Below are 72,089 nucleotides of genomic sequence, written 5' to 3' on the forward strand. Positions count from 1 at the left end.
GCCTCCTTCTTCCCTCGGCCTTCATGGTGATAGCAAACTGACACATCGCCTTCACTCCAGGGGCAGGGACACTCTCCCACTCCTCGTCCTTCTCCTGTTCCCCCGGCTCCCGACGTGACAAAGCATCCACATTGACATTCCTGCTTCCTGGGCAGTGCTTCAGGCTGAAATCATATACCAACAAGACCACCAGCCACCGATGTCCTGTGGCATCCAGCTTAGACAAAGTCAAAATATAAGTGAGAGAGCATTGTTATCCGTTCTCACCTCAAACTTGGCTCCTTACAGGTAATCGCTCAACTTGTCCACCACCGCCCACTTCAGCGCCAGGAACTCCAATTTGTGAGTGGGATAGTTTCTCTCAGATGGCGACAAGCTTCGGCTGACAAAGGCTACCAGTCTCAATGCTTTGCCATGCTCCTGGTACAGAACAGCCCCGAGACCCTCTTGGCTGGCATCCGTGTGCAGCACATATGGCTTTTGGGGATCAGCAAATTGTCCAGGTACACCAGCACCTCCAGCAGATTCATATCCCCCACAGTTCTCTCCATAAACCTCTGGAAGGTGGCTGGGGCCCCTGATATGCCTTGGGGCATTTGTTCGAACTGGAAGAACCCCAGCGGGCTGATAAAGGCCGTCTTCTCTTTATCGCCCTCACTCGTCGGGATCTGGTAATACCCACTTATTAAGTCAAGCACACTGAACCACTTCGCTCCACTCAGGCCAGCCAACACGTCCTTGACCCTCGGGATGGTGTATTGATCAGGGACAGTTCGCCGATTCAAAGTCCTGTAGTCAACACACATGCGCACCCTCCCATTCTTCTTCCATGCCACCACTATTGGAGGTGCATAGGGGCTTCGGGACTCAGTGATGATTCCAGCTTCCTTCAACTTGCACAAGTGCTGCTGCACATTTTCAACATCTGCAGGGGCCAGTCGCCGTGACCTCTCTCGGAATGGGGTGTCCTCCGTCACCCGGATGGTGTGGCGAGTGCTTTTGGAGCAGAACACATCAAACTCACCCCGAGAAAAAACAGCTTCAATCTTCAGCATCTTCTCCACCAGCCTTCGCTTCCACTCTGGCGACACAGGAGAATCCCCGATGTTAAAGGTTTAAGCGGTCAGCTCCCCTTGATGCTTCAACCCCTCCCCGTTAGGGGTCCTCACTGGTGCGCTAGACATTACCGTCTCCGGAAACAGGTGTGCTGGCGGCATTCCCCTTTTAAAGATGATTTCTCTTGCCATAGTGTTCCTGACACTTATGGCTATACGCCTCACATGTACCACCCCTGGTCTCTGCACTTCGGGCCTCACCAGCGCCCCCGCCAGAAATCTTGTTTCCCCTTCAAGATCGTCTGGGGCGTCTACCAACAGGGCTTTGCCCGTCAGCACCCCGGGGAAACTGGGGGTCCCCATCACGAGTGCCACCTCTCCTGGTCGGATCACCTTGGGCTTCGCCTGCGTACACCACACCGTCCCTCCTTTACACTCTGGGTCCAGCCCTTGGGGGGCTACCCCTCCTTCGAATGCTGCTCGAAACACTGGATGCACCATGAGGGTCTCCAGAAAGTGTTCCCTCCCTTTCTCCTTACAAGCTCCCAAGAGCCGTTGCACAACGGGAGTGTTAGTCCCCACCAGGAGGGCAGCACCACCGGGTCAGGACACACCAACACCAATGTTTCAATAGCTTCGGACACTCCCACATCGCCCTCCAAGAACTCCAATCTCACCGATAGGTACCCATCGTATGGGTAATCACCCTCGCTCACACCCCAAATCTCAGGGCATCAAATGGGGTTACGGGCAAATGCTTTAGATATTGGTTGTAGAACGACCAGTACAATAAGGTCACCTGCGTTCCCGTATCAAAAACAGCTTTTGTGTAAACTCCCTCTATCCGTAGACACACACTGGCCCGGGGTCCTACCAGCCCATCCGGAATAAAGGCGTGGCCACCCGGTGGTCCCCTGGCTGATCTCTGGGAACATATTCCTCCAGAGGCTCCAGTCCGTTCCCTCACTGAGACACTCCTTAAGTTTCCTGACACCTCGCTCTTCTTAGTCGCAGGGGGGGCTTGCCCTCCGCGGGACTCCTTGTCTCTCACAATCCCACCAAAAGTGTCCCTCCTCTCCACAGCTATAGCACACCCTTGGCCGCCCACAGTCCCGCCTGAAGTGCCCCTCTTTCCCACAGTTAAAGCACATACTGCCCACCACCCCTCCTCTCCCAGGACGGCCCCCGCTCCCAACCCACTTCACGGGCCGCCCCTGGGAGTGGGTACCTTCACTGTCCTTCCCCTCCAGAGGGGGGTCCCTACTCCCCTGGGGGTTTTCAGTCCTCCACCCAGCCACCACTTCCTGTATCGCTGAGGATTGCTCCCAGTGGCCCGAGCCCCTTTTCCGCCCCAATGCTCTCTCTTCCTCTCGCACTTCTCTAATCAGTTACCCGAATGATGGAGGGGGCCCTTTCTATAAGCCTGCCGGATAGTCCACGCCACCTTGTCCTCCTCCAGAGAGCCACTGAATATCTGACTCATCCTCACGCTAGCCACGGCAGGTGCCTTCACTACCCCCCCCCCCCCGATGCCACAACCCCGTAACCATCCCCTCCATCTGAAATATGTACTTGGAAAGCTTTTCCCCTCTCCGTTGTTCCAGGCGTTGGAACTTTGCTAAAAGCATCCAGGGTTCTCCTGACAACCCCAACGCTCCCTCCAAAACTTCTATGCATTCCACCACTGAAGCCCCAGACTTTTCAGCTTTCAACTCCCGGACTATTTTGGCTGCCGAACCCCTCAAACTTCCCACCAATCACTGCCTCCTCCTCCTCCTCCTCCTCCGAGCCTGGCCACTTCTCTAACATCAAAGAGGTATGCTCGATCCAGGTCTCATAGTCCACCTCCCAGTCCGGAGTAGGCTTGGCTCCGGAGAACACCCCCAGCTTCAGCCGTGGCCTCTCGGCCACTCCCACCAGGGAGTTAAGTGCGGCTGCCAGCTCCGAGGCTTCCACCCTACCTGGGGGAGGGGCCTAGTCACGCCTCCCTCCTCCAACCTCCCTTACTAGTGACGGGCACCTCTCTGGGGGCCACCTCTAGCTCTAGCTCCTCTTCCGGTGTCTCGTCATCCTCATCCTCGGAGAGGGTGTGGAGCCCCCACGGCCCTGCCTCCCCCGGAACACTGACCATCGCTGGCAGTTCCAACATCATGACGTCAGCACTCATACGAACCAACACCCAACTAGACTCTACCTCTGTACCACACCGTCTAGCTACCAATTCTACCTGCCCAATACCTTTTACCAAACTTAACCCCCGCACTAACACATCTCCTGAAACTCGAAAATCCTTGCTACACAGGCACATTGCACCGGTACATCTTCCAACTCGCACCAGCTAACAATCTTATCTCTGTCCATCTCCGCTCTACCGCCTGCGCGACTCCACAGCCCCTGACAATCCAATCCCGGGATGAGCACCCCACAAATGTAACACTTACCCAACAGGCTGGTATATGTCTAGGGGAAAAGGAGATCCAGCCACTCACCAACCCCACCTCCCGTACACGCAGGTGCTGAGGGAATCAAATATATGCCGCGCACACACAAACCATATCAAACTCACACCAGAATACATGTATTATGGAATACATTATGGGCCAGGGTCATAAGATATCAGAGGAATTGAAACAGATTGACATTAGGAAAGAAACTGTGATGAGTAGACTGATAGGACTGAAGGCTAATAAATCCCCGGGTCCAGATGGTCTGCATCCGAGGGTTCTAAAAGAGGTGGCTCAGGAAATTGTGGATGCATTGGTAATCATTTTCCATTGTTCCTTAGATTCAGGATCAGTTCAGAAGATTGGAGAGTGGCTAATGTTATCCCACTTTTCAAGAAGGGAGGGAAGGAGAAAACGGAGAACTATCGCCCTGTTAGCCTAATGTCAGTAGTGGGGAAGATGCTTGAGTCCATTATTAAGGACGAAATAGTGGCACATCTTGATGGCAGTAATAGGATTAGGCCGAGCCAGCATGTATTTACCAAGGGCAAATCATGCTTGACTAATCTGTTGGAGTTTTTTGAGGGTGTAACAAGGATGTTAGATGAGGGTAAGCCAGTGGATGTTGTGTACCTAGATTTTCAGAAGGCATTCGATAAGGTGCCACATAGGAGATTGGTGAGTAAAATCAGAGCTCATGGCATTGGGGGCAGAGTTTCAACATGGATAGAAAACTGGTTGGCAGATAGAAAGCAAAGGGTAGCAGTGAATGGGTGTTTCTCGGACTGGCTGGAGGTGACTAGTGGGGTACCACAGGGCTCTGTATTGGAACCACAGCTCTTTACGATTTATGTCAACGATTTAGATGAGGGCATTGAAAACTATATCAGCAAGTTTGCTGACGATACTAAACTGGGTGGCAGTGTGACATGCGAAGAGGACATTAGGAGAATACAGGGAGACTTGGATAGGCTGGGTGAGTGGGCAGATACTTGGCAGATGTCATTCAATGTGAATAAATGTGAAGTTATCCACTTTGGATGCAGGAACAAGAGGGCAGAGTATTGTCTGAATGGTGTAGAGTTATGTAAGGGAGAAATGCAAAGAGACCTAGGAGTCCTAGTTCATCAGTCAATGAAGGTGAATGAGCAAGTGCAACAGGCAGTGAAGAGGGCAAATGGAATGTTGGCCTTTATTACAAGGGAAATTGAGTACAAGAGCAAGGATGTCCTTTTGCATTTGTACAGGTCCCTGGTGAGACCACACCTGGAATATTGTGTACAGTTTTGGTCTCCAGGTTTAAGGAAGGACATTCTGGCAATTGAGGAAGTGTAGCGTAGATTCACTAGGTTGATTCCTGGGATGGCAGGGCTGTCTTACGCAGAGAGATTGGAGAGATTGGGCTTGTACACGCTGGATTTGAGGAGATTGAGAGGGGATCTGATTGAAACGTTTAAGATAATTAAAGGATTTGATAGGATTGAGGCAGGAAATATGTTCCAGATGTTGGGAGAGTCCAGTACCAGAGGGCATGGATTGAGAATAAGAGGTCAGTTATTTAAAACAGAGTTGAGGAAGAGCTTCTTCTCCCAGAGAGTTGTGGAGGTGTGGAATGCACTGCCTCGGAAGATGGTGGAGGCCAATTCTCTGGATGCTTTCAAGAAGGAGCTAGATAGATATCTGATGGATAGGGGAATCAAGGGATATGGGGACAAGGAAGGGACTGGGTATTGATAGTGAATGATCAGCCATGATCTCAGAATGGCGGTGCAGACTCGAGGGGCCGAATGGTCTACTTCTGCACCTATTGTCTATTGTCAAAGGCCCTGCCACTGTGGCTCACTGTCTTCGCCAACAGCATCCAGAACAGTAAACTTATTATTCAGGGGAATGGCTACAGGGGTGCTCTGCACTACCTGTCTGCTCACCTTCGCTTTCCCCCCCGACTGTCACCCAACAACCTGCTTCCGGCAGCCCAAGTGGTGACTACCTCCCTGTAGCTCTCATCTATGACTGCCTCATTCTCCCTTATGAGTCGAAGATCATCCGGCTGATGCTCCAGATTCCTCTTCCAGATCGCCTAGCCTAATCCTCTCAGCTAGTTCCTCTTCCTTCAGACACTGCCTGGGTCTAATCAAATCAAATTTTCTACACATGCACTGTAACTTCTTAACTCTTGAACTCAGACACAACTAATAAAGGCAAGCATACTGTGCACCTTCTTTACCACTCTCAACCTGTGCACCCACCTTCAGGGAGCTATGCACTTAGTCCCCAAGATTTTACTTGTTCTTCTATGAGAGCAGAACTATAGCAAGCCTGTAGATATATTTAAAGAGGGTGCAAATTGATCAAGATGTGTTGACAGTTCCAATGGAAGGTGGGGATAATTTTCTGGACAGATGGTTATTATAGTAGGTGTTGGGGGAGGGTTAGTTTGGTTAGAATCTCAGACAGTGCAGGACAGGAGACTGGAATGGTCAGATGGAAGAAGTTGTTCCTCCCCCTCTTACTTCCCACAAGGTTTAGTTTTAGTGAACAACTCACCGACAAAGAACATGAACAGTAAAAGAGAACTTTCCTCGGTGCATCGAAGAATGAAGCAACACATGAAGGGATACATCATTATCTTCCTGAATAACTTTCTTGATTCTTTACAGTAGGACAGGAATAAATGGATCTTCACTCTGTGTCTGACCCTGGGAGTGTGAGTATTGATCAGACACGTCTATCCCCTCACACTCAATCCTCTCTCTTATGGGAGAGGACTGTGTGCACTAGAATGGCGGAGACAACTGTGTATCTAACGACTGTTCTCAGAGATAGGAGAGAGGACAGTGTGTTTAGCCCCAGTGGGGAAAAATGGCAGTGTATTCAGTGCCTGCTCCAAAAAGGGGAGAGGACAGTGTATCTGATGACCAGTCCCTGGAGGTAGAGGAGGACACGCAGACATTACTATAATTGACCATTGCCTCTGACCATTTCTCCTTCACTGCAGGCCTAGCCAAAAAGTTATCTTGTGACTCCTCATGTGCATTCATCTACTACAGCACACTCTCCACAGCCAATGGGAAATTGCCGTGAACTCCCTCTCTCCATCACCAAGAATTGTCCTCTGATACTCTCCATCTGTAAATCCCAACTGGCACTACCCCACTTCCAACTCCCGCACCTTATCTGTTGCCTCTAAATCAGGTATCAGTCTAATCCAAGATGTGTTTATTTGCTGTAGAATGCGCGACTTCTAGTCTGGGCTTTGGCAGTGTATTTTTTTCCAGAAATTCTTTATTCAGGAGTGCTCAGATGCCTCCCATCCACTGGGATCACTCTGGAAATGGCTGCCCCAAACTGCACCTCACTGCCTGCTGCAAGGGAAGGGCAGCTGTGGGATGTCATGAAGAGGTAGATGACCCTTTGTGAGCTCAAGGGTGGGGGGAGGGGATTGAGATAGTAGTCCCAATATCTCTCACTTCCCTAAAGCATTGCCTGACTTTCCCTTTGCTCTTTAACCATATTCCAGTTAGCCCAAACTCAGTGGTTGGAAAAGTGTTGGAGTCTATTATTAAGGATGAGGTTTCAGGGTACATGGAGACTAATGATAAAATATGTCAAAGTCAACATGGTTTCTGTGAAGGGAAATCTTGCCTGACAAATCTGTTAGAGTTCTTCGAAAGTAACAAACAGGATGGACACAGAAAGGGCAGTGGATGTCACTTACCTGAATTTTCAAAAGGTGCCACACGACGATGCTTAACAAGATAAAATCCTATGGCGTTACAGGAAAGGTACAGGCATGGATTGAGGAATGTCTGGCAGGCAAGAGGCAGCAAGCTGGAATAGAAGGTGCCTTTTCTGGTTAGCTGCCAGTGACTAGTGGTGTTAACATAGAAACATCGAAAACCTACAACATAATACAGGCCCTTCAGCCCACAAAGTTGAGCCAAACATGTCCCAACCTTAGAAATTACTAGGGTTACCCATCTATTTTTCTAAGCCCCATGTACCTATCCATGTGTCGCTTAAAAGACCCTATCGAATCCTCCTCCACCACCGTTGCTGGCAACCCATTTCACGTACTCACCACTCTCTGCGTGAAAAACTTATCCCTGCCATCTCCTCTGTACCTACTGCCAAGCACCTTAAACCTGTGCCCTCTTGTGGCAACCATTTCAGCCCTGGGAAAAAGCATCTGACTATCCATACGATCAATGCCTCTCATCATCATATACACCTCTACCAGGTCACCTCTCATCCTCTGTTACTCCAAGGAGAAAAGGCTGAGTTCACTTAACCTGTTTACATAAGACAAGCTCCCCAATCCAGGCAATATCCTTGTAAATCTCCTCTGAACCCTTTTTATGGCTTCCACATCTTTCCTATAGTGAGGCGACCAGAACTGAGCACAGTACTCCAAATGGGATCTGACCACTGTCCTATATAACTGCAACATTACCTCTCAGCTCCTAAATTCAATTCCACGATTGATGAAGGCCAATACACTGTATGCCTTCTTAACCACAGAGTCAACTTGTGCAGCTGCTTTGAGTGTCCTATGGACTCAGACCTCTAGATCCCTCTGATCCTCCACACTACCAAGAGTCTTACCATTAATACTATATTCTGCCATTATATTTGACCTAATAAAATGAACCACTTCACGCTTATCTGGGTTGAACTCCATCCGCCACTTCTCAGCTCAGTTTTGCATACTATCAATGTCCCACTGTAACCTCTGACACCCCTCCACACTATCCACAACTCCCCCAACCTTCGTGTCATCAGCAAATTTACTAACCCATCCCTCCACTTCCTCATCCAGGTCATTTATAGAAATCACGAAGAGTTAGGGTCCCAGGACAGCTCCCTGAGGTACACCACTGGTCACTGACCTCCATATGACCTGTCTACAACCACTCTTTGCCTTCTGTGGGCAAGCCAGTTCTGGATGCATAAAGCAATGTCCCCTTGGATCCCATGTCTCCTTACATTCTCAATAAGCCTTGCACAGGGTACCTTATCAATGCTTTGCTGAAATCCATATACACTACATCTATTGCCTTTCCTTCATCAATGTGTTTAGTCACATCCTCAAAAAAATTCAATCAGGCTCATAAGGCACGACCTGCTCCTGACAAAGCCATGCTGACTATTCCTAATCATATTATACCTCTCCATCAACTTACAAACTACTGAAGTAAGACTCAATGGTCTATAATTTCCTGGGCTATCTCTACTCCCTTTCTTGAATAACGGAACATCCGCAAACCTCCAATCCCCCAGAACCTCTCCCGTCCCCATTGATGATGCAAAGATCATCGCCAGAGGCGTCAGCAATTTCCTCCCTTGCCTCCCACAGTAGCCTGGGGTACATTTCGTCCAGTCCTGGTGACTTATCCAACTTGATGCTTTCCAAAAGCTCCAACACATCCTTTCTTAATATCTACATGCTCAAGCTTTTCAGTCCTCTGCAAGTCATCAGTACTATCACTAAGATCCTTTTCCATAGAGAATACTGAAGTAAAGTATTCATTAAGTACCTCCGCTATTTCCTTTGGTTCCTTACACACTTTCCCACTGTCACACTTGATAGGTCCTATTCTTTCACGTCTTATCCTCTTGCTCTTCACATACTTGTAGAATGCCTTGGGGTTTTCCTTGATCCTGCTCACCAAGGCCTTCTCATGGCCCCTTCTGGCTCTCCTAATTTCCTTCTTAAGCTCCTTCCTAGTGGCCTTATAACCTTCTTGATCTCTAACATTACCTAGCTCTCTAAACCTTTTGTAAGCTTTTCTTTCCTTCTTGACTAGATTTATAACAGCCTTTGGACACCACGGTTTCTGTACCCTACCATAACTTCCCTGTCTGATTGGAATATACATATACAGAACTCTACACAAATATCCCCTGAACATTTGCCACTTTTCTTCCGTACTTTTCCCTGAGAACATCTGTTTCCAATTTAAGCTTCCAATTTCTTGTTTGATAGCCTCATAAATCCCCTTACTCTAATTAACTGCTTTTCTAACTTCTTTGTTCCTATCTCTCTCCAATGCTATTGTAAAGGAGATAGAATTATGATCACTATCTCCAAAATGCTCTCCCACTGAGAGATCTGACACCTAACCAGAGTCATTTCCTAATACCAAATCAAGTACTGCCTCTCCTCTTGTCAGCTTATCTACATACTGTATCAAGAAACCTTCCTGAACACACCTAACAAACTCCACCCTATCTAAACCCCTTGCTCTAGGGAGATGCCAATCGATATTTGGGAAATCAAAATCTCCTACAATGACAACTCTTATTATTACACCTTTCCAGGATCTGTTTGCCTATCTGCTCCTCGATGTCCCTGTTACTACAGTATTGGGCAGCCAATAAAATACACCCAGTAGACCCTTTCCTGTTCCTAACCTCCACCCACAGAGACTCCGTAGACAATCCCTCCATGACGTCCACCTTTTCTGCAGCTGTGACACTATCTCTGATCAACAGTGCTACACCCCCACCTCTTTTGCCTCCCTCCCTGTTCTTTCTGAAACATCTAAAACCCGGTACTTGAAGTAACCATTCCTGTCCCTGAGCCATCCAATTCTCTGTAATGGCCACCATATCATAGCTCCAAGTATTGATCCACGCTCTAAGCTAATCCGTTTTGTTCACAGTACTCCTTGCGTTAAAATAGACACATCTCAAACCTTCGGTCTGAGCTCGTCCCTTCTCTATCACCTGCCTATCCACCCTCACATACTGTCTCCAAGCTCTCTATTTGTGAGCCAACCGCCTCTTCCCCAGTCTCTTCAGTTCAGTTCCCACCCCCCAATAATTTTAGTTTAAACTCTCCCGAATAGCCTTAGCAAAACTCCCAACCAGAATATTGGTCCCCCAAGGATTCAAGTGCAACCCCTCCTTTTTGTACAGTCACACCTTAGGGACCACTGCTTTTCACATTGTTTGTTAATGATTTGGATAATGGAATTGATGGCTTTGTGGCAAAGTTAGCAGAAGATACAAAGAAAGGTGGAGGGTAGCTAGTGCTGAGAAAGCAATGTTATTGCAGCAGGACTTAGACAAATTGGAAGAATGGGCAAAAAAAGTGGAAGATGGAAACAGTGTTGGGAAATGTACAATAAGGCATCCCGATAAAAGAAAGAATAGCGCAGACTATTATCTAAATGTGGAGGAAGTTCAGAAGGACCTGGGAGTCCTCATGCAAGACTCTCAAAAGACTCTTAATTTACAGGTTGAGTCTCTGGTAAAGAAAGCAAATACAATGTTGGCAATTATTTCAAGGGGAATAGAATATAAAACCAAGGAGATAATGTTGAGGCTTGAAAGACACTAGTCAGTGTGCACTTGGAGTACTTGACTTTGGAGAGAGTCCAGACGAGGTTCAGGAGGATGATTCCAGGAATGTAGGGAGGGGTTCAGATATGTGAAGTGTTTGGCAGCTTTGGGTCTGTGCCTACTGGAATTGAGAAGAATGCAGGGGGATCTCATTAAAACCTACCAAATGTTGAAAGGACTGGATAAGGTGGATGTGGAGAGGATGTTTCCTATGTTGGGGGTATCAGAACTAAAGGGCACAGCCTCAAAATTGAGGAACAACTTTTTAGAGCAGAAATAAGGAGTGTTTTTTTTAGCCAAAGAGTGGGGTATCTGTGGAATGCTCTGCAACAGATTGTGCTGGAGACCAAGTCTGCGGCTGTTTTTAAAATTGAAAATTGATAGTTTCCTGATTGGTCAGGACATTAAAGAATATGGCAGGTGTATGGGTTTGAGTGGGATCCAGGATCAGCCATGATGGAACAGCAGAGCAGGCTCGATGGACTGAATGTTCTAATTCTGCTCCTGTGTCTTATGGCTTTGTGGAACAATAATACGTGTGTAAAGGGGGTTTCTTCTTTTTTCTTTGTAACTGTGTTTGTAATCAAAATGGCTTCTTTGTTTTGTTAAAAGTAGGAATGCTTCTTTGTTGCGAGAGAGTGCTGGAAGCTTGTTTGGGTTAAAATTTACTGATAACAAGAATTGTATTCCTTTGTAAACCAATTGGGATTAATGTTGTTCTTTCTTCTGAGTCTGTAAGCTATTGTTGGCGGGCTTTTGGGCAGATCGGCATGAGAGGGTGAGAGAGAGAGAGGACACAATGCTATAAACTGGGCGAGGAACGGACCCCAAGCGGGGGTCCGAGGCCAGGAGGTACTCCAAGGAGAGGAGATGAAGCTAGATGTGCTTGGTCGACCACATCGGATGGTCCTAAGCTGCGAGTCAAGGAGTTCGGAGGGGATCGAATGGTGGCCAGAAAACTTCAGTAATTGAGCTCCAACGGTTGTGCACGATGTGGTTTGGACTTTGATAAGTTTGGCGCCTTTTCTTTATTTTTTTTCCTTCGTATATACTGTATCGTTATTAATCGCTTAGTTATAGTAACCTTTATAAATTGTACTCATTTAATCGCATATGGTGTACTGTCTGTTTTTGGGCGAGGCAGGAACATCACACTGCATCCACACCCAGTTTGGCGGGGCCGAAGGATGCTCCTCCTAGACGAGAATGAGCTGAGCGAGCCTGAGGCGACCCAGGGGGTTACATTGTGGGGTGCTCGTCCGGGATTGATTTCTGTGGAAGCTGTGTGATCACCCTCTTTAAATTATGTCTGCGGCGAAGAGCTGGTGTGCCTTTGCGGGTGTGCGATTGCTGGTTATCTCTGCATGTGTGTTGGGTGGGGTGGCTGTTGGTGCCCCAGAGGGCGTTGATTGAGTTCCGACTAGCGTTGATGAAATGGTGGTGGGACCATGGGTTGTCCGTACTGTTTAGAGAATGAGGAGTGACAGGTTTCAGCAGTGGTAGGCTTTGCCCGGTTGTTGGAATTAGGTCCAGCCCTAAAGAGTTGGAGGCGTGGGCGGAGTGGACCTCTCAGTTGTTAGGTGAGTGGCAGTGCTTGGCTGAGGGAAAGCGACAGGAATTGGTTGGAAGTTTGAGTGGGCGGGCTGGTGGCGTTGTTAGAACTGTCGGGTACAATTACCTCGGGGTGGCAGCTGTCAGTTATGTGAAAGTGTGGGAAAATGTGTGTGGTTCGACTGGAAATCAAATGCCGCAGCTGGGGGGCTTATCATATCTGTGGCAGGAGATTGGTGGAAAGTTTTTAGGGTATCCCTTTTGGCTAGGGGGGCAGGTAAATTGCTTGCGGTGCCAAGGGGATCTGTCAAGGGGATCAGCTCCTCCCTCAGTTGTTCAGTTGATCCGAGAGGTCACGGGAAACTTAGAGGAGGCCCAATGGGGGAACGGCTTGGGGTCTCTAGGGGAGCACATTCCCAGCAATGTACCAAGGAACTCCCGAATGGAACAGACACTATTCCTGAAGGCTTAGAGGGATCAAGCGCACAGGTGTTGTTACGGATGGATGGAAGTCAAGTCAAAGCCATCCTCGGCACCGGGGCGCCGGTTAAGTTGCTGTACAGTTTGTTTTATAACTGTTATTGGAAGCATTTACCCTTGACAACATTGAGGGCACTGGAGATTTGAGGTACCAGTGCCGGTGATTATCCAGACGACGGTTGTTGGTCAGTGAAAATGGAGTTCTTAGAGGCAAATGTGGAGGTGACTGAAGTTCGTGAATCGTTAATGCTGATGTGTCCGGGCACTGTTGAGACGGGCAGCGTTTCTGTTCTAGAGAGAACCAATATCCTGCTGGTGCGCTTGGGGGCCCGCCCGGAGGAGGCGGGTGAGCGTTGTTTGGAGGCATTGTCGATTCACCCAGAGTTTCGAGCTGCTTGTGCAGACGTGTGTAGCAGCATTGGGCCGATACAGAATTTAAACAAGATCCGGTGGTGGTATGGCCTGGGGGAAGTATCTGAGGGTGAGACCCTCTTAGTGGATGCTGCAAAGTACCACGAGGGAGGGGAGTTGACCGCTGAAGACACCTCGGAGAGAGAGAGGTTAGGGCCACTGGCCCCTGAAGCCGTGGAAGACGTAGGCAGCGTGTGTGCGGATTATATTGCACTGAAGAGGCGCACTGTCAGTGACCAGAATATGGCCCTGAGGGCCGAAGAGGTGGTGGTCTGTCTGAGTGGTGCGAAGTGATTTAAGGTGCTGGATCTGAGGAGTGGATGTTGCCAGATCCCGATGAGTGGGGCCGACAAGGAGAAGACGGCCGTTATAAATTCCCTAGGAGTCTTCCGGTCCGAAAAGATGCCACAGGGCATATCTGGAGCCCTTGCAACCTTCCTGTGGGGCATGTGGAAGACCATGGGGGATGTGGAGGCGTTTGGAGTTTTGGTGTATGCGGATGATCTCTTGGTATTTGGATTTACCTCAGGAGAATATGAAGTGAGGTCGTTGCAGGAGTGGCTGAGAACTACAGAGTTAAAGTGTTTTCTGGACACGTGCCAGGGCTGGTGAAGGTCGCAGCTCATGAGTGACTGTCTCTACAGAATCAAGTTTGAAATGAAGACGGAGAGACTGGAGAAAGTTGATCTGGAAGACGTCATGAGGAAGAAAAAGCTGGAGAGAAGTGCAGTGAATACTGAACAGGAGGCTGAAGAGACTGCAGGAGCAGTGCAGGCCACTTGTTTCCGTTTGGAGAAGATCAAACAGCAGCTACCGATCGCAGAAATGAGGAAGAATACAGATTCGATGGATAATGTGCTGGATGTGTGGTACATGCTGCCTTTTGCTGACTTTCCCTCGATTGAGGAAGAGACCTTTGGCCCTTCCCCCACTGAGTCAGGTGTAGTGGGGAGGGTTAGCTGTGTGCAGTGGAGGGCATGAGTGAGAGGTTGAGAGAGGAGTTGGTAGTGGGCCCAAGGTATCCCCAGTTGTGTCCGAGCCTGAAGGGTTTAGGTAAGGGGGTACGGAGGTCTCAGAAGGATTAGGGAACTCCCAGATAGTTGGCCTATGTAGTGCCTGAGGAACAGGGCGTGAGGTTTACTGTGTGGGGAGGAGATGTCACTGTTTGTGCTTGGGTTACGGTGTGTTGGCAGGAAAGGTGGCGAGTTATTTAATAGTCATGAGGACATGACTTTTATTTGGTGGGGGAGAGTGTAAATGGGGTTTCTTCTTTTTTCTTTGTTACTGTTGTTATGAATGTACCACAGCTCTGAGGGGCCGAAGGGTGCGGGGTAGCCCCCTCCTTTGTGAGAATCGCAAGATCACTATTGATTTGGGTCAGGAGACCCAGGAAATGAGAGAGAGACGTGAGGAATGTCTTGTTCCCCCAGTGATATAAAGCTACGGGAAACGGCCATTGTCTCTTGGAGACGGACTTGTGTATTGCAATACTGTGCTACGTGGAAGCCCTCAGGCAAAGTGGGCTGGTTGAGGGAGGGATTGCATTACCCCCAACCTGATTGACATCTGAGACCCTGTGAATCAGGATAAAAGAGGGTCTGTGGGAACAGCCCCTCAGACACACCAGACGAAACGCTAGCGATCCCGTAATAGCGGAAGCCAATGGGAGGAGGCCACGTGCGTTTGGTTCCATTTTGCCCCGGTACCAGTGGCTTTTACCACGGAAGAACAGCTTTTAGCTAACCACGGGGAAACCAACTCCCAAAGACTCTCGAAGGATTGGCATCATAAAAGGGCTGGGCAAGTTTAACCCGTCTTTCTCTCAAAACAAAACGCTGCAGCTTGAATGAACTAACAGTGACTTTTATATTTCCACCGGACAATACATTATCCCCTAGACAATGATAGATCTATTTCTTATTGATTATTATTATACCCGCGCTTTTAGATTTGGTATTGACGACGTGTATTATCTGTATGTTTGCATTGATATTATTTTTGTGTATCTTTATCAATAAATACTGTTAAAAGTAGTACCATCAGACCTCTCTATCTCTGCTGGTAAGTGACCCAGTTACGGGGTTCGTAACACTGTGTATGTAATCAAAATGGCTTCTTTGTTTTGTTAAAAGTAGGAATGCTTCTTGGTTGCGAGAGAGTGCTGGAAGCTTGTTTGGGTTAAAATTTACTGATAACGAGAATTGTATTCCTTTGTAAACCAATTGGGATTAATGTTGTTCTTTCTTCTGAGTTTGTAAGCTATTGTTGGTGGGCTTTTGGGCAGATCGGCACGAGGGGGTGAGAGAGAGAGGATGCGATGCTGTAAACTGGGCAAGGAATGGACCCCAAGCGGGGGTCCAAGGCCAGGAGGTACTCAGAGGAGAGGAGGTGACCCAGGGGGTTACACGTGATTTTATATGGCATTGTGTAGTCAAAAGGAATTAGTTTAGAGAAGTAGCTTTCTGAGCCAAGGGGCCTGATATTACATTGTACTTCTCTGCATTCTATAACTGATGTTATATTTCTGCTTTACTTGTGAATACTACTTATCTGATGCCTGTGACACTGCTGCAAGCAGGGTTTCCATTGCACCTGTGCACACACAGACCTGTTGCAAACAATAAACTGGACTATGACTGCCAATGCCTTGAACAGATGGAACAAGATAACTTAAGTTATGCATTTTTTCCCCAGAGTCTCTTTTACATCAGGAGACCAATGCAAAGGGTAGTTCCCCAGCTGAGGTCTCTCGAGCAGAGTAAGAGATCTGCTCTGGGGTGAGACATCTCAGGACATTCCTAGTGGATCTTGCCTGGAATTATCAATCTGGAATGTTTGATCTATATGGCACATGAACAGACGTTTATCCCTGGCCCTCAGGGCAATTGGGTTCCAGTGATAACCCAATTTAACAAGTTGTTGGTCAACCCAGGTTCCACTCTCTGCCGTCACATGTGTTTCTGCAAGTATGTAACGCTGAGACTTTATAAAGCACAGCTGAGGCTCACTTGGAATATTGTGAGCAGTTTTGGCCACTTAGAAAATCTATAGCACATTACAGGCCCTTCAGCCCACAATGTTGTGCTTACCATGTAACCTACTCCAGAAGCTGCCTAGAATTTCCCTACCACATAGCCCTCTATTTTTCTAAGCTCCAAGTACCTATCTAAGAGGCTCTTAAAAGACCCTATTGTATCCGCTTCCACCACCTTCATTCGCAGTGTATTCCACTTTTTGTGTGAAAATCTAACTCAGTGTGAAAAACATCTTAGAAAGGATGAAACTAGAGACAGTTCAATGGATGTACACAAAAGTGATTCCAGAGTTGAATGGCTTGTCATATGATGAGTGTTTGATGGCACTGGGCCTGTATTTACTGGAATTCAGAAGAATGAGGGGTGACCTCATTGAAACTTAACGAATGGTGAAAGTGACGTGGAGAGGATGTTACCTATGGTGGGAGAGTCTAAGACCACAAGACGCAACCTCAGAATAGAGGGGTGTCCTTTTAGAACGGAGATGGGGAGGAATTTCTTTCACCAGAGATTGGTGAATCTGTGGAAATCTTTTCCACAGGCAGCTGTGGAGGCCAAGTCTTAAATACTTTTATGGCAGAGGTTGATTGGTCAGGGCATGAAGGGACATGGGAGAAGGAGATTAGGGCTGAGAGGAAAATTGGATGAGCCATGATGAAAGGGTGGAGCAGACTCTGAGGGCCAAATAACCTTATGGATGGGAGATGGGGTGGATAAACGTAGGGAGAGGTGAGAATGATTGACAGGGAGGTGAGAAGTGGGTGGGACTGATAGTTCATACACATGAGAGTTTCTGCAGATGGTGGAAATCATGAGCAACACACAAAGTGCTGGAGGAGAATAAATAGTCAATATTTCAGGCCGAGACTCTTCATCAGGACTGGAAAGGAGGAGGGAAAATAACAGAATAATAAGATGGGAGGGCAAGGAGTACAAGATGGAAGGTGATAGGTGAGACCAGATGATGAGTAAGGTGGGTGGAATTGAAACAAGAATTTGAGAGGGGATAAGAAGAAGAGATAAAGAAAGAAACTGATAGGAGAGGATAGTGGACCATGGAAGAAAGGGAAGGAGGAGGGACACCAGGGGAGATGATGGACTAGTGAGAAGAAAGGATGTGAGGGAGAACCAGAATAGTGAAAGGAAAAAGAGAATTAGAGTGGGGGAAGAAACTACCAGCAATTGGAGAAATCTATGTTCATGCCATCAGATTGGATGCAACCCAGATGGAATATGGGGTGTTGCTTCTCCAGTCTGAATGCAACCTTATCTTGACAGTAGAGGAGACCATGGACCAACACATAGGAAAGGGATTAGGAATTTAAATTGAAATGCATAGCCAACAAGATCTCCTGCCTTTTCTGGTGTACAGAGCAAAGGAGCTTGATAAAAGAAGGAGCTTTGTTTTTCTCCTTCAGAATTTTCACGAGCTACTTCTTCCATTTTTCCTGCCCTTCCTCATTCTCCCTCCTCCCATCTTCTGCTGACAAGGATTTTGTTTTGCTTTCTGTTTGTTTTTTCAGTCAAAGAGTGGTGGTGGTTGGTGGTCATTCTTTGAACTGGCAGTAGAGGGACTGTGAGGTAGCAAGGTCTGTCTCAGGATAACTAAACAAACACAACTAAAGTATTGCTGAATTTTTTTCCTATCCCCTCCTTCATTGTTCAGGTGACGGGGAGTGGAGTGAGAAGGAAAGAAGCAGATCTGGGACAGTTGGTGTGGGGGAGGTACATGACATCCTTTTTTCCGAGGAGAGAGGTCAGGATTTGGGATAAGTTGAGTCGCAGATACAAAAGCTTGCAAGAGTGATCTTAGTGAGGTATACATAATTTTGAGGGGTATAGATAGGGTAAATACATGCAGACTTTTTCCCTTTAGGTTGAGGGAGACTGGAGCTGGGTTAAGGGTGGAAGGTGAAATTATTAAGGGGAATCTGAGGGGAAACTTCTTTGCTCAAGAGCAAGGTGAAAGTGTGGATCGATCTACCAGTGGAAATAGTAGATGCGGGTTTGATTTCAACATTTGAGAGAAGTTTGGATGTACAAGAATGTACATGGATGGGAGGGTTAAGGACGAGTATGGGATGAGGCAGGAAAAAAAACAGGTCAACACAATAGATGGGATGAAGAGCCTGTTTCTGTGCTGTATACTTTATGACTCTGATCAGGTTTATTATCACCAATATACATTGTAAAATGAGTTGCTCTGCAGCAGCAATACAGTGCAAGACCAAGAAAAAGTTGATATAAATTGTGCAAAAGAGGAATAACAAGATAGTGTTCATGGATCAATCAGAAATCTAATTGCAAAGAGGCAGAAGCTCTTCTTGAAATATTGAATGTATCTCTTCAGGCTCCTTTACCTCGCAAATGAAAAAAGGGCTTGACCCAGATAGCGAGGGTCCTTAATGATATACCTGCTGTCTGATTCTGACCACCTTTAACATTTCAAACCTGAAAAGAAAAGTTAACATTGAATAACAAGGATTGTTTCGTTTCTTTTTTTGTGGCTGAAACAGGAGATTGCTGGAACGTGGAGCAACAAACTATCTTCTGAAGGAACTCTGCACGTTGAGCAGCATTGGGGTAGGGGTTTGTAAAGGAATTGTCAATGTTTTGAGTTGAAATTCTGCATCAGGCCATGATATAGTATCTCAACCTGAGATGGCAACAGTTGACAATAATAAACCAATTACATTTTCACAACATATTTCTGTTTTATTTGATATTTCCTGCATCTGCTGATGATCAAAACCTTGGACAAAGAGACAGTTATTAAAAAAAATCTCGAAAGTAGGAGAGGTGGATAGCAGGTATAGGGAGGGAACTTCCTAGTGCCTTGGTATTGAAAGTCATGGCTGCCAGAATTAGGACAAATACTTTTGGGGATGATCGTCAGGCAGGAAATAAAAATATTCTGAGAATTTAAAGCTAAGTGAGATCAGAGACAGAAAACGACTTGGGGACTAAAGTTGAAGCAGAACAGAAGTTCTGGGTTAATGGGTGGCACTGGAGCAGACCTCTTACCCTTTGCCCCTGCAATAACTCTTCTTTACCCTTTCATTTTCCCTTTGCTCCTTCAAACCTCCATAGTTTGTATTCCCTCCCCCCTTTTCCCATTCTCCTTCGCTTTTTCTACACTCTCTCCCGTTCCTCTTCCCACCGTTACATCTATACTTCATTCCTTTTACCCTCCACAATCTCTTTTTTCTCCTTCGCCCAATTTTACCTTCTGTGCCACTTGTTCAAACCTCCCATTCCTCTCCTCTGCTTCCACTGCTCCTCATTCCCTTCTACCTAACTTGCTCTCATTCCCCTCCTGTTTGCCCCTCCCATTGTCCCTTTGCTACACCCCTCAGTCCAGCGACCTTCGGCTCCGCCCACCTCCTCCTTCCGTCCTTGGCGAGCGCGGGATGAGCGGGTCCGAGGCTCAACTCCCGGCCTCGGCGCCGGTGCCGCAAGAGCAGGCGGTGCTGGAGACCTTCTTCTCGCAGCTCGGCGTCTTCTCACACGACCGCGCCAAGGATTACGTGGAGCGGGAGAAAGAGAGCAGTAAGAGCGCGGGCCAGAGCTGGGGCGCACTGCTGACGGCCCTCGGGCACCTGGCGGCCGCCGAGAAGGCCTATCAGGGGATGGGCTTCCTGGGCCAGAAACTTGGTGAGAGCGATGGGGTGAGGGCATCGTTACTGGATAAGAGAGGGGGTGGGGTGGTGGACCTTGAGTCATTCAGTGAGTCGCAGCTAGCGGGCTGCCGAGGGAAGGGAGGGTTGCGGAGGCGGATGAGGAACTGCTGGGGTGTTGTGGGGGACATTCTGTGGGAATATTGACCGACGGCTTGTATAGCTCCGGAACGATATTCCTACACGGTTCATTGCAAACTGGCAGGGGGGAGACTGATGGTGATAGCAGCAGCACGGAGTTTGAGTGGGAAGGGGTGGGGAGAGGGAAGGTGATGGGTCGGAAGAGAAAGAAAGGAGGTGGGTCTAGTGTAGGTGGATCGGAAAATGAGGGAAGAGAAGTTGAGAAGGGCCCGAAGGCAAAATTGCTAAATGTAGTGGTAAGATTTGAGGGGGATGGGGGAGTAAAGAAAATCAATCCGCTTAATCTAACGAAAAATCATTAGAGGAAGTGAGCCATGCGAGAATTTTAGGAGATGGAAACCTGCTGATAGGATGTAAAACTAAAGAGTAGATTGAGAAGGCAATGAAGGTGACTAATGTTGGGAAAGTCAAAGTGCCCAGGGTTGTAAGAGTTGGAGCACAAAGGGTCATTGGTTGCAAGGGGGTGATCTCCGGGGTTCTCCCTCAGTGTTCATGTGAAGGAGCTAGTGAACAACTTAAGGGTGAGGAATAGTTCAGTGAAGAGAGTGAAAAGAATGACAAGGGGAGCAGAGAAAAGGGAGACTGAAATTGTTCTGGTAGAATTTGAGGATTAGGTGCCTCCAGAGGAGTTATATTTTGGATTTCTGAGATACAATGTAAGAGAATATATACCAAAACCTGTGAGGTGTTTCAATTGCCGGGAGTTTGGGCATGTGTCCAAAGTGCAAAGGAAAGAGAAGATGTGCAAGGTGTGGTGGGGAACATGAATACAGAAAATGTGAAGAGGGAGTGGGACCAAAGTGCTGTAATTGTGGAGGTAACCATAGTGTAGTGTACTGGGGATGTGAAGTGGTGAAAAGAGGTGGAGGTGCAGCAGATAAGGGTGAAGGAAAAAGTCTCATATGCTGAGGCAGTCAAGTTGGCAGGACAGAAGTAAATGAATGAGGGAGGATGTAGCAAAGAGGAAGTGGCAGCTAAGGAAAGGCAAGATAAGAAGAATGCATGGATAGAGAAGAAGAAATTGGTGACCTTTATAGAAGGAGTGGTAAATGCAACTTGTGAGATCAAATCTAAAACTGAAAGGATTCAGATTATTGTGAAAGCTGCAGAGCACCATTTGGTTATGATAGGATTAAAATGGGAAGAGGTAAATGATGAACTCAGGGTACAGTCAAGTCAAGAGACAGTATGTGTGGGTTGATATTACTAATAATGCTACTTCTTCAATGGAATGCAAGAAGCCTGATTAGTAATGAACAAGATTTCAAGCAGTTTATAGCTAGTAGGAGAGAAAAGTCAGATGTTGTGTGTATCCAGGAGACCTGGTTAAAACCTAATTTAGATTTTGCTTTATATGGTTATGAGGCAATAAGGCGAGACAGGAGAAGGGGGGGGGGGGAGGAGGACGTGCAACTTATGTAAAGCAAGGTATTCCTTATAGAATACTAGGTATAGGACAGAACAGTAGTAATGTTGTTTGTTGTGATTTTAATGGATAATGTATTATGGGTGAGTGACAGAATGGTCAAGTAATAGAAGAGTTTCTAGAAGAGAAGTATTTAGTGTGCCTAAATGATGGCAGTAGTACTAGAATTAATGTTAATACAGGTAAAGAGTCTGTGCTTGATCTTACGTTAGTATCAAACTCTATTGCATCAGTATGTGAGTGGTTAGTGTACCAAGAAGGAACTGTAGAGAGTGATCATTACCCAATCTGGTGCAAGATAAATACTTCTGCCTGATTGGTCACAGAGAATACAGTTGGGAAATGGATCCTTGAGAAAACCAATTGGGAGAAGTTTCTGGAAAAAAGTGACAGATATCTAAGTCAGGTCAGTGATGAGATGGATATAGAAACACTGGACAGCATATTAAAACAAGGTATAATATCAGCTGCATTAGAATCCATTCCTAAAAGTAAAGGAGGAACAAAGAAGAGAGTAATACCATGGTAGGATGATAATTGTAAGGAAGCAGTGAGAAATAGAAATAACGCTTTTTAATTGGTTAAAAGAACTCAAAATTTCCAACATATGATTCAGTACAAACAAGCTCAGGCAGTAGTGAGGAGGACAATAAGACATGCTAAAAGGACACACTGGAAGAAGTATTGTAATTCAATTGGAAACACAGCCCAAATAGGAGAGGTGTGGGGAATGATAAAAAGGGTGGGAGGGGACAGGGGAGAGTGGAGGTACCCAGTTCTGGTGGATGGAAATGTGACTGCAGTAACAAATAAGGAAAAGACAGAGTTGTTGGCAAGTATTTTGTTATGGTACATAGTTCTGATAATTTGTTTGAGAAGGGAAGAAGAGCTAGAGAGAGAACAAAAGGTGAAAATATGGAGGCTTTATGTAGGAAAACTAACCTTGATGGTGTGCAAGATGTCCCTTTCAGCATGGGAGAATTAAAGGCACTAGATAGAACAGGAAAGATTGTACCAGGGAAAGATGAAATATGTTATAGTATGATAAAACACCTGAATAAAGGAAGTCTGGAGAAACTACTGCTTCTGTATAACAAAGTCTGGGATGAAGGGAGAATACCAGGGAGCTGGAAAGAAGCAATAATTATTCCAATAAAGAAACCTGGAAAAGATGCCAGCAGGCCAGGAAATTACAGGCCAATTACCTTGATGTCTCATGTATGTAAACTTATGGAACGTATGATAAATGAGAGATTGGTGTACTTTCTGGAGAGTAGAGGTATGGTGGCTATGTATCAAAGCGGGTTCAGGAAAGGAAGGAATACTATGGATCCAGTGGTGTGTCTAGAGGACGGAATAAGAAAAGCACAAGTAAATAAAGAGACAGTGGTTGCAGTTTTTTTGATGTTGAGAAAGCTTATGATATATTATGGAAGGAGGGGCTCCTAATCAAGCTACAGTTAATGGGAATCGAGGGGGGGGCAATGTTCAGTTGGGTTAAGGACTTTTTAAACGGGAGAACTATTCAGGTGAAGATAGGATCAGAGCTTTCAAGCCAGTCTGTTGTAGAAAATGGGATACCTCAGGGGAGTGTAGTGAGTCCAAGTTTATTCTCCATTTTGATAAATGATATATTTGTAAATTTACCAACGGAAGTAGGGAGGTCATTGTTTGCAGATGACGGGGCTTTGTGGAAAAGAGGGAGAAATATTGAACATATAGTTACGAAAATGCAAGATGGAATCAAGTTGAAGAGTGGGGGACAAAGTGCGGTGTTATATTTTCAATGGAGAAGACAAAATCCATGTTCTTTACAAGGAAAAAGCCCAGGGAACTTAATCTGACTCTGTATGGAAGTAACTTGGAGAGAGTTGAAAGTTTTCGGTTTTTGGGAGTGCACTTTGATTTGAGATTAACATGGAGAGGACATGTAGTTACTAAATGTAAAAATGTCATGAGGTGTTTTACTGGTTTGGAATGGGGTGCTGATTTTGCATCACTAAAGTATATTTATGTAGCATTAATAAGATCAAGATTAGACTATGGAAGTATTGTATACTGGTCAGCAGCAAAATCTGTGTTAGCGGAACTAGATGGCGTGCAAGCTCGTGCTCTAAGGGCGTGCTTGGGAGCGGTTACAACTTCCCCAGTGTGTGCACTCCAAGTTGAAGCAAATGAAATGCCATTGGGGCTGTGATATAAACAGCTGGAGGCCATTGTTGAATTAATTTAATGGGGCATGGTGATAGCCATCCTACAAAAAGGGTGTTGCAGACATGCTGGGAGAAAGAAAGGACACAAAAAGACAGTTTTGGCTGGACAGGAGAGCAAACAGCAAAAGATATGGGTGTATATGATAAAGAGTTTTGTCCAAGTGTGGTGTGGCCTGTCAGACCTTTCTGGGTATTAGAAAATCCCTCTGTAGATTTGGAATTGCTTAAGATTAAATGCAGTAATAAAACGGCTGATATACTCAGTGAATATCATAGGTATAGGGAATGTAAATATAAAGATGTACAGATTTTTACGGGTGGATCAAAGGATGCAGAAATGGGTGCAACAGGGTCTCCAATTGTTGTGCCAAGTTATCAAGTGGAAATTAGCAAGAGAACACCGGATTGCTTGAGTGTTTATGCAGTTGAAATGTTTGCCGTATTGTTAGCACTAGAATGGAGTGAACAGGTTGATTGTAATAATATTGTGATGCGTAGCAATTATGTATTGGCCCTGGCAAGCATTAAGGCAGGTGTAGCTAGAGGACACCAGGATCTGTTTTATGAAATCCTGTTTGCAAATTCAAGACTGGCTAGACAAGGCAAAAATATGGCAATCATCTGGGTTCCAGCACATTCAGGTATTATGGGAAATCAGACAGCAGATAAGCTGGCAAAAGCAGCAGTTAAAAAAGGATCTGTAGAGTCAATATTAAACTATCAAAATCAGAGGGGAAGAGCATAGTGTGGAAAAGGATAAATCAACAGTGGCAGCAGCATTGGGATAGAGCAATAAAAGGAAGACATTTACATTCAATTCAGAACAGAGTAGATATGGGAATGGCAAACACGAGGAAATCTGCAGATGCTGGAAATTCAAACAACACACACAAAATGCTCGTGGAACACAGCAGGCCAGGCAGCGTCTATAAGGAGAAGCACTGTCAACGTTTCGGGCCGAGACCCTTTGTCAGGATCTGACGAAGGGTCTCAGCCTGAAATGTCAACAGTGCTTCTCCTTATAGAAATGGGAAAGAGTAGGGGAGTAAAGCGGAAGGAGCAAGTAATTATAAGTAGACTGAAAATTGGGCACAGCAACCTTAATGGTACTCTGGCCATCATAAATAAACATTCGACAGGTTTTTGTGATCTGTGTCAGGAGACTGAAACTGTAGAGCATATCCTTATTTCATGCAGGAAATTTGCACAGGAAGGACAACAAATGCTACAACAATTATGCAAAATAGGACTGGTAGAGAACAGTGTTAAAGGTTTATTGGAATGTGGGGAGAGTGATTGGGGAGGAAATGGTTGTTTAGTTTTTTTAAGGGCGTGGGACTGGAAAGACGACTTTAGGCAGTCAAGACAATGAGGGACAATAAATCCTGCAGATGACAGTAATGCAACAGTGTGGATGCCGACTGCCGTAAAAACTCAAGAAGGAAGAAGAAGAGAAGGGGTGGGGAGGAAGGGGGGAGATGAGGTGGGGAGGGGGAGAGGGGTGGGGAGGGAGAGAAGCGGGGTCAGCGAATTTGGGAGCAGAGTGGTGGGGAGAAAAGGGAAGGGATGGAGTATGGGTGGGAAGGAGGCGGGGAGAGGCTTGGGAGAGAGTGAGAGAGAGGGGTTTGTGAGTGAGGGGAGTGGGGGTGGGGGGAAAGAGTGGTGGGGAGAGAGGTGAGTGGGTGGGTGTAGAGAGGGGTGGGAACAGATGGAAAGAGGGGGAGAGAATGGGTAAGGGGAAGGAGGGTAATGTCAGGGTGAGGGTGGGGATGGAAGAGGAGGTGGGAAGAAGGTGGGGACGGAGAGCGGGAGTGTGGAGCGAGGGTGCAGAGGGAAGATGAAGAGAAGGGGGTGGAGTGGGTGGGGACAGGTGTTAGGGGGTGAGGTTGGGGGCTGGGGAGGGGGGTGTGGAGGGGCACAAATGGATGGGGAGGGTAGAGAGCAGTGGGGTTGGACAGAATGGAGGGCGAGTTGGCTGGGCAGGGAGGGAAAGGGGTGGGATTGGGGGTGGGGAGGGAGGGTGAAAAGAGAGGTGGTGTGGAAGAGGTCAGAAGGGGTGGGAGGGACGGGAGTACTGGAGGGAGATGAGGTGATTGGGTGAGTGGTGTTAGTGGAATGGGAGGGAATGGACAAAGGAGAGTGGATGGTTGAATGGTGGTTACGGAATGGGAGAGGTGCAGGGGATTGGAGAAATGTACGGATTGTGTGTTGGGCTTGGGCTGGTGCAAGGATGGGTGAATGGTGTTTTGGGGATGGGGTGGGAACGGATGGGTGATAGTGTGTAAGGTAGTGGTCACCAACCTTTTTAAGCCCAAGATCCCCTACCTTGGCCTTAATAAAAGGCAAGATCGACCTCACATCAATTAGTTACAAGCATGCGCACCAGGGCAGAAAAAACCGGCAGTAAAACTCTGCAACCCAGAAGTAGAAATAATATATAAACACCGGGAGTACTCACCCTTTATTTTGCACCGTGGACTGGTTTGATATTGGTAATATTCTTGTGGACTGGCTGACGGGGGCGGGGGGGGGGGGGGTGTTGTTAAACACGACCAGAATACAGCAATACTCGAAGCAGGTTTCTTAACGTCCAGTCTATACTAGTTTTCGCGGCTCTTGGCTTCTATCAAGCTTGCTCACGTTTTTTCTGCTGAGAAAACTCAGCAGGTTTGTCTAAGTGCTGGGTGCTTGGAGTCAGGGTAATGAAGTAGTTTTGAGACATTACCTCATTAGACAGCCTCCAGGCCCGAACTCAGCCTCCTGCCCGCCGCCAGACGCCTTGGCCAGGTGTGGCTGGTCGTGGGTGGGGTGAGAGGGCAAGTTCAGGGACGGAGGTCCCTGTACCGGGGCCACGGCGGTTGCAGTCCAGAGAGTGCGGCCGAGCGAGCGAGGAGTGTAACAGGGAGCGGGCTCGCCCGCCCCGCCCCCCCCCCCCCTTAGGATCTATTGGCTGACAAATGTTTGTTTCAGTAAATCGCAGTGCGGTAGCTGCTGTGATACTTACAAAACGCTGAGTCCGAATTAAGTCGTTTGCGAATATTTTAGCACCGGGTTCCCCATGAGCATTCTGTGTGCTAAACAGATTCAGAGGCAGCACTCCAGGCCAGTAGCGTCGGCATTTCCCGCCAGCTGCCCGAGGCCAACCGGTGAACCCTGGCGAGAGGGTATCACTGCGTTTAGTTGCCTGATGACTTTGCGTGGGTTCAGGTTCAAAAGTGGCTGACAGGGAATGAGGAAAAGTGCAGCTGACTCATATTGTTTCCTCGTGGCCAGGTGGTTGGGGACCAGTGAATTACGCTGTGTAGTGCGGGAGAGCTATACGCATGCGCACTGTGGACAGAAAGAACAGAACTAAAACCCTGCAACCCGGAAACAATCTCTTAACAGTATTTGTGGAGGAACGTCACGTGATGACGTAGGATCGAGACGTGGAAATCCAGCTCTCCCGTAAAATACTAGTAAAATAACGTTTAAGTGAAGAAAAGTTAGTAAATACTTTTTAAAAATTACTTATAAACTACTCAGGACTATTTTTAGATATGCCTCCCAAACAGAAACAGAAGAGAACTACTATTTTGAAGACAGCACAAGTTGGGAAAGAAAGAGGGCCGACCATTATGACAGAACCTCGTACTCAGGTTGGACCTCTTCTCGGCAAAATGCACTTCGCCTCCGGTGGTGCAGAACAGGAAACTGCGACACCATCAACAGTCTCTAAAAAGAAGCAGCAGGAGCTGCACATGCATGAAGAAACAGGCATGCACAAACAGGTGCAAACAAAACTAAAAGTTCCAGCTGTGAGTGAAAGTGAACTGGAAGTAGAATCAGATTTTTTGGACAACACAGATGAGGAAGAAGAGGAACCAGAAGAAAACAAAAGGGAGGACTTTCTGAAGACATAAGAGGAGCCGTGATACAAATAATGTATGAATTAAAAGCAATAAAGACTATGCTTGATAAGGTTGTGAAAAAACAGGAGAAAATGGATAAGAAAATTTAAAAAGCTTGAACAAATAACGAGAGACACTATTGATAGAGTGGACAAGATGGAAAATAATATCCTTGCCTGGATATCAGAAAGAAAATGGTTGTTGGAAAAAGTGGATGTGCTTGAAAATTTTAGCAGACGAAACAATATTAAGATTGTTGGTCTTAAAGAAGGTATGGAGGAAGACGATCCAATAAAATTCTTTCAAAAATGGATCCCGGAGACGTTGGAAATGGAAGAAGGAAGTCAGTTAATTGAAATCGAAAGGGCTTATAGAGCTTGAAGACCAAAACCCCAACATGATCAAAACCTGCGATCAATCTTGATAAAATGCTTAAGATATCAAGATAAAGAAAGGATCCAGAAGGCGGCTGCTCAAGGTGCCAGAAAGAGAAACAGGCCATTGATGATAGAAGGGTTAGATAGAGTTCTTTTCTGTCCCAACATAAGTTACGACCTTTTGTAGAGGAGGAAGGAATTTAACCCAGTGAAAAAAGTCTTGTGGGAAAAGGGTTATAAATTTATATTAAGCTACCCGACAACGCTGATAATTTTTTTGGATGATGAAGAAAGAAGATTTTTTACTGATTATCGGAAAATGGAGGAGTTTGCACAAGAACGTTCAAATATTCGCTGGACACAACAAAGAAATTATGGAAGCGAAATGGATTAAAGATGAAGACTGAGTTTGGGAATGGATTTGACGGATATTTAAGGGTAGAAGAATATGCAAATATATTTTAATTATATGACAGAAGGGGAGGACAGTAAAAATTTGAGAAGTATTAATCGGGAGTAGTGATATTAACTTTTTTTCTTCTCATATATATCTTTTTTTTCATTACGGGGGAGCTTCTGATCAATTGCTACGGGATTCACGTGTGTAATCATGGCAGCTGCCATTACCTGTAAAACGGAGGGGGGGGGGGTAATGTGATTTTTTTCTATTCACAACATTAGTAGGGGGGTATCTTGTTACTTTTTTTCTTTATAATCTATCTTTCTTCTATTTTTCTTTCTTTGCCTGGATGATTGGGGGGGAGACACATAGTAACATGGAGGATTTTAAGGAGATTCCCCAAGGTACTATGAGAGCTGAGATATTATGTATTGTAATACATAACGTACATAATTGGAGTAACCTTGTTAAAAACAAAACTAATTTACTGAATTTTTAAAGTTTTAATGTTAATGGGCTTAATGGACTGGTGAAAAGAAAAAGAATTTTAACGTACATTAAGAAAATGAAAGTAGATATAGCCTTTTTGCAGGAAACACATTTAACAGAGATAGAATGTCAGAAATTAAAGAGAAATTGGGTCGAGAATGTTATTGCAGCTTCATTTAATTCAAAGGTGAGGGGAGTTGCAATTTTGGTTAATAAAACCTTACCAATTAAAATACAAAATGTATTAATTGATTCTGCGGGGAGATATGTGATTATACATTGTCAAATCTTTTCGAAATTATGGACTCTTATGAATATTTATGCACCAAATGAAAATGATGCAAAATTTATACGAGGTTTTTTTGAATTTGGTCGACGCACATGATAAAATATTAATAGGTGGAGACTTTAACTTTTGTTTAGACCCAGTTCTAGATAGATCGACTAAGGCTATTACAAAATCAAAAGTAGTAAAACTAACTTTATCATTGTTGAAAGATTGAAATTTGATTGATATATGGAGAAGAATTAATCCAAGAGAAAGAGATTATTCATTTTATTCAAATAGACATAAAACTTATTCAAGAATAGATTTTTTTTATTATCGGCGAAAATTCAGGTTAGAGTGAAAAGTGAGAATACTGTCAGATCATTCCCCTTTGATAATGACAATGATAATGATGGATAAGGAGGAATTGATTTACAGATGGGGATTTAATTCAATATTATTAAAACAACAATGGAAAGCGATGAAAGCATATTTGAGGGGCCAGATAATAAGTTGTACTTCTAAGATTAAGAAGGAATATATGGTAGAAATGGATCAACTGGAAAAAGAGATTGCAAAATTAGAAAAAGAATCTCAAAGATATACGACAGAAGAAAACCAAAGACAACTTGTCAATAAGAAGCTACAATATAACATGCTCCAGACATACCGAACAGAAAAAGCAATTTTGAGAACCAAACAGAGATATGAATTAGGTGAAAGATCATACAAGATTCTTGCTTGGCAGGTGAAAACAGAGCAGGCTTCCAAAATGATAAATGCAATTAGAACAAGTGCAAATAAAATTACTTATAAACCTTTAGAAATTAATGAAACCTTTAAACATTTTTATTCCAAATTAATATCAATCTGAATCACAAAATGATGTTGTTGAGATAGAAAGATTTCTATCACAAATAACTCTTCCAAAATTGAATTTGGAAAAACAGGAAGGATTAGATATGCCTTTTACATTAAAAGAGGTTGAAGAAGCCCTAGGATCACTTCAGAATAATAAATCTCCAGGAGAGGATCATTTTCCGCCTGAATTTTATAAAAAGTTTAAAGATTTATTAATCCCTCCTTTTATGGAGTTAATATATCAAGGGGAAAGAACACATAAACTTCAGGACTCTTTTCGACAGTGATTTTAACAGTATTACCAAAAAAAGATAGAGATCCTTTAAAACCAACATCATATAGACCTATTTCTTTGTTGAATACAGACTATAAAATAATAGCAAAAATTTTATCTAATAGATTATCTAAGTATTTACCAAAATTAATACATATGGATCATACAGGATTTATTAAAAATAGACAATTGGCAAATAATGTAACTCGGTTACTTAGTATAATTCATTTGGCACAAAAGAGGGATGAAATGAGCGTGCCATTTGCCTTGGATGCAGTTGCTTTGGATAGATTGGAATGGGAAAAATATGGGTTAGGAGAATTTTTTATAAACTGGATTAAAACCTTAAATACTAGTCCCAAAGCTAAAGTAGTGACAAATGGCCAAATTTCAACACCATTTCAACTAGACAAGGTTGTCCATTATCACCTGATCTATTTGTATTGGCGATAGAACAATTAGCTGGATTAATTAGAACTGATTCAGATATTATAGGCTTCAGAGTTAATCGGGAGGAATATAAGATTAATCTATTTGCTGATGATGTTCTGATTTATTTAACAAACCCATTGCATTCGTAGCGTAAGTTATCTTTTAGATGAGAAGAATATGGGAAAATATCAGGGTATAAAATAAATTAGGATAAAAGTGAAATTTTACCCCTTACTAAAGGAGATTATAGTCAATGTCGACTAGTAACTCAATTTAGATGGCCGATAAATTGTATAAAATATTTACGTATAAGAGTTGATAATGACATAAACAATTTATATAAATTAAATTATTTACCATTATTGAAAAAAATTCAAGAAGATCTTGATAAATGGATGATGTTACCAATAACATTAGTAGGTAGAGTCAATGCTGTAAAAATGAATATATTTCCCAGATTTACAGTATTTATTTCAAACACTACCAGTACAACTGCCGCAGAAGTTTTTTCAAGAGTTGAATAAAGGTGTGAGGAAGTTTCATTGGAAAGGTAAGATGTCAAGAATATCGTTGGAAAAATTGACATGTAGATTTGACCTAGAAGGGTTACAACTCCCAAACTTTAAGAATTATTATAAAGCAAATCAACTTAGATTTATTGCATCTTTTTTTGATCAAGATAAGCCGGCATGGATTAGAATGGAGTTAGATACGATTGGAGAAAATATACCAGAAGATTTTATATATAAATGGGAATCTAAATGGATACGGGAAAAGAAAGAATCCCTTATATTAAAACACTTGATTGATTTATGGAACAAGACAAATGTTGATGATGAGATAAAGAAATCTTTATTAGCAAAGAGACCTCTAATTCAAAATAGACTCGTTCTTTTTACAATGGATAACCAACTTTTATATAACTGGTTTCAAAAAGGGATTAGAAACATAGGAGATTGTTTTGAAGGAGGTATATTGATGTCATTTGATCAATTAAAGAATAAATATAAAATATCAATTTTCAATTAAAGGCTTATTTATGAGATAAACTGGGTTAACAGTGTCAATGCTGAAACCTAATGAAATAGAAACTTTAATTCATAAAGGAAAAATTAAAAAAAATACTTCTTGAATATATAATTTGATTCAAAAGCAGACAAATAAACCAGGAACTCATAAGTCAAGACAAAAATGGGAAACTGATTTGTATATTAAAATTGATGAAACAAGTTGGTCAAGACTATGTCTTGATAGTATGACAAATACAATAAATGTCTGACTTAGATTAGTACAATATAATTTTTTACATCAATTATATATTACACCACAACAAATAAATAGATTAAATTCAAAGTTATCTGATCAATCTTTTCGATGTAATCAAGATATTGGTACTTTTTTACACGGTCTTGTGCTAAAATTCAACCTTTTTGGATAAATTTAAGAGTTTTATTGGAACAAATTATCAGAACACAACTTCCACATAATCCAATATTATTTTTATTAGGTGATATTGAAGGGTTAAAACCAAAACCTAAATTGAACAAATATCAGAAAGAATTTATAAAAATTGCATTGGCAGTAGCCAAACAGACTATTACAGTTATTTGGAAATCAGATTCATACTTAAGTATGGATCGTTGGAATAATGAAATTTTAGCTGCATTCCATTTGAAAAGATTATTTATAATTTAAGAAATAAATATGACATATTTCTGAAAATTTAGTGCGCTTGCTTACAAAAGATAGGATTAAATATGTAGGTGCTCGAAAATAAAGTTATTAGTCATCTGGGGAAAGAAACAAATACATATATTAAAGCTATTTTGAATTCCATGGAGCGTGTGGGGATCTCCCGATATCCAGTCTTCCTTCCTCCCTCTCTCCCTCCCTGATGAAAAAATTATATATATCTAATTTTTCCACTATTCTATTCTATGTAATTATCTTAAAAAATCAAATTAAAAAAAAACAGTATCTGTGTATTTCTTTTTCTTTTTTTTTGGGATCAACTGGGAAAGTCTCAAAGATCGATGGGTTGGCAACCACTAGTGTAGGGGATAGGTGATAGTGTGTAGGGGATGGGTGAATAGTGTGATGGGAATGGGGGTGAATTGTGTGAAGAGGATGGGGGTAATGTACTGAAGGGTGAATGCTTTGTGTGGATGAGAGAGAGGTACATGTGGTAAATTGGATTAGCAAATTTGGAGGTGTAGTGGACAGTGAGGAAGGTTTTCAAAACTTGCAGAGGGATTTGGACCAGCTGGAAAAATGGGCTGACAACTGGCAGATGGAGTTTAATGCAGACAAGTATGAGGTATTACACTTTGGAAGGACAAACCAAGCTAGAACATGCAAGGTAAATAGTAGGACACTGAGGAGTGCAGTAGAACAGAGGGATCTGGGAATACAGATACATAATTCTCTAAAAGTGGCGCCATAGGTAGATAGGGTCGTAAAGAGAGCTTCTGGCACATTGGCCTTTATAAACCAAAGTATTGAGTGTGTAAGAGTTGGAATATTATGGTGAGGTTGTATAAGACATCGGTGAGGCTGAATTTGGAGCCTAATTACAGGAGGGATGTTAAAGTTGAAAGAGTGCAAAGAAGGTTTACAAGGATGTTGCTGGGACTTGAGAAACTGAGTTACAGAGAAAGGTTGAATAGGTTAGGACTTTATTCCCTGGAGCATAGAAGAATGAGGGGAGATTATCAAATATAAAATTATGATGGGTATAGATAGAGTGAATGCAAGCAGGCTTTTTCCACTGAGGTTAGGAGAGGAAGAAACCAGAGGATATGGGTTAAGGGTGAAGAGGGAAAAGTTTAAAGGGAACATTAGGGGGGGCTTCTTCACACAAAGAGTGGTGGGAGTGTGGAATGAGCTGCCAGATGAAGTGGTAAATGTGGACTCGCTTTTAACATTTAAGAAAAACTTGGACAGGTACATGGATGAGAGGCGTATGGAGGGATATGGTCTGTTATGAATGTACCACAGCTCTGAGGGGCCGAAGGTTGCGGGGTAGCCCCCTCCTTTGTGAGAACCGCAAGATCACTATTGATTTGGGTCAGGAGACCCAGGAAATGAGAGAGAGACGTGCGGAATGTCTTGTTCCCCCGGCGATATAAAGCTACAGGAAACGGCCATTGTCTCTTGAAGACGAACTTGTGTATTACAATACTGTGCTACGTGGAAGTCCTCAGGCAAAGTGGGCTGGTTGAGGGAGGGATTGTATCACCCCCAACCTGATTGACATCTGAGACCCTGTGAGTCAGGATAAAAGAGGATCTGTGGGAACAGCCCCTCAGATGCACCAGAAGAAACGCTAGCGATCCCGTAATAGCGGAAGCTGTTGGGCGAGGAGGCCACGTGCGTTCGGTTCCACTTGCCCCGGAACCGGTGGCTTTTACCACAGAAGAATGGCTTTTAGCTACCAACGGGGAACCCAACTCGCAATGACTCTCGAAGAATTGACATCATAAAAGGAATGGTCAAGTTAAACCTCCATCTTTCTCTCCAACCAAAAAGGCTGCATCCTACAGCTTGAACGAACTAAAGTGACTTTTATATTTCCATTGGACAATACATTATCCCCTAGACAATGATAGAGCTATTTCTTCTTGATTCTTATTCTACCCCTGCTTTTAGATTTAGTATTGACGACGTATATAATCTGTATGTTTGCATTGATATTATTTTTGTGTATTTTTATCAATAAATACTGTTAAAAATAGTACCATCAGACTTCAACGGACCTCTCTATCTTTGCTGGTAAGTGACCCAGTTACGGGGTACGTAACAGGTCTAGGTTCAGGTCAGTGGGACTAGGCAGAAAAATGGTTTGACTCAGCCAAGAAGGGCCAACGGGCCTGTTTCTGTGCTGTAATTTTCTAAATGGTGTCTAGGGGATGGGGAGAAAGGTGGGCACATGGATGTGGGTGAAGTGGAGGAATATGCGGTCCAAGGAATTGAATGAGGACTGCAAGTGAAGATTGAGGATTGCAAGTGAAGTATGGTGACAGAGAAGTAGTGGAGTGGAGGTGGAGAGTAAGGGGAAGGTTCTAGGAGGAGAGATGGCAGGCAAGGGGGTGGAAACATTAGAAGATGAATACTCCAAATTTGGTCACATCAGCACCAGTAAATACCAGCACAAGACTTAATGAATGTCTATGACATAATGAATGTACTGAGATACTTTGTTGCTCACTCACATGAAATCTCTGAACTGGCAGGCGGGCAATCATTCTTCAGTCGGAAGGATTCCATTCGAAATATCTACACCAGCATCCAAAATGAACTGCGCAAGCTGGTCGCCGTTGGGAAGGGTTTGACGGCTAGCAATTCATCTCACTTGGATGTGCTTCTCTGCCACCTCTCCGAGCAGCTCTGTGATTTCATCCAGGCCCGAATGGAAATTGCCGAGTTCTATGAGAAAATATACTCTCTCAGCACACAGAAGTCCATCCATTCCATGGAGTTGGTGGACACACTGGAATCTATTGTACGGAAGTATAGCTCCAGGTTAGTGGAAGTCCTATTTTAGTGATTTTGGGGTCAATACTGCAGAGAAACTTACTGAGATTTTGATCATTCACAGGGTGTTTTGGATTGGACTACCCATGGTCCATATTCTTACGCCTTCATGTTTCCAATAAATATTGGCCAGGGTGGCTGTACAGAACAAATTTTTAATCAAACCTTAGGTCTGGTTAGACCACACATAGAGCATTGTGTTTAGTTCTGGTCATCTCACGATAGAAAGCTTTCAAGAGGGTGCAAAGAAGATTGACCCTGGAGCTTGTCTTATGATGATAAGTTGAGTGAGCTAGGGCTTTTCTCTTTAGAGAGAAAGAGGATGGAGGATGACTTGATAGAGATGCACAAGATAAGGGGTAGATCGAGTGGACAGCCAGAGACACCCAAGGTGGAAATGGTTAATAAGAGGGGGCTTGGAGGAAACTATAGGGGGAGATCCCAGAAATACAATTTTTGCACAGACTGGCAGGTGCTCTACTAGGAATGGTGGTAGAGGCTGATACATTAGCGATATTTAAAATACTGTTAGGCACATGAATGAAAGAAAACTTAAGGGCTAGATTGATCATAACATCTTGGGCTGAAGGGCCTGGACTGTGCTGCACTCCTCTATGTCAAATCTATCAGAGGGAGCTCTGGAGGAATAAAATTATGTTTCCTGGTGTGAAGAAGATTACTTATGAGAAAGGATTAGCTAGGATGGACCATTTTTCTTTGGAACAGTGACTTGATTGAATTTGGTAAGATTGAGAAGAGTTGATAAAAGAGAGATCTATTTCCCTTGGAACTGACAAATAATTAGGAAGCATGGGTAGAAGGTAGTAGATTGATGGATTCATTTCACCCTTATGGATGTTGGTGATCTGCCTCTCACTAGCTTAAAGGCATTAAACAGTACTTGATAGACTAAGACCTTATAAACTTTCAGTACTTCCCACGTGTTCTTTGCAAATTCTGAAAACAGTTCAAACCTTTTATTGGATTTTCTATTTAATCTTTTGTTAGATTTAAAAAAAAATGCATGTTAGAGATGCCAGATTTGAATGGTTGGCGATTATATGGAGAGGCTAGATTAATGCACATATTGTATACATGAATTATGTTATATCAGCATTAATCTATTAGGAGCATAAATATTGATGTGATGGTATCTGACAAAGGAACTGAAGTGTTAGACTGTACTTTTAGAGCTCCACTCTGAAGCAATTCTAAGACCTAATCTTTTTGAAGATAAATTGGTATCTGAAAGTGCAAGCCAAGTCAAAGAAATATGTTGAACTCTTCTGCAGTTCATTTCAATTGAGTTGTACATTCACTGATTCTTTCTTCCAGATGTACAGTGACTGTCACATTAACACACACAAAAGGCTGGAAGAATTCAGCAGGACAGGACGCATCTACAGAGTGGAATAAACAAACAACATTTTGGAATGAGACCCTTCGGGATGCATTGACGAAGGGTCTTGGCATGAAATGTCGACTGTCTATTTCTCTCCACAGATACTGCCCGGCATTTTGTGTGTGTTACTTTGAATTTCCAGCATCTGCAGAAACACTCATGTTCATGACTCTCACATTAAGCTATTTTCTGAGTTCTGACAGTAATAATTGCTTATGAATCAATTGATTGTGGTTTCTAGTCATGCTCCAGAGATGATAGATTCTGAGCAGTACAGCAGTCAGTAACCCAAATCTCATCCAGCTGAGCAAGACAGGTGATGAGAGGAGGACAGAATGTATAGTCAATGTTAGGAATCTTGATCACTAGTTTATACCGAGCATGTTTCTGCAGTTGACCTATTAAGATCAGAATTAGAATCAGCTTTATTATCACTGATACTTGTTTTGTTTTGCGGCAACAGTACAGTGCAATACATAAAATTGCTCTAAATTACAATGCCTTGTGGAAGGGAGTGAACACGGGTGGGAACGAAATCCTGATTTAAAAAAAAACCATTACAAAAAAGGTGGGATTACCAATTTCAATTCAACTTTCCATTCCCATTCCAACATGCATCCTTTAATCCCGTAATGAGGCCACTCTCAGTTTGAAGGAGCAACACCTTATATTCCATCTGGGTAGCTTTCAATCTGATGGCATGAATGTCGATTTTTCTACCTTTCAGTAATTTTCCTCCTCCCCCTTCGCTCTTCTATTCTTCATTCTGGCTGCTCTCCCATCCCTTCTCAGCTGCTTACCCTCCCTTTGGTTACCCTCCTCCTTTCCTTTATTCCATGGTCTATTGTCCTCTTTCTTCAGCACTTCTTCCACCTCACACTTTCATTTCCTCTCCCCATCCAACTACCTTCCCTTTCATTTGGTCTTATATATCACCTCCGAGCTTTTTACTTTACGCAGATGTCCTCTCCCCACCCAGCCACCTCTCACCTGTTCTCATATCACCTGCTCGTATCACTATACTCCTCTCCATCCGCCGCATTCTTTTTTGGAACATCACAGTAATAGGCTTTCCTGCCCTAATGAGTTTGCGCCTCCCAGTTATACCTTTGTGACCAATTAACCTACTAACCGTACATATTTTGGAATATGGGAGGATACCAGAGCATCTGGAGAAAATCCACCTGGTCACAGGGCGGACGTACAAACTCCTTACAGTGTGTGTGATAATTGAACCTGGGTTGCTGGTGCTGTAATAGCGTTAATGCTACCGTGCAGCCCCAGTATTCTGGCTTCTGCTCTCTTCCTCTCCAGTCCTGATGAAGGGTATTAGCCTGAAACATTGACTGTTTATTCCCCTTTATAGAAGCTGCTTAACTTGCTGAGCTCCTCTGACGTTTTGTGTGTGTTGCTCAAGATTTCCAGCATCTATAGAATCTACTTGATGAGTTTAACATGTGTTGGCTTTGACTTCCTCAGGTTCCATCACCCAATCCTGAGTCCTCTGGAAAGCTGCTTCCAGCTGGAGGTGGATGTGCTCAGCCAGCTGCTGAAGGCTCAGGCCGAGATCAGCGAATGGAGGTTTCTCCCTTCTCTGCTCAACTTGCATGGCGCCCACTCCAAACTGCAGAGCTGGGGCCAGATGTTTGAGAAGCAGCGAGAGACCAGGAAACACCTGTTTGGGGGCCAGACCCAGAAGGCCCTCCAGCCACCTCACCTCTTCCAGTGGCTGGCCAGACTGAAGAACGCTCTCTTGGCCAAGTTCAGCTTCTATTTTCATGAGGCCCTGAGCCGCCAGACCACCCCTTCAGAGATGAAGGCTCTGACCACCAAGACCAACCCCGACTACTGCGGCAAGATCTCCAGCTTCATCCGAAAATACGACGCCCAGAATGTTTCCCTCATCTTTGATAACCGGGGTTCGGAGACCTTCCAGGGTCACGGCTACCACCATCCCCACTCATACAGAGAAGCCCCTAAGGGAGTGGATCAATACCCGGCAGTAGTCTCTCTGCCCAGTGATCGGCCTTTGATTCATTGGCCTAATGTCATCATGATCATGACAGACAGTGCGATGGAGCTCAACACTTTGGAAAAAGTGGTCCATTTCTACGACGACAAGGTTCAGAGCACCTACTTCCTTACACGCCCTGAACCACAGTTCACCCTTGTGGTGATCTTTGACTCCAGAAAGTCAGAGAAGGATTCCCACTTTCTCTCTTTCCTCAACGAGCTCTCCAGCTCCTTGAAGAACAGCAAGCCATTTGCCGGTTTGAAACCCGGATCAAAGGGCTGATGCCAATGACAGTGACTCACTACTGATGAGGAAAGATGGAAGGTCCTGTACTCTGCATTACAGAACAAATGACATTTGTATGAAGAACTTTGGATGTGGATATTTTATCTGCATTCAGCTAGGAAATGCGGACCTTTTGCCAAGTACGGTTGCTGTCATTTCATTCTAATACTCACTGACATAATGATTTCATTTTCCCTAGTAACTTATAACTGTGAAATTAAAAAAACAACTCAACTCTTTACAAAGAATCAGGTTTAATCTGAGGTGTTATTTGAAAATGAAAGGATATATTTACAATCCAAAGGAGGAAACAACAGATGCTGCTTGATCCACTGAGTTCCTCCAACTGATTATTTGTTGTTTGCCATTGGCAGTATGCAAGGAATTGAAAAAGAAACCAGTCCCTTGAGCCTGCCTGTTCTTTCAGCCCGGTATTCATTGCCATTGACAACTTCTCTCTTATTTCTCCCTCATGATACATCTGTCTGTGGAGTTCTTTTCTGAGTAATAACTTGTACACTTTGGTTTGGAATATACTCTGTAGCGCATCCAAGTTGTTAAGAGATCATTTAGTTTGTTGCCCTCAGTCAGAGGACTGATTTCAAAAGCTGTTAGGTGATTTTGCAGCTTTAAAAATCCCTGCTTATACCACACTATGTTCCATTCTGGTCACATCATTATAGGAAGGGGCTTGGGAGAGGGTGCTGAGGAGATTTACCAGGATGCCACGTGGACTAGAGAGCATGTCTTATGAGGATAGGTTGAGCAAGCTAGGGCTTTTCTCTTTAGAGAGAAAGAGGATGAACAGTGACTTGATAGAGATGCACAGATGTTAAGAGGCACAGATAGAGTGGGCAACCAGAGAGTTTTTACCTAGGGCAAAAATGGCTAATACTGGGGGTGCATTGGAGCCCCATTAATGTGATTGGAGGAAAGTATGGGAAGATAGCAGAGGTAGTTATTTTTTATACAGAGAGTGTTCAGTGCTTGGAATGTGCTGCCCTGCCAGAGATGGTGAAAGAGACAGATACATTAGGGCAGGGGTTGCCCATCTTTTTATGCATGGATCCTTACCATTAACTGAAGGGTCTGTGGACTCAGGTTGGGAACCCCTGCCTTAGGGGCATTTAAGAAACTCTTCAATAGGCACATGAAGAAGGAAAAATGGAGCGCTGTGTAGAAAGGAAAGGTTAGATAAATATGAGAGTAGGTTGAAAGGTTGGAACAATGCCATGTACTATGCTGTAATGTTCTGTTTTTACTCTGAGCTTTTCTAGCCCAAGGGAACGTTCTCTACTCCAACTCCTTTTAGAATCTTCCCTATTTCATTGAGGACACCTGTCATTCTTCTAAACTCCCTCTTGCCTATCAGCAGTGTCATAGTTCAGCCTCATATAGAGTATATGTTGACAGAGGTCATGGGGAAGGGTCGCAAGAGAAATCTGTTGGAAACTGAAGTTCGAACGTATTTTGAGTCTATGGACAGTTGTTTTAATACTCGACTCACATCTGGCAATGTATATTCAGTGTCATTAGATTTGAGTCAGGTACCTGGGGTCTAAGCGAAGCACTAAGCCTTAGAACAGTTATTTATAAAGAAATGGCTAAACCCATCATGACCCAAAGTGTATTCTGTTGGTCTTGTATCAGATAGTGTGCCTCTTATTTGATGGTGTGCTGGTCGATAGGTATCCAACGTGATGCAACTGTAAACACATAAGATTCTGCAGATACAGGAAATCCAGAACAACACACCCAAAATGCTGGAGGAACTCAGCAGGTCAGGCAACATCTATGGACAGGAATAAATATCCAATATTTCATGAAGGTGAAGGAATCAAGTACAAGACGGTAGGGGAGGTGGAAGGAGTACAGGTTTGAAGTCATTAGGTGAGACCAAGTGGGAGAGAAGGTGAGTGGGTGGGAGAGGTGATGAAGTGAGAAGCTGGGAGGTGACAAGGAAGAGGTAAAGAGTTGAAGAAGGAATCTTGATAGGAGAGGACAGTGGATATGGATGAAAGGAGGGGTTCCAAAGGGAAGTGATGGGCAGGTGAGGAGAAGAGAAGTGGTGAAGGGTGATAGGGTAACCAGAATGGGGTGTTGATAAAGAGAGAAGAGGGTAGGGGGGAGAAATTTACCAGAAGTTAGAGAAATCAGTGTTCATGCTGTCAGGTTAGAGGCTGCCCAGACGGAATATGAGGTGTTGCTCCTCCAACCTGAGTGTGTCCTCATGATAGCAGTAGAGGAAGCCATGGACATATGAATGGGAATGGGGGGAGTGATGCAAATACACTAATTGTAGAGAGCTGAGATGACTCCATGCTTCAAGATTTCCAAATCAGTAATTGCGAATTCAAGTGTCCTCCAGAAACCAAAGTACACAAATCGACTGAGGGATTGAACTAGCAAAGTGCTAGAGATACTCGACTAGTCAGGCAGCATCAGTAGAGTGAAAAGTTTGCTGAATCTCCAGCATTTTAAAAAATTTAAGATTGTTATTGCAGTTTTATTTGCTTTTTTATTTCTGCATAGTCAGCGAGTCTGTCTGCCCATTGCATTACATTGAAAACAGCAAGTTGAATTATTCCTGGTGTCCTTGTCTGCACTTTAGAAAACCGATTATTTGTTCTTTGTGATTTGTTTGTGCTTGCCAGGTGTAAATTACCTGCTATATTTTTTGCATTACAACAGGGAATACATTTCAAAAATAGAGAGCTACGTGTGGGATGGCCTGGAGACAAAATTCTGGAATTCATCTGACAGCATAAGTTAGAAGGAAATAATTCATATTAATGGCTTCCTAGTGTGATTAAACTCACACATATTTCGTAGGTTCAAACAATAGTTTGTATTCGGAGGCTTTAATTTGTGAAACTCCCAGGAACTTTTGCGATAGAATAACTATCTGATAAGCAGCAGATAAGTTGAGGAAACTATTAGAATAAGTTTGTTATCACTGACGTACAGTATGTTGTGAAATTTGTTTTGTCCCAACAGTACAGTGCAATACGTAAAATATACTATAAGAAAGTTAGGATATTTCTTAATGTAGTTTAAGTTATAATGATATATATAGTATGTAGTGTGAATAGAGCAAAATAGTCAGCGATTGTACATGGTTCATGTACTGTTCAGGAATTGGTGTCAGAGGGGAAAAAGCTGATGCTGGGGAGTCTAGTGCCCATGATGGATGTGGCTGAGTCTACAGACCTCTGCAGCTTTTTCCAATCTTGTACATTGGAGCCTCTGTATCAAATGGGATGTCTAAAGTAAGTGAAGATTTGATTGAAACAGATTTAAAGCTGAGCTTACTGGAGAGAATCTACTTACACATTAGATAGAGAGTGAGGCACATTTGACAAGATGAAAGTGTTGGTCACTGAACACAGAACTGAGAAGAGTTAAACCATACTCTGAATGACATTGACTTGTATTTCCAGAGTCGGAACATGCCCATCGGCACAACTCATCCATGCCAACCAAGTTGCCTCCCTGAGCTGGTCTTTTCAGCATGTGTTTGGCCCATATCCTCTCTAAAAGTGCTTGAAACGCTGCCAAGGGAAATTGGTGGAAGCAGATAACATGTCAGCATGGCTTCCTTACAAATCTCTTGGAATTCTTTGAAGAAATAACGAGTGCCTTCAGCATTTTTGTTTTTGTTGTGGATTTCTAGGACATGCAGTTTTTTTCCCCTCTTGTATTCCAGGTCTAGTTCAAATGCAGATTCAGATTTATTTATCATGTGTACTTCAAAACATACTGTGAAATGCATTGTGATTGCACGTATTGGTAGTTATGTTGCCATGTCAATTAATTTTAAGATCACATTAATTGCATCTACACTCAGCGGCCACTTTATTAAGTACCTCCTGTACCTATAAAGTGGGCACTGGGTGTATGTTCATGGTACTTCTGTTGCTGAAGCCCATCTGTTTCAAAGGTTATAGTAAATTTATTATCAAAATACATATATGTCACAGGAAACAAACCTAAGATTCATTTTCTCATGGGCATACTCAAAAATACATAATACAATGGTAACCATAATGCGATCAATGAAAGACTGCATCAACAGCGTTCTTCCAGAGTAAAAAAGTCGACAAACTGTACAAATATGAAAAGAAATAAATAATAATAAATATAATACATGGCTAAGGAGTTGGTGTAGGAGGGAGGGCATAAGCTCTTTGGATCATTAGGTTTTCTTCCAGGGAAGGTGGGACTTGTACAAAAGGGACGGTTTGCACCTGAACTGGAGGGGGACTAATATCCTAGCATGAAGCTTTATTAATGCTGTGCAGTGGGGTTTAAACCAGAGTTGCAGGGTGATGGAAACCAGAGTGCCAGAGGGTTAGTGGAGAGGTTACGGAGGTAGATGTTGGTAAGACCTCGGACAACGTTAGAAATCAAAAGGTTGAGCATGGTGCAACAACATCGAAAAAGGTGAATACAGGACTGAAGGTGTTGTATCTGAATGTGCGCAGTATATGGAATAAGGAAGATGAACTTGCAGTGTAGTTGCAAATTGGTAGGTATGCTGTTGTAGGCATCACCAAATCTGGCTGAAAGATTATAGCTGGGGGCTTTATGTCCAAGGATACGCATTGTATCAAAAGGATAGGCAGAAAGGCAGAGAGGGCGGCATTGATCTGTTGGTAAAAAATGAAATCAAATCATTAGAAAGAGGTGACATAGGGTCAGAAGGTGTTGAATCATTGTGAATAGAGCAAAGGAATTGCATGGGTAAAAAGACCACTAAAACTTTGCCTACAAATTACAATGGGAGATAGAAAGTGTATGCCAAAAGGGCAATGTTACAATAGTCAAGGGGCACTTCAATATGTAAGTAGATTGGGAAAATCAGGTTGGGGCTGGATTACAGGAAGGGGAATTTCTAGAGTGCCTACAAGATGGCTTGTGGTTGGGTGCATTAAAGGATCGCTGTTCGGGATTGGGTGTTGTGCATAGAACCAGAAATAATTAAGAGAGCTCGAGGTAAAAGAACTCCCTGGGAAAAGTGGTCATTATATGAACAAATTTGTCCTGAAATTTGAGAAGGAGAAGCTAAAGCTAAATGTATCAGTATTACAGTGGAGTAAAGGGAATTACAGAGGCAACAGAGAGGAGTTGGCCAGAACTGATTGGAAAAGAACACTGACAGAGATGACAGCAGAGCAACAAAGGCTGGAATTTCTGGAAGCAATTTGGAAGGCACAAGATATATACATCCCAAAGAGGAAGAAGTATTCTAATGGAAAGATGACACAACCGTGGCTAACAAGTGAAGTCAAAGCCAACATGAAAGCCAAAGAGAGGGCATATAATGGAACAAAGATTATTGGGAATTTAGAGGATTGGAAAACCTTTAAAAACCAACAGAAGACAACTAAAAGACTCATTAAGAAGGTAAAGTTGGAATATGAAAGTAACCTGGCCAATAATAGTAAAGGAGATACCAGAAGTTTCTTTAGATACATAAAGTGTAAAAGAGAAGCGAGAATGGCTATTGGATCACTGGTAAACAATGCTGGAGAGGTAATAATGGGAAACAACAAAATGGTGGACAAACTGAATATGTATTTTGCATCAATCCCCTCTATGGAAGACACTAGCAGGATGGTGGAAGTTCCAGGTGTCAGGTGGCATGAAGTGTGTGAAGTTACCACAACTAGAGAGAAGGTTCTTGGGAAACTGAAAGGTTTGAAGGTAGATAAGTCACCTGGACCAGATGGTGTACACCCCAGAGTTCTGAGAGAGGTGGCTGTAGAGATCAAGGAGGCATTAGTAATGATCTTTGAAACAATCATTAGATCCTGGGATGGTTCCAGTCTGTCTGTCTAGGTACCATATCCAATGCTGACGTTGGTGACTATGGTTTTTCATACAGATCTATCCCTTGTTCTTTGGATGGCTTCTATTTTTTCTGTGTAACCACTTGGCTAGGCTTTTGATGTACATAAGCCAAGGTCTTCCTCTAGGTTTGCTCCCCTCAATCTTTCCAGAGAGTGTGAGTTTTTCTAGTTCATCCTTCCGCATGATATGTCCTAGATATGTCCTAGTTCCGCATGAGTTGTCTTTCTCTTATTGTTTGGTATAAGTGATCTAACTGCTTGGACCCTTCTGAGAACTTCTTCATTTGATGTGTGTGTGGTCCATGATATTTTTAACATTCTCCTGTAGAACCATAATTCAGCTACTTCTAGTCTGTTTTCCGTTGCTGGGAAAATGGTCCAGCATTCACTTTCATAAGTCAGGATAGAATAAATGCAGCACTGCAGTATTCTGTTTTTAATGTACGTGCTCATTTTTCTGTCTGTAATATGGTCTTCACTTTTTGGAAAGCTTCTTTCCCATTGCTATTCTGTATTTGATAGCTGTGTCGCACTTGCCATCATTATCTGAATAGATATCTGAATTTGTTGACTTGTTTGATGTTTGTATTTCTGATCTTGATCACACATTGTGGGATGTTTGTCTTTCTGGAGATGACTGTGCTTTCTGTCTTCTTGGTGTTGATTGAGAGGCCTCTGCGATTACTTTCTGCTGCCACTATAGTGAGTAGTTCTTGAAGTTTTGTTTCTGAGTCAGCTGTTAGTACAATGTCATCAGCAGATCTGATGTTCTTTATATTATGGCCTCCAAATTTGAGTCCTTTGATATCTTTGATACTTGTCAAGATATTTTCACTATACTGTTTGAATAAGTCGGGTGAAAAGTCACAACCTTGCCTGACTCCTCTCATGATATTCACATACTTGCTCACTTCTCCTTCTATTCTGATAGATGCTGTCTGGTCCCAGTATAAGTTTCTTAAGAAATGTATATCTTTCCCATCTACGTCAAGATCTTGAAGCATTTCCAGGAGATCTCGGTATATGACAGTGTCAAAAGCTTTTGTATAGTTGATGAAACATAGATGTCTTTTTGTACCTGGATGGCTCATTCACAGATCATCTGTAGCATGAAAATTGCATTTCTGGTTCCAGTATTTTCCACAAAGCCACATTGTTCTTTGCTGATTTCTGGTTTAATAGAGCGTCTTGCTCTTATCATTACTCTGAGAATAATTTTTGCCACATGGCTTATCAAGCTTATAGTTCTGGTAAACTGGAAAATTACCATTCTTCAAGAAGGGAGAGAGGCAGAAGAAAGGAAACTATAGGCCAGTTAGTTTGATCTCAATGGTTGGGAGGATATTGGAGCCGATTATTAAGAAATCATGAAGAGATCACAGGGTACTTGGAGGCACATGATAAAATAGGCCATTGTTAGCATGGTTTCCTCAAGGGAAAATCTTGTTTGACAAATCTGTTGGAATACTTTGAAGAAGCAACAAGCAGGAGAAACAAAGGAGAATAAGATGATGTTGTGCACTTGTATTTTCAGAAGGCCTTTGACAAGGTGCTACACCTGAGGCTGATTAACAGCTATGAGCCCATGGTATTACAGGAGAGATTCTAGCATGAATAAAGCAGTAGCTGATTTGCAGGAGGCAAAGTGTGGGAATAAAGGGAGCCTTTTCTGATTGGCTCCCAGTGACTAGTGGTGTTCCACAGGGGTCTGTCTTGGGATCAATTCTTTGATGTTATATGTAAATGATTTGGATGATGGAATTGATGGCTTTGTTGCAAAGTTTGCATATGATGTGTAGATAGGTGGTGGGGTAGGTAGTTTTGAGGAAGTAGAGGGGCTACAGAAGGACTTAGATTAGAATGGGCATTGGCAGAGGAATACATTAGGGGTATTTAGGGGTATGTTGGGAACTGTGTGATCATGCACTTTGGTAGAAGAAATGAAACAGTTGGCTATTTTCTAAATGGAGTGGAAATACAATCAACTGAGTTGCAAAGGGACTTGGTAGTCCTTCTGCAGGATTCCTTAAAGGTTGATTTGCAGTTTGAGTCTGCGGTGAGCAAGATAAATGCAATGTTATTGTTCATTTCAAGAGGACAGAAATATAAAAGCAAGGATGCAGTGTTGAAGCTTTATAAAGCACTGGTGAGGTCCCACTTGAAGTATTGTGAGCAGGTTAGGGTCCCTTATCTTAGAAAGGAAGTGCTGAAATTTGAGAGAGTTCAAAGGAGGTTCACGAAAATGATTCCAGGATTGAATGGCTTCTCATGTGAAGAGCGTCTGATGGCTGTGGGTGGGAATTCAGAAGAATGGGGGGGGGGGGGGGGAGGGACTTCATTGAAAATTATTGAATAGTGGAAAGGCCTTGATAAAGTGGATATGGAGAGGATGCTTCCTATGGTGGGAGAGAATAGAGGACACAACCTCAGAATACAGGGGCATCTATTTAGAACAGAGATGAGGAATTGCTTTAGCCAGAGGGTGGTGAATCTGTGGAATTAGAACCATAGACTACAGCACAGTACAGGCCCTTCAGCCCTCCATGTTGTGCTGACCCATATAACCATATAACAATCACAGCACGGAAACAGGCCATCTCGGCCCTCCTAGTCCATGCCGAACTCTTAATCTCATCTAGTCCCACCTACCCGCACTCAGCCCATAACCCTCCACTCCTTTCCTGTCCATATACCTATCCAATTTTACCTTAAATGACACAACTGAACTGGCCTCTACTACTTCTACAGGAAGCTCATTCCACACAGCTATCACTCTCTGAGTAAAGAAATACCCCCTCGCGTTTCCCTTAAACTTCTGCCCCTAACTCTCAAATCATGTCCTCTCGTTTGAATCTCCCCTACTCTCAATGGAAACAGCTTATTCACGTCAACTCTATCTATCCCTCTCAAAATTTTAAATACCTCGATCAAATCCCCCCTCAACCTTCTAAGCTCCAATGAATAGAGACCTAACTTGTTCAACCTTTCTCTGTAACTTAAGTGCTGAAACCCAGGTAACATCCTAGTAAATCGTCTCTGCACTCTCTCTAATTGATATCTTTCCTATAATTCGGTGACCAGAACTGCACGCAATATTCCAAATTTGGCCTTACCAATGCCTTGTACAATTTTAACATTACATCCCAACTTCTGTACTCAATGCTTTGATTTATAAAGGCCAGCGTTCCAAAAGCCTTCTTCACCACCCTATCTACATGAGACTCCACCTTCAGGGAACTATGCACTGTTATTCCTAGATCTCCCTGTTCCACTGCATTCCTCAATGCCCTACCATTTACCCTGTATGTTCTATTTGGATTATTCCTGCCAAAATGTAGAACCTCACACTTCTCAGCATTAAACTCCCATCTGCCAACGTTCAGCCCATTCTTCTAACTGGCATAAATCTCCCTGCAAGCTTTGAAAACCCACCTCATTATCCACAACACCTCCTACCTTAGTATCATCGGCATACTTACTAATCCAATTTACCACCCCATCATCCAGATCATTTATGTATATTACAAACAACATTGGGCCCAAAACAGATCCCTGAGGCACCTCGCTAGTCACTGGCCTCCATCCCGATAAACAATTATCCACCACTACTCTCTGGCATCTTCCATCTAGCCACTGTTGAATCCATTTTATTACTCCAGCATTAATACCTAACGACTGAACCTTCTTAACTAACCTTCCATGTGGAACTTTGTCAAAGGCCTTGCTGAAGTCCATATAGACTACATCCACTGCCTTACCCTCGTCAACATTCCTCGTAACTTCTTCAAAAAATTCAATAAGGTTTGTCAAACATGACCTTCCACGCACAAATCCATGCTGGCTACTCCTAATCAGATCTTGTCTATCCAGATAATTATTAATACTATCTCTAAGAATACTTCCCATTAATTTACCTACCACTGATGTCAAACTGACAGGTCTATAATTGCTAGGCTTACTTCTAGAACCCTTTTTAAACAATGGAACCACATAAGCAATACGCCAATCCTCCGGCACAATCCCTGTTTCTAATGACATCTGAAAGATCTCCGTCAAAAAATAATCCGTAAAAAATAGTACTAAACACACACTACCCCATAACCCTCCATTTTTCTTTCATCCATGTGCCTGTCCAAGAGGCTCTTAAATACCCCTAATGTTTTAGCCTCCACCACCATCCCTGGCAAATCATTCCAGGCACCCACAACCCTCTGTGTAAAAAAAACTTACCCCTGATGTCTCCCCTAAACTTCCCTCTCTTAATTTTATACCTATGCCCTCTGGTGTTTGCTATTGGTGCCCTGGGAAACAGGTACTGACTATCCACCCTATCTATGCCTCTCATAATCTTGTAGACCTCTATCAAGTCCCCTCTCATTCTTCTATGCTCCAAAGAGAAAAGTCCCAGTTCTGCTAACCTTGCTTCATATGACTTGTTCTCCAATCCAGGCAACATCCTGGTAAATCTCCTCTGCACCCTCTCCATAGCTTCCACAAGAATATATCAGAGGATGGTTTCTTTGCCACAGGCAGCCGTAGAGGCAATTTTTATGTATTTTTAAGGTAGAGGTTGATTGATTCTTGATTGGTCAGGCATTAAGGGATACGGTAAGAAGATAAGAGATTTAGACTGAGAGGAAAATTGGATCAGCCATGATGAAATGGTGAAGCAAACTCAATGGGCCAAATGGCCTAATTCTGCTCCTATACCTTATGGTCTTATGGTCTAAATAAGCAATAAATATTGAGAACATGAGATGAAGAGTTCTTTAAAGTGAGTCCATAGACTGAGGGATCATTTCAGTGTTGGGGCAAGTAAAATTGAGTGAAGATATCCCTTTTGGTTCATGGGAAATAACTGTTCCTGAACTTGGTGGTGTCTATCCTGAGGCTCCTGTACTCTTTTTCTGATAGCAGCAGCAAGAAGAGAATATGACCAGGGTGGTGGGGTTTCCTGATGATGGATGCTGCTTCATGCAACAACGCTCCTTGTAGATGTGCTCATTGATGGGGAGGGCTTTACCTGTGATGGACTGGGCTGTATCCAGTACTTCTTGTAAGAATTTCTGTTCAAGGGCATTGGTGTTTCCACACCAGGCTGTGATGTAGCCAGTTAATATACTCTCCACCACACATCCAGAGAACACAAAGTGCACTGCAGATGCTGTGGTCAAATCAAGACATGCAAAAAAGCTGGATTGAACTCAGCAGGTCGGGCAGCATCCGTTGAAAGGAGCAGTCAACGTTTCGGGTCAAGACCCTTCGTCAGGACTAAGGGAGGGGGCAGGGGCCCCTATAAAGAAGGTGGGGGGAGGGTGGAAAACCAATCAGAGGAAAGATCAAGGGGTGGGGGAGGGGATAGGCAGGACAGGTCAAGAAGGAATCTAAGGGGAAAACACTATGGGTAGTAGAAGAAGGCAGAGTCATGAGAGGTGATAGGCAGCTAGAAGAGGAGACAGAGTGAAGGTGGGATGGGGAAAGTTCCATGCCCAGCATGACGCTGAACTCTTCTGTCACTTACGTCTCCGAGCCTACTACTTTAACAAGGATTCCCCTCCCCCTATTGATGACCCCTTCTCTGGTCTTCAACCCTCCCCTTCCTCCTGGACACCCCCACTGCGCCTTCTACCTGCACTCGATCTTTTCATCTCCAACTGTCGCTGAGACATCAACTGTCTCAACTTCACCACTCCTCTCTCCTGTTCCAACCTCACTCCCTCTGAACTAATCCTAACCTCACCATCAGGCCAAACGGCAGCTATCTGACACCTCCTCTTATTTACCCCGGAACAGGACTCAACCAAAAAACATCAAACCATTGTCTCCCGTACCATCACTGCCCTTATCAACTCCAGAGACTTTCCATCCTCAGCCCCACACCCCGCACTGCTCGCTTTTACGTCCTCCCCAAGATCCATAAGCCTGACTGTTCTGGTAGGCCTATAGTTGCGGCCTGCTCCTGTCCCACCGAACTTGTATCTGTCTACCTCGACTCCATTTTGTCACCCATAGTTCAGTCCCTCCCTACCTGCATCCGGGATACATCCCATGCCCTCCACCTCTTCAAAAACTTCCAGGTCCCCGGTCCTGACTGCTTCATTTTCACAATGGATGTCCAATCCTTATACAGTTCAATTCCCCATCCAGAAGGCCTCAAAGCCCTCTGCTACTTTATGGACAGTAGACCTCACCACTTCCCCAACACCACCACACTCCTCAGGTTGGAGGAACTGGTACTCACACTTAATAACTTCTCTTTTGGCTTTTCCCACTTTCTCCAGACCAAGGGTGCAGCTATGGGCACTTGCATGGGCCCTAGCTATGCCTGCCTCTTCGTGGGTTATGTGGAACAGTCTATGCTCCAAATCTATACTGGTACTGCACCCCAACTTTTCCTTCGATACATTAACGACTATATTGGTACTGCTTCCTGCACCCATGCTGAGCTCGTCAATTTCATTGACTTTGCCTCTAACTTTCACCCAGCCCTCAAATTCACTTGGTCCATCTCGGACACTTCTCTCCCCTTTCTCGATCTCTTGGTCTCCATCTCTGGAGATATAGACTGTCCACTGACATCTTCTATAAACCCACTGACTCCCATAACTACCTTGACTATACCTCTTTCCCACCCTGCCAAATGCAAAAATACTATTCCCTACTTCCAGTTCCTCCGTCTCCGCCGCATCTGCTCCAAGGATGAGGCTTTCCGTTCCTGGACATCCCAAATGTCCTCTTTCTTTAAGAATCGTGGTTTCCCTTCTGCCATCATCAATGATGCCCTCACCCGCATCTCCTCCTTTTCCCGCACTTTAGCCCTCACCCCATCTTCCCGTCACCACACCAGGGACCGTGTCCCCCTTGTCCTCACCTATCACCCCACCAGCCTCCGGATCCAGCATACTATCCTCTGCAACTTCCGCCACCTTCAACAGGACCCTACCACTAAGGATGTCTTTCCCTCTCTACCCCTCTCTGCTTTTCGCAGGGATCGTTCTCTCCGCGACTGCCTGGTCCACACGTCCCTCCCCACAGATCTCCCACCTGGCACTTATCCCTGCAAGCGTAAGTGCTACACCTGTCCCTACACTTCATCTCTTACCACCATTCAGGGCCCCAAACAGTCCTTCCAGGTGAGGCAACACTTCATTTGTGAGTCTGTTGGGGTAATCGATTGCATCTGGTACTCCCGGTGCGGCCTCCTCTACATCGGCGAGACCCGACGCAGATTGGGGGACCGCTTCGTCGAGCACCGTCTGCCACAACAGACAGGATCTCCCGGTTGCCACTCACTTCAAATCTCCTTCATATTCCCATTCGCATATGTCCATACATGGCCTCCTCTACTGCCATGATGAGGCCAATCTTCGGTTGCAGGAATGACATCTCATCTACCGTCTGGGTAGTCTCCAGCCCCTTGGTATGAACATCGAATTCTCCAACTTCCGGTAATTCCCTCCCTCTCCCTTCCCCCATCCCACCTTCACTCTGTCTCCTCTTCTAGCTGCCTATCACCTTTCATGACTCTGCCTTCTACTGCCCATTATGCTTTCCCCTTAGATTCCTTCTTCACCTCTCCTGCCTATCTCCTCCCTGCTTCTCCTCCCCCAACCCCTTGATCTTTCCTCTGATTGGTTTTCCACCCTCCCCCCACCTTCTTTATAGGGCCCCTGCCCCCTCCTTCTTTAGTCCTGACGAAGGGTCTTGACCTGAAATGTTGACTGCTCCTTTCAGCGGATGCTGCCCGACCTGCTGAGTTCATCCAGGTTTTTTGTACATCCAGAGAAGCTTGTCTAAGTTTTAGGTGTTGTGCCAAATCTTTGCAAACTCCTAAGGAAGTAGAGGTGCTGCTGTACTTTCTTTGTAAATACACTTACTGGACCCAAGACAGGCCTTCTGAAATGATAACACCAAGGAATTTAAAATTACTGACCTTTTCCACCTCTAATGAGGACTGGCTCATGGACTTCTGATTTCCTCCACCTGAAATCACTAATCAGCTCTTTGGTCCTACTGACGTTGAGTAAGAGGTGTAAGAATGTAGCACCACTCACCCAGATTTCAAGGTTCGACATATTCAGTCAGAGATGCTCTTCTGCATGCAGCTGTTGTAACGTGTGGTTATTTGAGTTCCTGTTGCCTCCCTGTCAGTTTGAACTTTCATGGCCATTCTCCTCTGACCTCTCATTAACAAGGTGCTTTTGTCCCCAGAACTGCCATTCACTGGACATTTTTGCTTTTCGCACTGTAAACTCTAGAGACTGAGATTTTCATGCATGAGATCAGCAGTTTCTGAAATAAACCACCCTGACTGGCACCAACAATAATTCCATGATCAAAGGCACTTAGATCACATTTCTTCTTTATTCTAATGTTTTGTCTGAATATCAACTGACCTCTTGACCATGTCTACATGCTTTTATGCATTCAGTTACTACCGCATGATTGGTTGATTAGTTATTTGCCTTAATGAGCAGGTGCACCTAATAAAGTGGCCACTATGTGTATTTTCTTACAGAACGGGTGAAAGCCACTAGCTAAGTCGTCGTGGCTATCCCTTGAGGTCGAGGATGATGGTCTCCATTCCGTTTCCACAGAGCCCGTGCGTGTATTTGTTTAACATGTACTTGATGTTACACTCCGAGAAGCACACGATACTTCACAACTCAACCAACTGATTCCAATGACATGGAAACCATGACAATTGGAGCTGATGGATTTGTTGCAGCCTTCATCCGCCTTCACAGCCGTTGAGCTTAAAGTAACTTTGTCGGCCGTTGAGGTCTTGGTTGGATTGTTCTTTGTCAGGGACCTCACCCTCGACCTTACCGCCATGGGTGACCCTACCAGGAGCATAGCTCCAGATGGCATTGCTCTTGGGATCTCAAGACCACACAAGTTTCACCACCACGACAAGGTGACAATCCACGGTGAAGATTGCTAAGTGCATTGTTATTGATTAAACAACAACTGTGTTCTGGAAGATCAAATTACATGTAATACCTTAATCTTGATATGCTGAATTAATGAATGTAATTGGAACCATTTGAATGTTATTTCCAATCACATCTTTAATCTCCAGAAAATGCTGAAGGAATTCAGTAGGTCATGCAGCATCTTTGGGGGAACAGGAGCAGCAGATAAAATTCCACTCTTAAGTCATGGTTATTGGCACGCTGCACCTAGTCTAAACATTTATTCCTTCTCCTGTATACTTCCCTACACCGTATTCAATCTGTCTGTTTCCCATTAGTCCTGTAATTTGGCTCTGCTTCACTGGGAAACATGTTGGAGGTGGGGTGCTGTATTGCTGAGAAAAATATTGGTGACATCACACGAGGTTACTTGACACCTTTGTGCACTGTGATTGGGACTACTGTGGACCTGTTGTTTAAAACAGTGGCCTTCATACAGTCAGGCAGCACAGGTAAAATGGCAGCAAGGGATGCTCCACAATACTCCTCAATTAATGCCAAAGTGTTTGGAAAGGTTGGAAAGGGTCATGTACTTTGCTTGGTGTTGCTCCTGACTATTCTGTTAGGCTGGTCACTCAGTGAAGCTCATGGCCTTTCTATATCCAGATAGAATCCTCACTGCAATTTGGGAGCTGTTTTTCTGCCTATGGGGTGTTTGAGAAAGACCTTGGAAATAACTTTTCCCATGACTGACAGCAGGGAGGACATTGTAAGACATTGATCAGGCCACATTTGGAATATTGTGAGGAGTTCTGGGCCCCTTATCTGAGATAAGACTTGCTGGCATTGGAGATGGTCCAGAGGAAGTACACAAGAATGATCCTGGGATTGAAAAGGTTAATGTAGGAGGAGCATTTGATGGCTCCTGCCCTGTACTTGCTGGAGTTTAGGAGGAGGAATCTGATTGAAACCTTCTGAATATTGAAAGGCCTGGAGAGTGGATATGGTGAGGATGCTTCCTATTGTGGAGGAGTTGAGGTCCAGAAGGCATATCCTCAGAATACAAGAATGGCCCTTTAGAACAGAAATGATGAATTTCATTAGCCAGTGGAAATTCATTGCCACAGATGCCTGTGGAATCATTGGGTATTTAAAGTGGAGGTTGATAGATTCTTAATTAGTAATGGTGTCAAAGGTTACAGGGAGAAGGCAAGAGAATAGGGTTGAGAGGGATAGTAAATCAGCCTGGATGGAATGGCAGAGCAGACTCAATGGGCTGAATGACCTAATTCTGGTCCTATGTCTTAAAAGTATTAGTGTTTTTTTTAAATCACTGACATATGTCCTGGAACTATTCAACCTGTGTCATGTCTAATTCACAACCAGCCATAAAGATACGTCATCTATAATTGCACATGTTCAGAAGCTGTTCACTGAGCAGTTAATATATAGGCATATATAAGGATAGCTTCACATGTAAAGTCTGCAAAACAAAGGTTGTCTACCAACCTCTCCCTGCAGGACAATTGTGCCCTTTGACAACAAAGGTCCTTGATGAAACAGACCAGTTTCTGTGTCCTGGATACTAACTCTTAGCAAAGGCAGATATCAATGCTTGAGGTCTTGTGATTTCTGCCCTCCTGTATGGTTCTAAAATGCGGGCGACCTACAAGGTAGCTCTCAAGGCATCAGAGAGGTACCACCAAATCTGCAAATTACTTCAAACCCACTGTTGGGACATGCGAACCAAAGTGAGTGCCTACTCCCAGGCCAAGTAAAATCCAAATTAAATCCAATTGTTTGTGAACCTGAGTCATTCACCCACATGACACCAGATTCAATGCTGAAGATATTGGGTGGACAGAGGTAAAGATCCAAGGATGTTTCAAAACCTGCTTGAGAAAGTGTAATACTCACATTGAATCAAGTAAAGCTTGGGCACATGATCACTTCAAATGGGAAATGAATGGCATTGAGAAACATGTCCATGTTGCAGGAGCACACAATAACCCACTCCAGTCTGCAGGTCCCATCAAGCACCTCAGTAATGGAGTGCAGGTAAGGAATGCTGAAAAAGTAGATGGCCGAATCAAAGGTGCTGATGAATCTGCATGTAAGACAGAGTTTGAGAATCTGGCTCCACAATAACCTCTTACTTACTGCTGCCATCACGAAGAAGGCAATCACGCCAGCAGGTATAGGAACTCTCAAACATCAGGCTCTTGAACCAGAGGGGATAACGTCATTTAACTTCTCTTGCCCCATCATTAAAATGTTCCCATAATCTATGGACTCACTTTCAAAGGACTCTGCATCTCATATTCTCAATATTTATTGATTTTTTTTTGTATTTGTTGTCTTTTGCACACTGTTGGGCATGGTCATTCATTGATACTGTTATGGTTGTTGGATTTACTGAGTATGCCTGCAAGTAAATGGATCTCAGGGTTGTATACGGTGACATGTATGTGCTTTGATAATAAATTTACTTTGATCTTAGAAACAGGATTCATGCCATTGATTTGAGGAACTGTGAAATCTGTAATTAATTTAAATGACAAACACCAGCAATTTAATTACATGGCAAGCACCAGTAACATGCAAAAAATCCACTGAGGAATGCTGGCAGAGGAACCAACAAAGATTGCCACAATGGCTTTGAAATTCATCCTTCCAAGTTGCTGATTTCATGGAATCCTTTTTAAACAACTTAACACAAAATCTTGAAATGGAACTGTAGCAGACAAAATAAATGGGCCAGAATGTGTGACCTGCAGACTGGCAGATTCTGTGCTCAGCTCCAGTATCTCTCCTTTAGCAATGGATAAACTGCTGAAGAAACTCAGCAGTTCAGGCAATATGTATGGAGGGGATTAAATAGTCAGTGTTTCAGGTCTTGTTGGTGCTTACCAAGGCGTACATTTATCATAGAGGTCCATTGAAAGTCTAAAGTCGAGTATAAGCACAAATACATGGGTGTAATAACAAACTTAGTTGCAGCACTTTGCATCACATGAGCAGCATTCGCAAGAAGAAAAAAGTAAATTATACACTAGTTTTACAAGAAAGGGTACAATTTGAACAAGGTCCATTGTAGTACCAATTCATCAAAGTGGTTATAGTGTTGTGATACTGAGGTAGTGATTAGGGTTGCAGAGATTGGTTCAAGAACTGAATGGTTGAAGAGAAGTAGCTGTTTTTGAATCTGATGGTGTGTGACTTAAGGCCTTTGTACCTCCTGGCAGCTGGAGGCTGTGAGAAGATGGCATAGTCCAGAAATTGGAAGATCTCTGATGATGGGTTTGGCCTTCCTGTGGTAACACCTGTAGGTGCCACCAATGAGCTGTGCCTGTCAAGAGTTCACTATTCTCTGCATTCCTGCTCATTCAAATTGTTGTATAAGACCATAATGCAAAGACCTGGGACATGGGAATTTTCAAATTCAACCATTTTATTGTCTCTCATAGTTCATTGCAGATACAATGAGTTCACATTGTCAGTGCACTGTGTCAGCTATGTATTTCCTCTGTCATTCTGCCCTGAGACCGTGCATTCACTTTAGGGATCCCATGGATTAGATTCAAATTTATTTAACGCATGTGCATTGCAACATACAGGATTAGGTAATTACTTAGTAGCCTATTATGTGGTCAACACATTCACTGACAATCTATCACATGGGCCATGCATTCACTCTGACAGAAGGCCATGGATTTTTTTTAGCTACCCTTCCATGCCAGCTACTGCAGCCTGGTCTTATAGGAGATTGGGGCTGAAAGGAAAAATGGATCAGCTATGATGAAATGCCAGAGCACACTCAATAAGCTGAATGGCCAAATGGCCTAACTCTGCTTCTATATCTTATGGTCTTAAACTGCCTTTTCCTACAGCTCTTTTTTGGAAAGTGCTTTAGGACTATTAAAACAAAAAAACACGCCATCTTAAAATTTTGTTCCCCCAGGCAATTAATGTGATTAACCATCCTACTTAGCCCCCACACCCCTCTGTCTATAAGCCCCTCACCCCTCTGTCTATTAGCCCCACACCCCTCTGTCTGTTAGCCCCTCAGCCCTCACTGCATTGCACTAAAGACACTTTAAACCACTTTTTATAATGCTGTTGAATTGAATTGACTTTATTTCTCACATCCTTCACGGATGTGAGGAGTAAAAATCTTTACGTTACATCTCAGTCTGAATGTGCAATTTATAATTAACAGAATAGTCAATATAACAGAAATATAGCTGCGTCAGCATAAATTATGCAGTCTGGTGGAAGAAGCTGTCCCAGAGCCTGTTGGTCCTGGTTTTTGTGCTGCGGTACTGTTTCCCTGATGGTAGCAGCTGGAGCAGTTTGTGGTTGGGGGTGACTCGGGTCCTGAATGATCCTTAGGGCCATTTTTTGCTCAATTGTCACTGTTAAAAGCTGTCTTAGTGCATGTAGGTACTAACGATATAGGAAGAAAGCATAATGAGGTCCTACAAGCTGAATTTAGGGAGCTAGGAAATAAAGATTAGGACCTCAAAGGTAATCATCACAGGATTATTACCGATGCCACGTGCTAGCCAGAGTTGGAATATCAGGATATTTAGAGTGAATATGTGGCTTGAGCGGTGGTGCGGGAGGGAGGGAGGATTCTTGGGGCATTGGAACCGCTTCTGGGGGAGGTGGGACTAGTACCGTCCGGACTGTCTACATTTGGGCAGGGCCAAGATCAATGTCCTAGGGAGATTGTTTGCTAGTGCTGTTGGGGAGGCTTTAAACTGATATGGCAGGGGGTTGGGAACCCACACAAAAAAGAAGAGGGAATTGATGCAGAGACCAAAGCTAGAGTTAGTGAAGAAAAAAGTATGAGTACAGTGCATAAAAGTAAAAAGCAAAAATCGCATAGGTCACTAGATTCTAAAAGGACAATGAGTATAAGGGCAATTGAAATGCCCTTAGTATTAGAAACAAGGTTAGTGAACTTCTAGCACAGATCAGTACCAAGGCATATGATTTAGTGGCCATTACAGAAACCTGTTTGCAAGGTGGAGATGACTGGGAATTAAATATCCAAGGGTATCAGGTGATACGGAAAGATAGACAGGAAGGTAGAGGAGATGGGGTAGTCCTCTGGGATGAGATCAGGGCGATTATAAGAGACGATATGAGAACTATGGAGCAAAATGTTGAGTCCATCTGGGTAGAGATTAAGAATAGTAAATGGAAAAAAAAATCACTGGTGGGTGTTGTCTATAGGCCGCCTGATAAAAATATTGTCCTGGCAGAGGCAATTAACCAAGAAATAACTGAGGCTTGTAAGAACGGAACGGCAGTTGTAATGGGGGATTTTAACTTTGACATAGATTGGGTGTATCAGGTTCATCAAGGAAGTTGTAAGGAGGACTTCATAGAATGCATCCGTGATGGCTTTCTTGAGCAGCATGATGGCTTTCTTGAGCAGTTAGTGAACCTACAAGGGAAAATACTATCTTAGATGTAGTCCTGTTCAGTGAGACAGGTAAGATTAACAATCATGTAGTCAGGGATCCTCTTGGAAAGAGTGATCATAGTATGATTGAATTTCGCGTTCAGATTGAGGATGAAACAGATCTAACTAGTGTATTATGCTTGAACAAGGAAGACTGCAACAGGATGAGGGAGGAGTTGGATAATGTGGACTGAGAGCACAGGCTATTTGGTAGGACAGTTGAGGATCAGTGGAATACTTTCAAAGAGGTTTTTCACAGTGCTCAACAAAAGTATATTCCAGTCAAAAGTAAGGACAGTAAGTGTGGGGAGAGCCAGCTTTGGATAACTAAGGAAATAAAAGATAGTATCAAATTAAAAGCTCTTGTGTACAAAGTCGCAAAGGGTAGTGGGAGACTGAAGGATTGGGAAATCTTTAAAAAGCAACAGAGAACAGCTAAACAAGAAATAAGGAAAGGGACAATAAGAGTATTGTGGCGACCCACTTCCTAGCACACGCGAACCGGCTCATAAGTAGCCAGCGTGCGGGCACAAAGGCCAGGTCCGCAACAAAGGGTGAAAAGCCTGGTGGGGGGGTTTGTGAGTACGTGTCTCTTGGAGCGTCCGCGCCCGGGGAGGGCGGGATGAGGGAGGCTTTAAAAGCAAGGCTGTGAAGTTCGAATAAAATTATCTTTGATTGCAGTTTACCGACGCCGTGTCGTTATTTTAGCGCTGCGTGTAGCACACCGCTACAATTGGTGACCCTGACGGTCCAAACGCTTTTTGGACCGGAGATGAACGATGCCGCATCTGTTCATGCGGTTTCGTTGAAACTGCCAAGCTTCTGGACGTTCCAACCTCACCTATGGTTTCAGCAAGCAGAAGCCCAATTCCACGTTCAGCAGATAACCTCAGAGGACACCCGTTACTACTACGTGGTGAGCTCCCTCGACCAGGACACAGCGGCCCAGGTTGCGGAGTTCGTACAGACTCCCCCAGCGGACGGCAAGTACACGGAATTCAAAGCCCTGCTCCTAAGGACTTTCGGACTCTCACGGCGTGAGCGAGCTGCCTGTTTACTGCACCTGGATGGCTTGGGAGACAGACCGCCATCGGCTTTAATGAATGAGATGTTGTCTCTGGCCAATGGACACACACCCTGCCTCATGTTTGAGCAGGCATTCCTAGAGCAGCTGCCCGAGGACATACGCCTGCTGCTGTCCCACGCAGATTTCAGTGACCCCCGGAAGGTGGCAGCCCGGGCGGACTTGCTGTGGAATGCCAAGAAGATGAGTGGGGTGTCCGTTGCACAGATCACCTGGCCACGTTCCCAGCAGCAAACCAGTCGAGGCCCAGCCGCAGAGCCCACTAACCCCAGCGGCAGGGGTGAGGAGCCCAACAAATAATGGTGTTTCTACCACCAGCGGTGGGGTGCAGAAGCCCGCCATTGTCGCCCGCCCTGCCAGTTCCCGGGAAACACCAGGGCCAGCCGCCGCTGATGGCTACGGTGGCTGGCCTTTGGGATAGCCTCCTGTATGTGTTGGACCAGCGGTCGAGACGCCGTTTTTTGGTCGACACCGGTGCTGAGATCATCATCTTACCTCCGACGAGCTATGACACCCGCAACAGGGCACCGGGTCCCCCCCTGAGGGCCGTGAATGGCAGCACAGTAAGGACCTATGGCACCTGTCAGGTGCAGCTACAGTTCGGCTCCAGCCAGTTCACATGGGACTTCACATTGGCCGCCGTAGCCCAACCGCTTCTGGGTGCGGATTTTTTGCTGTCTCACAGCCTACTGGTCGACCTGCCCAGGAAGAGACTGGTCCACGCCGAGACCTTTCAGACGTTCTCCCTGGGTGTAGTCCAGTTGCCAGCCCCTCACCTCGACTCCATCACGTTGTCTGACAACGACTTCACCAGGGTCCTGGCGGATTTCCCATCGGTTCTGGCACCGCAGTTCATGGCAGCCATGCCCCGACATGGCGTACAGCACCACATCCCGACCCAGGGACCACCCCTCCACGCCCATGCTCGGCGGCTTCCCCCGGTCAATCTCCGACTGGCAAAGGACGAGTTCAAGAGGATGGAGGAATTGGGGATCATCGGGCGGTCCGACAGCTCATGGGCCTCCCCCCTGCACATGGTGCCCAAAGCGATGGGGGGCTGGAGACCATGCGGCGACTACCACAGGCTGAACGAGGCTACCACACCGGACCGCTACCCTGTGACGCACATTCAGGACTTTGCAGCAAACCTGCATGGCGCACGGATCTTCTCCAAAGTAGACCTCGTCCGAGGGTACCATCAAATCCCGATGCATCTGGACGATGTCCCCAAAACGGCTCTCATCACCCTGTTTGGCCTTCGAGTTCCTCCGCATGCCGTTTGGCCTGAAGAATGCCGCACAGACGTTCCAGCGGTTAATGGACGCGGTGGGATGCGACCTGGACTTCGCTTTCATCTATTTGGACGACATCCTCATAGCCAGCAGCAGTTGTCAGGAGCATCTGTCCCACCTCCGTCAACTCTACGCCCAACTGAGTGAATACGGTCTAACAATCAACCCGGCCAAATGCCAGTTCGAGCTCGACACCATTGACTTCCTGGGCCACAGGATTATTAAAGACGGGGCAACCCCTCTGCCCGCTAAGTTAGATGTGGTCCGCCATTTCCCCCGACCCACCACGATCAAAGGCCTTCAGGAATTCGTAGGTATGCTCAATTTCTACCGCCGCTTCCTCCCTTCAGCTGCCCGGATCATGCGCCCTCTGTTCGCCCTGCTGTCGGGTCCGGGCAAGGACATTACCTGGGATGAGGAGTCCACCGCCACTTTCATTTAAACTAAGGAAGCCCTGGCGAATGCCGCGATGCTAGTGCACCCCAGAATGGACGTCCCTACCACCGTCACAGTGGACGCCTCTAACACGGCAGTCGGCGGTGTACTGGAGCAGCTCATCGTGGGTCGCTGGCAACCCCTGGCATTTTTCAGCAAACACCTGCGGCCACCCGAGTTCAAATGCAGTGCTTTCGACCGGGAACTGTTGGCGCTATACCTGGCAATCCGGCATTTCAGGTACTTCTTAGAAGGTAGGCCCTTCACCGCGTTCACGGACCACAAACTGCTTACCTTTATGTTCACGAAGATGTCCAATCCCTGGTCATCCCACCAGCAGCGCCATCTGTCCTACATCTCTGAATACACGACGGACGTCCGGCACGTTTCGGGTAAGGACAATGTCGTGGCGGATGCACTCTCTCACCCTAACATTCATGCCCTTTCCCAAGGGGTAGATTTTGAGGCACTGGCAGAGGCACAGCAGGCAGATGAGGAGATCCCGAGTTACAGAACCGCAGTCTCCGGTTTGCAGCTCCAGGACCTCCCCGTAGGCCCAGATGAGAGGACCCTACTCTGTGACGTTGCCACCGGCCAGCCCCGTCCCATTGTCCCGGCACCTTGTCGGCGACGTGTTTTCGACTCCATTCATAACTTGGCGCATCCCTCCATCTGGACAACCGTCCGGATGGTCTGCAGCAGGTTTGTTTGGCACGGACTCCGCAAGCAGGTCAGTGAATGGGCCAGAACGTGCATGCACTGCCAGACGGCCAAGGTGCTGTGGCACACCAATGCTCTGCTGCAGCAGTTCCACCCCACCCACCGGCGTTTCGACCACATTCATGTGGATATTGTGGGCCCCCTGCCAGTGTCGCGCGGAGCACAGCACCTCCTGACTATCGTGGACCGGTTCACAAGATGGCCAGAGGCGATCCCGCTCACCGACACCACCTCCGAATCTTGCGCCCGGGCACTGATCGTCACCTGGGTGTCCCGCTTTGGTGTACCGGCCCACATTACCTCCGACAGAGGCGCCCAGTTCACCTCCAGCCTGTGGTCAGCTATGGCCAGCCTTTTGGGGACACAGCTGCACCACACCACTGCCTACCACCCACAGTCGAACGGACTAGTGGAGTGTTTCCATCGTCACCTAAAGTCGGCTCTCATGGCCCGCCTGCGAGGAGCTAATTGGGTGAATGAGCTTCCCTAGGTCCTACTCGGCATCCCCACGGCACCCAAAGACGATTTGCACGCCTCGTCAGCCGAGTTGGTGTACGGCACACCCCTGGTCGTCCCTGGGAAGTTCATACCAACCCCAAGGGGGCAAGAGGAAGAACCCGCAGCAGTCCTGCACAGACTACACGAGCGACTCGGTGACCTGGCCCCCGTACCCACTTCGCAGCATGGGCAGAACCCGATCTGCGTACCCAAAGACCTGCAGAACTGTAAGTTTGTGTTTGTACAAACCAACGTGCGGGCATCGGCCACCGCTGCAACGGCCCTACGAGGGGCCGTTTACGGTGCTCCAGAACAATGGGTCCACGTTTGTGCTGGACGTTGGGGAGAGAGAGGAGATTTTCATGGTGGACCGACTCAAACCGGCCCATGTGGATCTGGCGCAACCGGTCGCGTTTCCGGCACCGCGGCGCAGAGGCCGACCTCCCAAACAGGGTCTGGCCCAGACTGTGGACATTGGGGGGTGTATCGCCGGTTCTGGGGGTGGGGGGGTTATGTGGCGACCCACTTCCTAGCACAAGCAAACCAGCTCATAATTAGCCAACGTGCGGGCACAAAGGCCAGGTCCGCAACAAAGGGTGAAAAGCCTGGGGGGGTTTGTGAGTACGTGTCTCTTGGAGCGTCCGTGCCCGGGGAGGGCAGGATGAGGGAGGCTTTAAAAGCAAGGCTGTGAACTTCAAATAAAATTATCTTTGATTGCAGTTTACCGACTCCGTGTCGTTATTTTAGCGCTGCGTGTAGCACACCGCTACAGTATGAAAGTAAATTAGCACAAAATATAAAAATATCAGAAGATTTTATAAATATATAAAGTGGAAGAGGGTGGCTAAAGTCAACGTAGGTCCCTTGGAAGTTGATAATGGGTGATAAGGAAATGGCTGAGGCATTGAACGACCATTTTGTGTTGGTTTTCACGGTGGAGGACACGTCTAATATGCCAAGGAAGGATGTTATGGATGATATGGGAGGTGAGGACCTCAATAAAATCACTGTCACTAAAGAGATAGTGATGAGCAAACTAGAGGGCCTGAAGGTAGATAAGTCCCCTGGTCCTGATGGGATGCATCCCAGGGTGCTGGGAGAATTGGCGAAGATTATAGTGGACACGTTGGTTATCACTTATCAAAACTGTAGACTCTGGGCAGGTCCCATCGGATTGGAAGACAGCAAATGTCTCGCCACTTTTTAAAAAAGGATCCTCCTCCTACTGGCATTGCATGGAGTAGACGTGTTTCTCTTAACGGCTCTGTTCTTTTTAAATTACTGAGTCCAATCTGCTTTGAAAACTTACTCTTGGAGTATTATGACGACTTGTGCTAAAACTTCTAAAAAGGAAGAGGATCCTGCCATTACAATAGAGGCTATTGCGGAGCTAATTCAGAAAGCTCAGAGCAAAGTGTCTGAACAACTTTCAGGTGTGTGTTTAAAAGTTACCATAGAACTTAAATGAATGGAGATTCTGCTGCAGACTATTCAAAAAACTGTACAGGAACATACTACTCAGATTCAAGAACATGAAGATGCTTTAATGAAACTGGATACTAAGACGGATGAGTTGGAAAATTTCGGAGATAAACAATCAAAAATTGTTGAATCTTTAAGACAAAAGATAGTCGCCTTGGAGAATATATCAAGAAGGAACAATATATGAACTTTGGGTCTTCCTGAGTTTGTCGAAGGCAATCGACCTTCAGAATATTTTGCAAAGCTGTTGGCTCATTTGTTTTCCGATGTTTTGGATATTCCACCGACAATAGATCCCCACCAAGCCCCAGTGTTTAGATCCTCTTCTCAACAAAAACATTGACCTGTGATAATTGCTTTTCATGACTTTCAAACAAAGGTTACTATAATTCGCCAATCTCGTTGGTTCGGTATGATTAACTTTGAAGATTATAAGATAAGGTTGGCCTGAGGTATTAAATGAATGTTTTAAGTATAAAAAGGTCATGGCAGATTTATATAACAAAGGCTATAAACCTTCACTAAGTTACCCCACTTGCCTCAGGATTATTTTCAAAAATGGATCTCCTAAGTGTTTTTTTTTCAGTTGAAGAAGTGCACGACTTTCTTCAGGCTGAATTAAGTCCAGAAAATTAATTGTTTAATACTGTACCATATAGCTTGACCGATTCTTTGTTGTTGGAATTTTATAGTCTTGTGGTTTAGTATGTCTTTCTTTAGAACAATTCTCTCTTCTATTCTCGTATACTCTCATAAGTAGTTTCTGTTCTTACCGTATTTTTTTGCTGAGTTAATTTTTTTTTCAACATGATGTTTTGAACTCTTCTTTAGCTCTTTTGAATATTATTTAGTCTATCAACTCCAGAAGTTTAACTGTTTATTTCTGCTTTATATAACCTTGTTCCCTCAGTTTTGACTGATCAATTCGTTGCAATTTTGCAGTTTATTTATCACTTTTCTTTGAACAATTCTTTTTCTTTCGATATATTTTCATAAATAATCCTTTTTCTTCTCGTATTATTATTTTTTCTGTTTAGAAAATTAATAGACTTAATTTCAGTAAGTTTTCTTTGAAATTATTCTTTGTAAACACTATGTTTTGAAATTTTTAAGTTTGAAGGTTGTTTAGTCTAGGTTGGAATTCATTCTGTACTAATCTTTTCTTCTCTTGGACCTCTGCCAGTAGGATGTTGTGGGTGGGATTCATCAGTAGATTAGCTTCCATCCTCTCTTGGGTGATTATTTTTCTTTGGGGGGGAGGGCGTGAGTGGGCAGTTTTCTTTCTTTTTCCTTTTTATCAGCTGTTTGGTTATCCTAGCCTCATCTATCGTTTGGTTAAGAATTTTGAATTTTAAGGTTTGGATTTTTTGTATCTTCCAGTGGTTTCTATGTTTAACCTCTGTTTTAAACATATTTAAATGGTGCACAATATTAATTTACTTAGTTTAAATGTGAAAGGTTTAAACCACCCTGAGAACTGCAATAAGATTTTTACCTATATTAAGAAGCTGAATGCCTGAATTATTTTTTTACAAGAAACACATATTCTAATTGACAATTCAGTTGCCTTTGTTCAACATGATGTCTGACCCTAATGGGCGGTTCGTTATAGTCTGAGGGTAATTAGATAACAAATTAATGGTTTTCACTCATCTCTATGCTCTATGCTCTGGGGTGGGGGGGGGGGGTGCTCAGTGGACAGCCTGCCCCTGCACTTCTAATGACCAGTACTATTTATTGTTCTTGTGTTAAAATGCTTTTGTGGGATCATAATGAGAAGTTCCAGTTCATCTGTTGTTACATTTTAGCTTGGGTTATACAGTTACTTGCTTGTGTATTTCTCGGTCAGCCTGACTGTAACCGGGGTGTGTGGTGGTCTCCTCCCCCGATGGTGTGAGACTGGTTGGGTTCGCTCTCCGAGTCATGGTGTCCGGTCCATTTTGTGTTTTTCACAATAAAACGATTGTTGAGTTCAATGAGCTTCCTTGTTTGTCATTATGGACCAAATGCTTGCCACTATATAAAGCAGAATACCAAAAGTTTTTTTCAGTTATGTAAAGAGGAAAAGGAAGGCGAGAGGTCCTTCACTGGAAAATAATGCTGGTGAGGTAGTAATGGGGGCAAAGAAATGGCAGATGAACTTAATGTGTTCTTTGCATCAGTCTTCACTGTGGAAGACACTAGCAGGGTGCTAGATGTCCATGAGTGTTAGGGAGCAGGAGTGAATGCCATTGCTATTACAATGGAAAAAGTGTTAGGGAAACTCAAAGGTCTTACAGTGGATAAGTCACCTGGACCTGATGAACTACTTCCCAGGATCCTGAGAGAGGTTGCTGAAGAGATAACGGATGCGTTGGTCATGATCTTTCATGAATCACTTGATTCTAGCATGGTCACGGAGAAAAGGAAAATTGTAAATATCACTCCACTCTTTAAGAAGGGAGGAAGGCAAAAGAAGGAAAATTATAGGCCAGTTAGCCTAACCTTAGTGTTTGGGAAAGTTTTGGAGTTTATTATTAAGGATGAAGTTTCAGGGTACTTGGAGACTAATGAGAAAATAAGTCAAAGTCAGCATGGTTTCTGTTTGGGAAATCTTGCCTGACAGATCTGTTATAGTTCTTTGACGAAGTAACAAGCAGGGTGGACAAAGGAAAGGCAGTGGATATCATTGTTTTCAGAAGACATTTGATAAGGAGCTACACATGAGACTGCTTAGAACCATAGAACATGACAGCACAGGAACAGGCCTTCTTGGCTGTGCTGAACCATTTTTCTGCCTAGTCCCACTGACCCGCACCTAGACTATATCCCTCCATACCCCTCTCATCCATCTGCCTGTCCAAGTTTTTCTTAAATATTAGAAGTGAGCCTGTATTCACCACTTCAACTGGCAGCTCATTCCACACTCCCACTACTCTCTGTGTGAAGAAGCTCCCTCTAATGTTCCCTTTTCACCATTAACCCATGTCCTCTGGTTTTTTCTGCCCTCGCCTCAGTGTAAAAAGCCTATCTATAAAAAAACTATCTCTTCCCATCATAATTTTATACACGTCTATCAAATCTCCCCTCATTCTTCTATGCTCCAGGGTATAAAGTCGTAACTTATTCAACCTTTCTCTGTAACTCAGTTTCTCAAGTCCCAGCAACATCTTTGTAAACCTTCTCTGCACTCTTTCAACCTTATTAATATCCTTCCTTTAATTAGGTGACCAAAACTGCACACAATACTCCAAATTCGGTCTCACCAATGTCTTATACAACCTCACCATTACATTCCAACTCTTACACTCAATACTTTGGTTTATAAAGGCCAATGTGCCAGAAGCTCTCTTTATGACCCTATCTGCCTGTAACGCCACTTTTAGGGAATTATGCATCTGTGCTCCCAGATCCCTCTGCTACTCAGTGTCCTACCATTGACCTTGTATGTTCTATCTTGGTTTGTCCTTCCAAAGGGAAATACCTCACACTTGCCTGCATTAACCTCCATCTGCCATTTGTCAGCCCATTTTTCCAGCTGGTCCAAATCCCTCTGCAAGCTTTGAAAACCTTCCTCACTGTCCACTACACCTCCAATCTTCGTATCATCAGCAAATTTACTGATCTAATTTACCACATTATCATCCAAATCATTGATATAAATGACAAATAACAATGGTCCCAGCACAGATCACTGTGATACACTACTAGTCACAGGCCTCTTCTCAGAGAAGCAATACTCCACTACCACTCGCTGGCTTCTCCCATCGAGCCAATATCTAATCCAATTTACTATCTCAGCTTGTATACCTAGCGACTGAATCTTCCTAACTAACCTCCCATGCGGGACCTTGTGAAAGGTCTTACTGAAGTCCATATAGACAACATCCACTGCCTTCCCTTCATCCACTTTCCTGGTAACCTCCTCAAATAACTCTAATAGATTGGTTAAACATGACCTACAATGCACAAAGCCATGACTCTCCCTAATAAGTCCCTGTCTATCCAATATCCTATCTCTTATTACTTTTTTTTTTAATTGATTTTTTAAAGCATTTTCTACAACACTACAAATAAAAAAACCCAAAACAAAGTAGAACATTAGTACAGTGCAAGATAAACATACAATAGTAATATAATACAAAATAAGATAATTGAGAAAGCACCCAAATTGAAGTCATGTAAAGTTAGTGTCCTCCCCAAGCCCCACAACAAAAAAAAAACTCCAGACCAACCAAAACAAAATGTAGAAAATATAAATCAGAACATTCAAAACTGTAAATACACTTGAAAACAGAAGATAATAATGCCTACTACCAAAAAAAAAGGAGCTGAAAGCAAGGGACTGAAAAAAAACTTAATTAAGAGGAAAATTATGAAAATACTCAATAAAAGGTCCCCAGACCTTATGAAACTTTATATCCGAATTAAGATTGAATAATGGATTTTTTCAAGGTCTAAACAGGACATGATATCACTAAGCCATTGAGAATGTGTGGGCGGGGCAACATCTCTCCATCTAAGGAGGATTAGACGTCTAGCCAGGAAAGAAGCAAAAGATAATATTCAACATTTAGTCGAACTCAAGCGTATATCCCAAGAAACCAAACAGAGCAATTAAAGGGTTAGGTTCAAAGTGGTGATTCAGAATACAGGATAAGTTTATAAAAACATCTTTCTAAAATTTCTCAAAACTAGGACAGGTCCAGTACATATGAATAAGAAGCCTCGCCATTTTTGCATTTATCACAAACAGGACTAATATTAGGGTAAAATCGAGATAATTTAGATTTGGACATATGGGCTCTATGAACAATCTTAAACTTTAAAAGGCAGTGGCGAGCACAAAGAGAGGTTGAATTAACCGATTTGAGAATCGAGTCCCAAATCTCATCAGATAAAGGGATATTTAAGTCATGCTTCTAAGCCATTCTAATTTTATCCACAGGGGCACACCGTAAGGATACTAATTTATCACGGATAAAGGATATTAAGCCTTTACCCAGTGGATTAATAGAAAGAAATAAATCCATAGCATTTTTCTCAGGCATTTCAGGGAAGTTGGGATTTAAAGGATTGATAAAGTGTCTGATTTGGAGATACCTAAAGAAATGGACATTAGGCAGATTGAATTTAGCAGACAGCTGTTGAAAGGATGCAAAGCGGTTATCGAAAAAAGACCTTCAAAGTGTCTAATGCCCTTCCTATACCAATCATAGAATGTTGAATCATACATAGTAGGTAGAAAAAGATGATAGGACTAGAAAGGGAAAAACCATAAAATTTCCTAAACTGGGCCCATATTTGCAAAGTATGTCTAACAAGAGGATTAACAATTAGTCTAGACAAACTACTAGGGAGTGCAGTCCCAAGAAGTGCAGAAATAGATAGATCTTTAGTGGAATTCAGCTCCATCGCTACCCAATTAGGGCACTCAGATTGGCTATGAAAACAAGACCAAAAGATAGTGCAACGAATGTTAGCTGCCCAGTAATATAAACGAAAATTAGATAAGGCCATGCCACCCTCTTTTTTAGATTTTTGATGATAAACTTTATTAATTCTAGAATGCTTATTCTTCCACAGATAGGACAAAATAATAGAGTCTAAGGAATCAAAAAAGCTTTTAGAAATAAAAATTGGGATAGATTGAAATAAATATAAAAATTTAGGGAGAACATACATTTTAACAACATTAATATGACCTGCCAAGGACATAGATAGAGGTGACCATTGTGACAGACTCTGTTTTGTAGTGTATAAGATTGGCAAAATTTTCACGAAAAAGATCTTTAAACTTCCTTGTAATTGTAATACCAAGGTAAGTAAATTGATTATGAACTACTTTAAAGGGGAGGTCACGAAATGCTATTATTTGTGCTTCTTTATTAATTGGGAAAAGTTCACTCTTATGTAAATTAAGTTTATAGCCAGAAAAGTGGCTAAATTGATAAAGAAGTGAAAACATTGGAGGTAAGGATATGGACGGATTTGAAAGAAAAAGTAATAGATCATCAGCATAAAGAGAAACTTTATGCTCAACACCCCTCCTCCAAATCCCAGTCAATTCAGGACAGCTTCGGAATGCTATCATCAGAGGTTCTACAGCCAAATCAAAAAGAAAGGGACTTAAAGGGCATCCTTGACGGGTGCCACGTTTGAGGTTAAATAACTGGGATTGCTGAGAATTAGTCAAAACAGAGGTGGTAGGACATAGGTACAGCAATTTGATCCAAGAGATAAAACTTTGACCAAAGTCAAATTTTTCTAAAACCGCAAAGAGGTAGTTCCACTCTATATGATCAAATGCTTTCTCTGCATCGAGAGAAATTATGCATTCAGGAATCCCAGTTGAAGGTGAATATAAAATATTAAATAAACGCCGTATGTTTGAGAAAAGGAAGACAGTTTTTAATAAAACCAGTTTGATCATCAGAAATAATAGAGGGTATAACAATTTCTAATCTATGAGCCAAGACTTTGGCCAAGATTTTAACATCAACATTAAGCAAAGAGATCAGCCTGTACGAGGAACACTCTGTTGGGTCTTTACCCTTTTTTAATAAAAGAATAATACATGCCTCATTAAATGAGGATGGCAATTTACCATAGTTAAATGAGTCAGATAGTATTAAGAGTAACTGAGGAGAAAGGAGTGAAGAGAATGATTTATAAAATTTTATGGGGAACCCATCAGGTCCAGGAGATTTGCCTGAAGACAGTGCAGAAATTGCAGAAGATATTTCTTCTAATGATATAGGCTCATTAAGTTTTGCTTTAGAATCAGATGAAAGCGAAGGAATATTCAGAGTATTTAAGAAAAGATCAACAGAAATATTCTCATTCAGAGATTCAGAGGAATAATACCGAGAGTAAAAATTTTTAAATACGTCATTGATTTCTGAGTGATTCGATGTAATATCCCTGTTCTCCTTCCGGATCTTTGTGATATGTTGTTTAGCTTTAGAACTGATTAACTAGAAATTTGCCAGATTTGTCACTGTGAATATAAAAGTGACTCTTACTTTCAAGAAGTTGACGTTTAACAGGTTGAGTAGAAAAAAGGTCAAATTTAGTTTGAAGTTCTATTTGTTTCTTATATAATTCAGGGTTATTAGTTTGAGCATATAATTGATCTAATTCTTTAATCTGATTAATTAGGTCTAATCGATCTATAAGGGACTTTCTGTTAAGATTTGCTGTATATGAGATTATTTGACCCCTCAGATATACTTTCATGGCATCCCAGACAATCTGGGATGACATATCAGATGATGTATTAGTGTTTAAATAAAAAGTTATCTGATCCTTAATAAATTTTAGAAAATCATCGTCCGATAATAAAGTCGGGTTA

The 72,089-nt window shown here is 43.9% G+C and overlaps 1 protein-coding gene across 2 annotated transcripts; it reads left to right on the plus strand.

The window, feature by feature from the left end:
• The first annotated feature begins 19,355 nt into the window (after positions 1–19,355).
• Positions 19,356–47,149, plus strand: kics2 (KICSTOR subunit 2). Of its 2 annotated transcripts, none has more exons than XM_059977495.1 (3): positions 19,356–19,872; positions 35,004–35,292; positions 38,186–47,149. In XM_059977495.1, the coding sequence occupies exons 1-3, from the start codon at positions 19,734–19,736 to the stop codon at positions 39,000–39,002; spliced, it is 1,245 nt and encodes a 414-aa protein (XP_059833478.1). In that variant the 5' UTR covers positions 19,356–19,733; the 3' UTR covers positions 39,003–47,149. The 2 variants fall into 2 exon arrangements, with proteins under 2 accessions (XP_059833478.1, XP_059833477.1); XM_059977494.1 differs by having other exon boundaries at positions 19,389–19,977.
• Positions 47,150–72,089: the final 24,940 nt, after the last annotated feature.

Source organism: Hypanus sabinus, chromosome 8 (assembly GCF_030144855.1).
Source record: "Hypanus sabinus isolate sHypSab1 chromosome 8, sHypSab1.hap1, whole genome shotgun sequence".
Taxonomy (NCBI): Eukaryota; Metazoa; Chordata; class Chondrichthyes; order Myliobatiformes; family Dasyatidae; genus Hypanus; species Hypanus sabinus.

Bases quoted from the DNA above. Each gene is read 5' to 3' on its own strand.
- kics2 (XM_059977494.1), top strand. From the start codon at position 19,734: ATGAGCGGGTCCGAGGCTCAACTCCCGGCCTCGGCGCCGGTGCCGCAA. The intron at 19,978-35,003 runs GTGAGAGCGATG...CTGAACTGGCAG, and splicing joins CTTCCTGGGCCAGAAACTTG to GCGGGCAATCATTCTTCAGT. The intron at 35,293-38,185 runs GTTAGTGGAAGT...TGACTTCCTCAG, and splicing joins GTACGGAAGTATAGCTCCAG to GTTCCATCACCCAATCCTGA.